The sequence below is a fragment of the Microcaecilia unicolor genome, chromosome 2, assembly GCF_901765095.1.
Source record: "Microcaecilia unicolor chromosome 2, aMicUni1.1, whole genome shotgun sequence".
Classification (NCBI taxonomy): Eukaryota; Metazoa; Chordata; class Amphibia; order Gymnophiona; family Siphonopidae; genus Microcaecilia; species Microcaecilia unicolor.
In genome coordinates, this window is record NC_044032.1 from 599,863,445 (window position 1) to 599,915,545 (window position 52,101).

Below are 52,101 nucleotides of genomic sequence, written 5' to 3' on the forward strand. Positions count from 1 at the left end.
ATTCGTTTTTGTGAGATAAACGCCCATCTCCCGATTTAGGTCGGAACTTGGGCGTTTTTCTCGTTCGATTATAAGCTGGATAGGAAATCAAATACGTTAGCGTTTAACTTTAAAAAAGGAGACTATGATAAAATGAGAAGAACGGTGAAAAAAAAATTTAGAGGAGCAACTGTGAGGGTCAAAAATTTACATCAGGCGTGGATGCTGTTCAAAAACACCATCCTGGAAGCCCAGGCCAAATATATTCCACGTATTAAAAAAGGAGGACGGAAGACCAAATGACAGCCGGTGTGGTTAAAAAGTGAGGTGAGGAAGCTATTAGAGCTAAAAGAAAATCCTTCAGAAAATGGAAGAAGGAACCAACTGAAAATAATAAGAAACTGCATAAGGAATGTCAAGTCAAATGCAAAGCGCTGATAAGGAAGGCTAAGAGGGACTTCGAAAAAAAGATTGCGTTGGAGGCAAAAACATATACTACAATTTCTTTTAGGTATATTAAAAGCAGGAAGCCGGCAAAAGAATCGGTTGAATCGCTAGATGACCGAGGAGTAAAAGGGGCGATCAGGGAAGACAAAGCCGTAGCAGAGAGATTAAATGAATTCTTTGCTTTGGTCTTCACCGAGGAAAATTTGGGTGGGATACTGATGCCAGAAATGGTATTCGAAGCTGACGAGTCAGAGAAACTTAATGAATTCTCTGTAAACCTGGAGGATGTAATGGGGCAGTTCTACAAACTGAAGAGTAGCAAATCTCCTGGACCAGATGGCATTCATCCCAGAGTACTGATAGAACTGAAAAATGAGCTTGCGGAGCTATTGTTAGTAATATGTAATTTATCCTTAAAATCGAGCGTGGTACCAGAAGATTGGAGAGTGGCCAATGTAACGCCGATTTTTTAAAAAAGGTTCCAGAGAAGATCCAGGAAATTATAGACCGGTGAGTCTGGCATCGGTGCCGGGCAAAATGTTAGAGACTTTTATTAAGAACAAAATTACAGAGCATATTCAAAAGCATGGATTAATAAAACAAAGTCAACATGGATTTAGTGAAGGGAAATCTTGCCTCACCAATCTACTACATTTCTTTGAAGGGGTGAACAAACATGTAGATAAAAGTGAGCCAGTTGATATTGTGTATCTGGATTTTCAGAAGTCGTTTGACAAAGTACCTCATGAAAGACTCCAGAGGAAATTGGAGAGTCATGGGATAGGAGGTAGTGTTCTATTGCTAAATAGATACTTTTGTTCTGTTTTTACTGAAGAAAATCCTGGGGAAGGACCGAGAGGGACTGGCAAAAGTACACCTGAAAACGAAGTGGATAGAGCACCGTTCACGGAAGAGAGTGTATATGAACAACTTGGAAAGCTAAAGGTGGACAAAGCCATGGGGCCGGACGGGATCCACCCCAGAATACTGAGGGAGCTCAGAGAGGTTCTGGCGGGTCCTCTTAAAGATTTGTTTAATAAATCCTTGGAGACAGGAGAGGTTCCGAGGGATTGGAGAATGGCGGAGGTGGTCCCTCTTCACAAAAGTGGGGATAGGGAAGAAGCTGGAAACTACAGGCCGGTAAGCCTCACTTCGGTTATTGGAAAAGTAATGGAAGCCATGCTGAAGGAAAGGATAGTGAATTTCCTGGAAGCCAATAAGTTGCAAGATCCGAGACAACATGGTTTCACCAAAGGGAAGTCGTGCCAAACGAATCTCATTGAATTCTTTGACTGGGTGACGGGAGAATTAAATCAAGGACGTGCTATGGACGTCATCTACTTAGATTTCAGCAAGGCTTTTGACACGGTTCCCCACAGGAGGCTCTTGAATAAACTAGAAGGGCTGAAGATAGGACCCGAAGTGGTGAACTGGATTAGGAACTGGTTGACGGGCAGACGCCAGAGGGTGGTAGTGAATGGAGTTCACTCGGAGGAGGGAAAGGTGAGTAGTGGAGTGCCTCAGGGATCGGTGCTGGGGCCCATTCTGTTCAATATATTTGTGAGTGACATTGCCGAAGGGTTACAAGGTAAAGTTTGCCTTTTTGCGGATGACACCAAGATTTGCAACAGAGTGGACACCCCGGAGGGAGTGGAAAACATGAAAAAAGATCTGAAGAAGCTGGAAAAATGATCTAACGTTTGGCAATTAAAATTCAATGCGAAGAAATGCAAAGTGATGCACTTAGGGAGTAGAAATCCAAGGGAGGCGTATGTGTTAGGTGGGGAGAGCCTGATAGTCACGGACGGGGAGAGGGATCTTGGGGTGATAGTATCTGAGGACCTAAAGGCTATGAAACAGTGCGACAAGGCGGTGGCCGTAGCGAGAAGGTTGCTAGGCTGTATAGAGAGAGGTGTGACCAGCAGAAAAAAGGAGGTTTTAATGCCCCTGTATAAGACGTTGGTGAGGCCCCACCTGGAGTATTGTGTTCAGTTTTGGAGGCCATACCTTGCGAAGGATGTTAAAAAAATGGAAGCGGTACAAAGAAAAGCTACGAGGATGGTATGGGAGTTGCGTTCCAAGACGTATGAAGAGAGACTTGCTGACCTGAACATGTATACTCTGGAGGAAAGGAGGAACAGGGGTGATATGATACAGACGTTCAAATATTTGAAAGGTATTAATCCGCAAACAAATCTTTTCCGGAGAGGGGAAGGCGGTAGAACGAGAGGACATGAAATGAGATTGAAGGGGGGCAGACTCAGGAAAGATGTCAGGAAGTATTTCTTCACGGAGAGGGTGGTGAACGCTTGGAATGCCCTCCCGCGGGAGGTGGTGGAGATGAAAACGGTAACGGAATTCAAGCATGCGTGGGATAGGCATAAAGGAATCCTGTGCAGAAGGAATGGATCCACAGAAGCTTAGCTGAAATTGGGTGGCGGGGGGAAGAGGGGTTGGTGGTTGAGAGGCTAGGATGGGGGAGGGCAGACTTATACGGGGTCTGTGCCGGAGCCGGTGATGGGAGGCGGGACTGGTGGTTGGGAGGCGGGAAATACTGCTGCACAGACTTATATGGTCTGTGCCCTGAAAAAGACAGGTACAAATCAAGGTAAGGTATACACATGAGTTTATCGTGGGCAGACTAGATGGACCGTGCAGGTCTTTTTCTGCCGTCATCTACTATGTTACTATGTTACTATGTATTGTGGATTAAATACTGGTTAAAAGATAGAAAACAGAGAGTAGGGTTAAATGGACATTATTTGCAATGGAGAAGGGAAGTTATTGGGGTTCCCCAGGGGTCTGTGCTCGGACTGCTGCTTTTTAACATATTTATAAATGACCTAGAGATGGGAGTAACTAGTGAGCTAATTAAATTTGCTGATGACACAAAGTTATTCAAAGTCATTAAATCGCGGGAGGATTGTGAAAAATTACAAGAGGACCTTACGTTACTGGGAGACTGGGCGTCTAAATGTCAGATGGCATTTAATGTGAGCAAGTTCAAAGTGATGCATGTGGGAAAGAGGAACCTGAATTATAACTACGTCATGCAAGGTTCCACGTTAGGAGTCGCAGACCAAGAAAGGGATCTAGGTGTCGTCGTTGATGATACGTTGAAACCTTCTGCTCAGTGTGCAGCTGCGGCTAAGAAAGCAAATAGAATGTTAGATATTGTTAGGTATTATTAGGAAAGGAATGGAAAACAAAAATTAGGATGTTATAATGCCTTTGTATCGCTCGATGGTGCGACCGCACCTTGAATATTGTGTTCAATTCTGGTAGCCGCATCTTAAAAAAGATATAGTGGAATTAGAAAAGGTGCAGAGAAGGGCGACACAAATGATAAAGGGGATGGAATGACTTCCCTAAGAGGAAAGGCTAAAGTGGCTAGGGCTCTTCAGCTTGGAGAAAAGGCAGCTGAAGGGAGATATGATAGAGGTCTATAAAATAATGAGTGGAGTTGAACGGGTAGATGTGAAGCGTCTGTTTATGCTTTCCTAAAATACTAGGACTAGGGGGCATGTGATGAAGCTACAATGTAGTAAATTTAAATCGAATCAGAAAAATTTTTTCTTCACTCAACGTGTAATTGGGCTCTGGAATTAATTGCCAGAGAATGTGGTAGGGGCAGTTAGCTTAGCGGAGTTTTAAAAAGGTTTGGACGGCTTCCTAAAGGAAAAGTCCATAGATCATTATTAAATGGACTTGGGAAAATCCACTATTTCTGGGATAAGCAGTATAAGATGTTTTGTACTTTTTGGGGATCTTGCTAGGTATTTGTGACCTGGATTGGCCACTGTTGTAAACAGGATGCTGCTGGGCTTGATGGACCTTTGGTCTTTCCCAGTATGGCAATACTTATGTACTGATTTATGCTTGATCTGGAGCAGTGGATCTGCCTTTGAAAATATGGAGCAGCACTTACAGAAATTTGGGCTTCTTTTACAAAGCTGCACTAGTGATTTCCATGTGGCAAATGAGAGGAAATGTATAGGACTTCAATGGGCGTCCTCTCATTTACTGCACAGGAATCCCTAGCACAGCTTTGTAAAAGAAGCCCTTTATAAACAAAGTAGATACCAATTTATTACTTTCATAAGAATTTGTACACAAGATTGTTATCCATGCAGTGCTATAGACTAAAAATAAAAGGAGCAAAAAATCACATCTAAAAATCAAGCACATAAAGCAACATTCTCTACATACTGTACAAAAGAAAAATATGATTCTTTTTCTATCACAAATTAGATCATTTAAAAACTGAAGACATGGAATAGTGAAATACTGATCAAGATGATAAAGCAAAGCCAAAGTACTTAATCTAACATAGGAAGCAAGAAAAAGACACTAACTGATTATTAATTCTTGTGTTGGAATGGAATAAGAAAAGGAAGATAAGATTTTATTTCTAAGATATGAAAACAGTAAAGCATTGATCAAATATGTTTGTTAATGTAAGAAATCTCCAAGGAGACCACAGAAATCAAATTCCTTATCAGTTTATTCCATAAAGTCATTTTCCAAGTTCAAAGATATGATGCTACAAAAACAATAAAAATATGTATAGATGTAAAAGAGAAATATATTTTGAGGGTTATTTTTGAAACCGTATTCATGATTTCCACGTGAAAGTACCTGCAGACCGACATATATATCAGATACACATATAACACTGATTTTAGAAAGCCATTATTAACATGAGAGCCACACTACATATTTCAAGTGGGGGGTATAGTTTGAGTGAGGCTTGGGCAGTACTCAAATCTACATGTGTATTCCCCATTTCAGAAAGGGAATACACATGTATGGGGAAAAACATCCATGGTGGCTTTTACACTTGCCCAATAGCACATATAGGTTTAAATACAGATCTCTTACCCGTCCTCGTCGGGATTGTGTTGGAGGGGATGTGGGCATCGTGGAACAATGGGCCACGTGTGGTGGAATTGCCTTAAAGCCAGAGCCTACTGGAAAGCGATACATAGTAGAATGCAAACCTGGCTGGGTTGCCGACTCCAGTGGGCCCCCGAGATTTTTCTCTTCTCTGTAAGGGCGGTGGGCCTAAATTCCTATCAGCAGGAATTGGTGCGTCATGCTGTTGGGGCAGTGAGAGTGGTACTTGCATCTCAATGGAAACAGAGGGGAGTCCCTTCTGTAACAAGGTGGTGCAATAAACTATGGCATGTGTGCCAGATGGAGCGACTCCGAGCGGAGCGAACACATCAGACAAGTAAATGGCACCTGACTTGGAACTCTTTTCTTGCCGCTACCAAAAGTGGTTTGGAGTAGCAGCAGTGCTTGTATAGATGTGGGAGTTGAGAGCTTCTTTGGGGATTGGTTTGATGGGGGAACTGATAAGGGGTGGGGATGGGGAGGGGGGTAATTCAATAATTACATACTCTTTAAAGGGGAAAAAAAAAAAGTTCATGAAGTTTAATGCGAAGCAAATTTGGATGACTTCAGAAAAGCAATGTGCGAGACTCCGGTGCTTTGTTTGACTTTAAAGTTTTGTATATGTACACTGTTGACCTGGTTTCAGAGTTCATTGTATTTTCTTATTGTTTAATAAAGACTTCATTAAAAAAAAAAAATACAGATCTCATTTCGGCTAGGGCTTAAAATAGAAGATTAAGGGAGTCATTCTTCTTTAACCCATGTAGTTCATGTCCACCTCCAAAATGAAATCACATTAAGTATTAAGATTTCAGCCTTACTACTTATTGGCAGGACTCATACATTTAGGACTAGATTATATATATGGCACCTGAAAAATCAGCCCTGAAAATATTTCTGCCTAGGTGTATTCTGCAAACTATGTAGATTTAGGCATGGTTTATAGAATATGCCTAGTGGCCATGCCTGCACCACATTCTAGGCACATCCATTCAGTGACGATCCTAGGTCGGCTGCCACCCGGGGCGGATCACTGCTGTGCACCCCCCCCCCCCCCCCCCCGGGTGCAGCGGCGTCCGTCCCCTCAGGGTGCAGCACGACACCCCCACCCCGGCGCATCGCATCAAGCCCCCCCCCCTGGGTGCATTCTTGGCTGCTGGAGGGTGCAGAGAGCAGCCGCGTGCCTGTCGGCTCCACTGGCTCCCTACTCTTTCTGCCCCGGAACAGGAAGTAACCTGTGGTGCAGGCATGGCCACTAGGCATATTCTATAAACCATGCCTAAATCTACATAGTTTGCAGAATACACCTAGGCAGAAATATTTTCAGGGCTGATTTTTCAGGTGCCATATATATAATCTAGTCCTAAATGTATGAGTCCTGCCAATAAGTAGTAAGGCTGAAATCTTGCAATTTGATAGATTTTAGGTTATTTATGTCCTGCAGATGTTGTTTTCTTAATAGTTATATGATCTGTTTTGATTGCATGTTTATTTCAATTATGTTTGTATTTTTGTAACCCGCTTTGGGTAAAGTTGGATATACATTTTTAAATAAATAAATGATTAAGAACGTAAGAATAGCCATTCTGGGTCAGATCAATGCTCCATCTTGTCCAGTATCCTGCTTCCAATAGTGGCCAGTCCAGGTCACATGTACCTGGCAGAAACTCAATTAGTAGCAACATACCATGCTGCCAATCCCAGGCCAAGCAGTGGCTTCCTCCATGTCCATCTCAATAACAGACCTTGGACTTTTCCTCCAGGAACTTGTCCAAACCTTTTTTAAACCCAGATGTACTAACCGCTGTTACCACACCCTCCAGGAGTGAGTTCCAGAGCTTAACTATTCATTGAGTGAAAAATATTTCCGTCTATTTGTTTTAAAAGTATTTGCAAGTAATTTCATAGTGTCCCCTGGTCTTTGTACTTTTTGAAGGAGTGAAAAATTGATTCACTTTTACCCATTCTACACCACTAAAGATTTTATAGACCTCAATGATATCCCTCCCTCTGCTGTCTCTTTTCCAAGCTGAAGAGCCCTAACCTCTTACATTTTGGTCGTTCTTTGAAACTTTTCTAATTCTGCTATATCTTTTTTGAGATCCGATGACCAGAATTGAATGCAATACTCAAGGTGAGGTTGCATAATGGAGCGATGCAAAGGCATTATAATATTCTTGTTCTTATTTTGCATCCCTTTCCTAATAATTCCTAGCATCCTGTTTGCTTTTTTTGGACACTGCCGCAAACTGGGCAGAAGACTTCAGCATATTGTCTACAACAACACCTAGATCTTTTTCTTGAGTGCTGACTCCTAAGGAGGAGCCCAGCATCAGGTAAGTACGATTGGGATTATTCTTCTCAATGTACACCACTGTGCATTTGTCCACTTTAAATTTCATCTGCCATTTGGATGCGCCGTCTTCCAGTTTCCACTCCAGTTAACTCATTAATTTATTTCTGCGTGGATGTTGGGATATTGTGCAATTTTGGGCACCCAAATTTGGGCAATAGGGGACAATTCTATACCATGGCAACCACAATGTAGGCACCTCAATGCCACACACTGAGTGCTAATTCCATTATAGAATTTGGGCACCAAGATGCCATTATAGAATACTATCAAATGCTGGCATTGGCATGCCTACATTTTGGCATGCCCACCTATGCCATGTCAATGGCAGGCGTAAATGGGTATGTCTAAAGGCAACAAAACATTGTGTACATTATTCTATAAGTTATACACTTAAGTTGGAGACATGATTGTGCTCCTCCCATTCTCCACCCATGTGCACCCTGTGCTTGCATTTATGTGCTCCATTAAAAGATCCAAAGCACAAAACAGGAAAAAATGCCTCTACAACAGGGAAACACAGTAGGCGAAAGTAGAGGCTGACAAAGAACAAATCACCACCGGAGATGTAAATCCAACAGTTTTTATTATAATGTTAAAAAAGGAGGACCTGACACGGGCCGTGTTTCGACGCACGCAAGTGTCTACATCAGGGGTTAAACAGTAAACTCTAGACCGGAGCACAGGACCGCAGTCCTGCTAAGGTAAAAAACTGTAGACCGTATACAAATACTGTTGCAATCAATCAAATACTGTACACAAATACTGATTGTCAGCCTTCATTAAATGATAGCACAAAGCGCACTTATGCACAAAGTTTCTTAGCACTTAGATGCACTATGCACACATAATTGCATGTGACCTGTTATAGAATTGCCCCGATAGTTTGTAAAATGGAACAGCTGCAGATGGAAGTACCAACACCTTTAATTCTCCTGGATCCGTGCCGTTCATTTTTCCTATTTATATATTTGTAAAATGGGCTGTTTCCATTGCACATGCCTGCAAATTCATATGCACATTAGAAAAGGATATGGCAGATTCTTTTCTTAAAATATTCTTTATTCACATTTGCTGTACTGCTTTGACTATAACATAGAATCAAGTGGTTTACAAAAATAGTTAAAAACTGAGAAAACAAAAGCAAAAAGGAACTACAATATTGACAGGAAAGTGGGGAAGCAGATAAAACAAGCAAAACACAGATGTGGGGAGGTGAAGAACACAAGGGTCACAAGAAAAAGGGGACGGGAGATGGGGAAAGGAGCAATACCACTGAAATTGAGTACATTCTGATCTGGACGTCTTAATTCCATTTTCTATGTTCTACGTAAAATGGGGCTTTTCTCTCCCCAACTATCCTTGTATAATAAGGATGTTTTTGATTCACTCATGACCAATTTTTTTAATGTCCAAATTTAAAGGTTAATAGCATTATTAAGATTGTATACATTATGTTGATTTATATTAAATTTGCATTGTAAACCACTTTGACCTTCTTTTAACTAAGTGGTATATTTATTTATTTGTTACTTATATCCCACATTTTCCCACACATGCAGGCGCAATGTGGCTTACAGAGAATTAAATAAGAGTACAATCTTAACAGCTTAGGCAAGCATAAAGAAATACACAGGAGGGAAGAAACTAACAAAGTGAACTAAGTAGGGAAGGGACAAGGGATGCTTTAATCAACATGGTAAATTGAGGGGTAAGTCTTAGCAAAGAGGAATGTCTTTAATAACTTCTTAAAAAGGGCATGGTCCACTTGGGTTTTAAGGTGACGAGGTAACGTGTTCCAGTATTTGGGACTCCAATAACGGAAAGACGAGGCGAAGATTTTCTTATACTTGACTCCCTTACAATTCGGAAAATGGAGATGGAGATATGACCGAGCAGCAGGGTTGGCATTTCTAGGCGGAAGGTCGATCAAGGGGAGCATATATATATCAAGCCTTAAAATAAATATGAGCATAAAAATATAGTCCAAATATTGTGAGGTGTTGGGCAGCTTGTCACTGATTATGCAGCAGTTCGCAGCCAGAGTGAACTCACAAAAATGCATGAAAACTCTGAAAGAAGTGAGCTCAATATAATTCTGACAGATATAGCCCTTGAGAGACATGGATAGGCAGTGCTCATATTGGAGAAAGGTAGTCAGGAAGATATAGTGAGAAAAAGCACCAGGGGGTTCAGTACACAGGAGAACTAATTAAGCGCCTGTAACTAATTGGCAGAATGAGACAAAAGACCAGACTCTCTGTAGAAAAGGAAATCAGGTAGCAAAATGGACAAGAGGAACACACAAAAGAGGATGTTTGGGAATTAGTCACTGAACTCTGATGTGAGGTATGATCATGATGGAATGAATGCTGCAATATTTTATCTATCACTAGTAAAAAAAGGCCCGTTTCCGAAACCAATGAAACGGACGCTAGCATGTGATTTTTTGTGTGTGTGTATGTGTCACAGAGTTAATTTGTGTGTGTGTATGAGTGTGTGAGGGTGGGGTGTGTGTGCAGGTTGTTGATGTGTGTCTTTTTTTTTTGTTTTGTTTTTTTGCTTGGGGGGTTGGGGGATGTGCTGTGCTATGCTGGCAAAGTGGGATGGATTGGTGTGTGGCTTTGAGGGTGTGTGTCTGTTGTATTGTGTGTGTGTGGTTTTGTCTGTCAAGGAGGTTTGTGGAGGGGGGTCTTTCTGTTGGTGAAATGTAAATGTGGTTGTAGGGGGTCAGCCTTTGCTGAGTGGTGGATTGTTTTTTCCGTTTTTTTTTTTTGTGTTGTGCTGAGGCAGCAGTGTTGTTTTAGATGGGTGGAAGGTAGAGGAGCACGTTCTTGGTCTGTTGGTATTTTTTGGCCATTTCAGGGCTGCTGTAGGGGAACACTGGAAGAGAAATGTGCTATGGGAAGCAGCACCATCTTTTTCCGTTGGGCTGGGGTTCTGGGCATCCTGGAGGTGGGAGATGGCTTGCCTGAGGACGGGGATGGTTGTTTTAAGTTGGCAGAAGGGAGAGGAGCACGGTCTCGGGCCATCGAGTGGTGATCCGGTATGTTCGGTCCATTTCAGGCCGGCTGCAGGGGAATGCTGGAACATGCGCTGCGGGAAGCTGCGCCGTCTTTTTCCAGGTGCTCGGGAATCCCCGAGGTGGGAGACGGCTTGCCTGAGGCTGGGGATGGTTGGGCACGGCCGCTTTGGCAAAAGGGGAAGAGGAAGGGGGTGGGGAGTTACCTGTAGTTGCGTGAGAAAACGGGTATTCTTTGTTTTGTATTATTAGTTTGCATTTCTGTTGAAGAAAGAGTGGATGCCTTTTGAATGATGGAGGTGGTGCGTCGGTGTGCGGTTGTTTCGTTAGTTTGGCAGCCAGTCTCCAGCGATTCCTAGGCAGGGAAAGAGTATACTCCTCCCCCTTCCTTGGTCGCTGTTTGCTGCTGGCTGGGTCGCGGGTAATCCTTCCAGCTGGGCCGCAGCTTGTCCTGTTCACCCACGTTCCAGATGGTGACGGGCATGTTGTTTTCCGGCTCCTCTGACTCCATGTCAAGCGATCCCAAACATAGTCTGTGCTATAGGCCCTCTGGCACTCTTCAGTACTGGCATTAGGCATTTAAAAATCCCCCCCCCCCGGTCTATTTTTGCACATACCCACAGCAGGAATATTCTTCTCTCGTTCCAGCGGTGGTTCTGTGCTCTCCGTGCTGCACAATGAGCCATTCTGCTGGGGAATGCTCTTCCCTTATTGTCATGTAGTTTCCTCTGATTGGTCCGTCTTACATTGCCTAGTGTTGCCTGGGAACGGTGTTATGATGGTCCTTTGTGTTTCAGAATGTTGAGGGTGTTTTTTCTGATTGGTCCGTCATGCGAGGGCGGGGCAGAGAGACATGGTCAGTGTTCTGGCTTCACCACCATGAATCCATGAACCCTTCAGGGAGTGACTGAGTGACTTCAGAACGTTGTCTTCAGAACGTTGAGAGTGAGTTTTATTATAGTAGATTGTTTTTAGAAGCTGACTTTAGAACACTGTACTTTGAAAGGTCTTAATTAGAAACTACAGTGGCAAATGTACTGTACATACCATATGTTTCTATCAATATGTATACTTTGGAAAAAAGGTGGGAGAGGGGAGATATGATAGAGACATTTAAATATCTGCATGGCATACAGGAGGCGAGTCTCTCAATTGACAGGAAGCTCTGGAATGAGGGGGCATAAGATGAAGGTGAAAGGGGATAGCCTGAGGAAATACTTCTTCCTGGATAGGGTAGTGAATGTGTGGAATGGCCTCCCGGTGGAAGTGGTGATGAAAACATGATCTGAATTCAAGAGAGCTTGGGGCATGTATATAGGATCTCTAAGGGAGTGGTAGGGAGAGTAGATGGCATGGATGGGCAGACTGGATAGGTCATTTGGTCTTTTTTCTGCCTACAAATTTCTGTGTTTCTAAAATATTTGGATGGGAAGTCTGTGTTGGGGGAAAGATGGACAAACTGGAAGAGGTAACCTCATTGCCTTTAGAAATACCCCCTGAATTAAAGTTGTGGAGAAGGGCTCTGTGTTGGCTAGGACTGCTATAAACAGGGGTCCCAGTTAATAGTTCACCTTTATTTGATATATCACTCATCAGTATATATCGTCTAAGTGGTTTACATATTAGATAAATATTAGAAGGGAGGGGGAGAAATACAGGAGAACACTACAGGAGCCCTAGGCTACAATATCATCAGTAAAATCTAAGAGATGACATTGTTTACACATTTAATAATGGAGTTAAGACACAAAAGGAGGGATGGGTGTTATAAGGCCAAGTTTCAGATCAGTGCTAAGGAAAATGAAGAGAAGAGTATATGAAGTCAAAAGATAGACTAATCTGGGGAAAATGCTTTGTAGAAATAAAATGTCTTCAGGATCTGCTTGAAAATTTTAAAGAAAATATATCTAATTGGGATGGGGGTGGGGGCAGATTCCACAAGGTAGAGGCTCAGGCTACAACTCTAAAACAAGAGGAATGGATACATTCATGATGAAGTGCAAATAGGAAGACATAGATGTGTCATAATGAACATAATGAATGAGAGGAATGGTAAGAAATAAGAGAATTACCAAGAAGAGAGGGTACACATGCATGGAAAACTTGATGTGCAATTGTTAGGATCTTAAAAAGCATGTGGTACAAGACGGGAAGCTAATGCTCTTCCCGAAGTAAGAGACTCATCCAGTCACACTTCTTCTTACTGTAAAGCAATTTTACAGTAGTATTCCGAATCTGGTGTTTTTGAAAAATTTAAGCTGGAAAACAAAGTATTACAAGTACTAAATAGTATACTAGGAACTGAAGGGCCTTCATTTTGAGTAAGGGGCAAAGGGATGGATGTTGTGGGAGAGTATAGAATGATTTTTTTTTAATTAGGGTGGAAGCGTTCATATCAAAGATAAGAGATTGATCAATTATGACACCTAGGATTTTCACAAAATCACTCAGTGAATTTGGGGTACTCTGGTGGGTAAGTAAGGTTTAGAAAGGGAATTGCAACCAGAGAATAGCATAGAGGCAGACTTAGTGGGGTTAAGTTTAAGACCATTAGTAAGTAACCAATCAGTAATGCTATCAAATTTAGAGGAAAGACTGGGAATTTCCTCCTGATAGGTTAACATTAGTAGGCTAAGTGGTATACAGAGACAGAGAAGCCAAGAGCTGCAGTCAGCAATTAAGAGGCTGACAGGGAAAGTTAGATGGCATATTAAAGAAGGGGCATAATAGTTGAGATTCGGGAGAGATTAGGGAATGGAAGGCACTAAACATATTTGGGAGGGGGAGAGATGAGGCATGAACTAGAGATGCTGAACACCTCAGGGGTGGGGGAAGGGAAGGGAACGGGAGATGCTGAATACCTTGAGGGAGGGAAACAGAGGTGCTGGATAGGAGTGTTTTCGTATTAATTATTTGCATTTGCTGCACACTAATGACATTAACACATACTCTGCAAATAAAAAAAATAATAAAAATGCCCTATTTTATGGATGAACTAAAAGTGGGCTTAGCATGTGGCTTTTCTCATAGTACATCTCAGTAAAAGGCAGTGGCGTAGCTACATGGGGCCATGGGGGCCTGGGTCCTTGGTTTGGCTGGCGGGGGTCCCCAACCCGTGCCAGCCGAAGCCTTCGTCCAGTGCTGGTCTCCGGCACCACCGCATTGCTGCCCTGCTCTCTCTTCCCCTCATGTCCGACACGCTCCTTTTAGTGAAATTGAGCAGTTTCACTAAAAGGAGCGTGTTCGACGTGAGGGGAAGGAAGAGCAGGGAAGGCAATGCGGTGGCGGCACGGTGCCACAGACCAGCACGGGATGAAGGCTTCAGCTGGTGGGGGCTGGGAACCCCATCTGCCAAGGTATTTGCGGCAGTGGTGCTTCAGCTGGTGGGGTTTGGGAACCCCCACCAGCCAAAATGTACAGCGGCGGCAGTGGGTGTGGAGTGGCAGGGTGGGGAAGCAGCGGGGGGGGGGGGGGGGGGGGGGGGGCGGCGAGGCAGCAGTGGACCAAAATGTGCCCCTCCACCTTGGTCTCTGCCTCCCTCCCACCTCGAGGTCTAGCTATGCCCCTGGTAAAAGGGCCCCGTGGTGTCTAAAATAAGACTTTTTTTTTTTAGCACACTTCTATGTCGCGAAAGTAAAAAATGTCATTTAACTTGTGCAACTGTAACTCACTCTGAACTTGGATTTGGAAAGGCCAAGTAGTTAAATCTAAAATCCAAATCCAATGGTCTATTTTGCTGGAACAAAAAGAATTCTGGTAGGGACAATGGATTAAGCTGCAACGATGTCAAAAACCAATGTAGTTCTGTTGCTTGATTTTCTAAATGTAGTCACCACTGAAAGACTTTTGCACTTTATCTTTGAGTGGAAAATGATAAGCACTTAACAGTGTACTAACAAGGTCTGTGTCCATATAAAACTGATCAGAAAACAGAACATTGTACTGCGGGTTAGCATTCAAGGGAAGGAAGTATTTTTCAATCCATTATTCTGACACTACTTATTAACAAAAGATTTTGGTAATCTGTATAATTCTTCCTTAGGGATGCCATGGAGGCTCATTTTTGAAACAGAAAAATGTCCCCAAAAAATGGCACAAAGCAGCAAATGGACATTTTTTTAGACATTTTTCAATGCTGTTCATCTGTAGTGCATCCAAATCAGAAGAAGGCAAGTTGGGGGCGTCTTGGAGGTGAGATTTGGGTGTTCCTAACACTTGGACATTTTCTGCCATAATGGAACAAAGTAAAAAACATCCAAAGCTAAAACCTAGATGTTTTGGGCTAGCCTTGTTTTCATAACGACTAAGTCACAAAAAAGTGCCCCAAATGACCACTGGAGAGATTAAGGCATGATCCCACCTTACTCCCCCAGTGGTCACTGAATCTCTCCCACCCCCCCAAAGATGTAAAAGAAACAGTACATACCAACCTCTATGATAGTGTCAGATATTATGGCCAGTCCTATTAGAGCGGCAAGCAGGCCCCTGGAGTAGTCTAGTGGTCAATGCAGTGCATTGTACAGAAGGGGACGCAGGGTTCAGCTTGTCCAGAATACTGCAGCATGCATGGTGGTAAATGGAAGTAGCACAGATCACATAACGCCTGGATTTACTCTGGCTGCCTATCTCTGCCAGAATTAATTTTAAAATATTATGTTTGGTCTTTTAAAGCTTTTTTTTCTGAATTTACCTGAATATCTTTCTGATGTGCTAGTTAAGCAAGATAATCTACATTTGTTTCTTACGTTCTTCTCAGCGTCATCTGTTACAACTTCTTTCACCTCACATTGTAAAGCTGTCTACTGCAAGGAAAAGAGATTTTAGCCATACAGGACCTTTACTAAGGAATATATTACCACCTAATGTTAGTGGCATGACTAACTACTTTGACTTTCGCAAGGTGTTGAAAACTTGGATTTTTGAAATTTGCTTTTGTTACATGGTAACATAGTAGATGACGGCAGAAAAAGACCTGCGTGGTCCATCCAGTCTGCCCAACAAGATAAACTCACATGTGCTACTTTTTGTGTATACCTTACCTTGATTTGTACCTGTCCTTTTCTGGGCACAGACCGTATAAGTCTGCCCAGCACTATCCCCGCCTCCCAACCACCAGCCCCGCCTCCCACCACCGGTTCTGGCACAGACCGTATAAGTCTGCCCAGCACCATCTCCATCTCCCGCCACCGGCTTTGCCACCCAATCTCGTCTAAGCTCCTTAGGATCCATTCCTTCTGAGCAGAATTCCTTTATGTTTATCCCACACATGTTTGAATTCCGTTACCGTTTTCGTTTCCACCACCTCCCGCGGGAGGGCATTCCAAGCATCCACTACTCTCTCCGTGAAAAAATACTTCCTGACATTTTTCTTGAGTCTGCCCCCCTTCAATCTCATTTCATGTCCTCTCGTTCTACTGCCTTCGCATCTCCGGAAAAGGTTCGTTTGCAGATGAATACCTTTCAAATATTTGAACGTCTGTATCATATCACCCCTATTTCTCCTTTCCTCCAGAGTGTACATGTTCAGGTCCACAAGTCTCTCTTCATACGTCTTGTAACGCAAATCCCATACCATTCTCATAGCTTTTCTTTGCACCGCTTCAATTCTTTTTACATCCTTAACAAGATACAGCCTCCAGAACTGAACACAATACTCCAGGTGGGGCCTCACCGACGACTTATACAGGGGCATCAACACCCCCTTTCTTCTGCTGGTCACACCTCTCTCTATACAGCCTAACAACCTTCTAGCTAGGGCCACTACCTTGTCACACTGTTTCGTCGCCTTCAAATCCTCAGATACTATCACCCCAAGATCCCTCTCCCCATCCGTACCTATCAGACTCTCCCCGCCTAACATATACATCTCCCGTGAATTTCTACTCTCTAAGTGCATCACTTTGCATTTCTTCGCATTGAATTTTAATTGCCAAACCTTAGACCATTCGTCTAGCTTCCGTAGGTCCTTTTTTCATGTTTTCCACTCCCTCCGGGGTGTCCACTCTGTTACAGATCTTAGTATCATCCGCAAATAGGCAAACTTTACCTTCTAACTCTTCGGCAATGTCACTCACAAATATATTGAACAGAATCGGCCCCAGCACCGATCATTAAGGCACTACACTACTTACCTTTCTCTCCTCCGAGCGAATTCCATTCACCACCACCCCCTGGCGTCTGTCCGTCAACCAGTTCCTAATCCAGTTCACCACTTCGGGTCCTATCTTCAGCCCATCCAGTTTATTTAAGAGCCTCCTGTGGGGAACCGTGTCAAAAGCTTTGCTGAAATCTAAGTAGATGACGTCCATAGCTCGTCCCTGATTCAATTCTCCTGTCACCCAATCAAAGAATTCAATGAGGTTCGTTTGGCACGATTTCCCTTTGGTAAATCCATGTTGTCTCGGATCTTGCAACTTATTGGCTTCCAGGAAATTCACTATCCTTTCCTTCAGCATCGCTTCCATTACTTTTCCAATACCCGAAGTGAGGCTTACCGGCCTGTAGTTTCCAGCTTCTTCCCTATCCCCACTTTTGTGAAGAGGGACCACATCCGCTGATCTCCAATCCCTCGGAACCTCTCCCATCTCCAAGGATTTATTAAACAAATCTTTAAGAGGACTCGCCAGAATCTCTCTGAGCTCCCTCAATATCCTAGGGTGGATCCCATCTGGTCCCATGGCTTTGTCCACCTTTAGCTTTTCAAGTTGTTCATAAACACTCTCTTCCGTGAATGGTGCTCTATCCACTTCAATCTCATTTGTACTTTTTGCAGTCCATCGCGGTCCTTCTCCAGGATTTTCTTCTGTGAAAACAGAACAGAAGTATCTATTTAGCAAATTTGCTTTTTCTTCATCATTATCCACATAGCGGTTCGCAGTATCTTTTAGTCTCACAATTCCATTTTTAGTCATTCACCTTTCACTAATATACCTGAAGAAAATTTTGCCACCCCTCCTTACATTTCTAGCCATTTGTTCTTCCGTTTGCGCTTTCGCCAGACGTATCTTTCTCTTGGCTTCTTTCAGTTTCATCCGGTATTCCTCCTCGTGTCCCTTTTCTTGAGTTTTTTTGTATTTCTGGAACGCCAACTCTTTAGCCTTTATTTTCTCGGCCACTTGCTTGGAGAACCATATCGGTTTCCTTTTTCTCTTGCTTTTATTTACTTTCCTTACATAAAGGTTTGTGGCCCTATTTATAGCTTCTTTCAGCCTGGACCACTGTCCTTCCACTTCTTGTGTTTCCTCCCATCCCATCAGCTCCTTCCTCAGGTATTCCCCCATTTTACTAAAGTCAGCATGTTTGAAATCCAGGACTTTGAGTTTTGAGTGGCCACCCTCCTCTTCAGCCGTCATATCAAACCAAACCGTTTGATGGTCACTGCTGCCCAGGTGGGCACCCACTCGGACATTTGACACATTATCCCCATTTGTAAGTACCAGATCTAGCGTTGCTCCCTCCCTCGTGGGTTCTGACACCATTTGTCTGAGCAAAGCACTTGGAAAAGCATCCACGATCTCTCTACTTCTGTCCGATTCCGCAGACGGAACCTTCCAATCTACATCCGGCAGATGGAAATCTCCCAACAACAGCACCTCTCTTTTCTTCCCCAACTTTTGAATATCAGCGATCAGATCTTTATCTAGGTCCTCCAATTGTGCTGGGGGTCTGTAGACAACACCCACATGGACAGAGGTTCTATCCTCTCTTTTTAAGGTGATCCATATCGCTTCTTCCTTTCCCCAGTTCCCTGTCATTTCAGTCGCTGTGATATCATTTCTCACATACAGAGCTACTCCTCCACCTTTACGCCCCTCTCTATCCTTCCTAAAAAGATTATAGCCTGGTATGTTTGCATCCCATTTATGGGAACCATTGAAGCATGTCTCTGTGATTGCAACTATGTCCAAGTCTGCCTCCAAGATTAGGGCATGAAGGTCATGAACTTTATTGCTTAGACTGCGAGCATTTGTGGTCATCACTTTCCATCTACATTTCCAAGTATGTGTTTCGGTTTTAGTGATTTGGGGGTGTCTTTTCTCTTTGGGTATCTTCATATCTTTTTGTTCCACCTTCTTTGCTTTTTCTTTTTCTTCCGCCTCAGTTTTATTTTCAGGAGCATCACAGTGCTGTAGTGGAGCAAAAGAATTCTGTAGGGGCAAAACTTGTGAGGGCGGATGGTTCTGTGTCACATAATGAAGCCTGCCCGAGCCTACTGTGAACCATCTATTCTTAGGTGGTATTATCCTTTGAGGCAGTGGTGAGAATTTGGTATGATTCTGTGCAGTATGATTTTGTGCAGTCCTAGAAGTTGCTTTAAGTGCATTTAATTCCTGCTTTACTTTGCTGAGCTCCTGTTTTAAACTAGCAAGCTGAAGACAGATAGGACAAGCTTTAAGTCTCCAGAAGCTTGGTCTTGAAAGTAAAGCACCACAATTTAGGTGTTAGGTGTTAGCATCTGTTGTTAAATTTATTGTTATTGCATTATGTTATTACTTTTTGTATTTTGAAATATTTTATTGTACACTGCTTTAAAACAATTGTATTAAGTGGGATATCAAATTAATTAATCTAATCCACTCTGTTACACTTGTGATGGAAAGTGTGAGCCCTCCAAAACCCTTCTGTACCTATGTGGTGACACTTGCAGACATAAGGTCTATTGTAGTGGTGCATGGTTGGGTACAGTAGGTTTTTGGTGGTTTTGGAGGTTCACTATACAATATAAGGGGGTAATGGTGAGATGTATATCTGAGACCTTTTATGTGATGTCCACTGCAGTGGATCCTAGGTGCCACATTGCTTTGCTGGGATGTCTGTGTGGTCAGTCTGCTAAGAATGTTGGCTCCTCCTACATCCCAATGGCATGTTTTTCACTTGGACGTGTTTTTTTTTTCAAAATGGTCCAAAAAGATAGATGCACTGAGCACAACAACATCTAGCAAATGGCCATTAAAAAAAAAAAAAGACTTTTTCAGGTTCAAAAATGTCCATGTTTGCCACTGGAGTTTTGGACGTTTTCTGCAAAATGTCTAAAGTTGGATTTGGACGTCAAAAATGCCCCTCTATATCTTCTTTACTAGGTCACAAATTACTATGAATTCACATTTCTGACAAAGGTCATTTACTATTCAATGGCTTGGGTTAACAATGTTTTAATCTTGTATACTCTTAAAGGGCTTAGACATCCTAATGAAATGGAAAATATAATCTTTTCCAGAAATAAAATATACTGCGGACAGGTTTTAATAAAATGACTATAATTTCTCTTTTATTATTTTCACCAGTTATTGGAACCTCAGAGTAATTCTCATTAAGAAGGCTTTTTCCTTAATGAGGAAATTGCGATGTATCTGTTAATTTTTTGATGACGCTCATTTCAGTTACTGGTACAAACATTACTGCTTTTGCAATTAGATTACTGCAGTATTATTTTCTTAAATTATTATAAGAAACTTCAAACAATTCAGAATACAGCAGTGGTGTTCCTTGGTCGGCTGCCATCTGGGGCGGATCGACGCTGCACACCCTCCCCGAGTGCAGCGTCGTCGCCCCCACGGCACATCACCTCCAAGCTTCCCCCCCCCCCGGGTGCATTCTTCTTACCTGCTGGGGGGCTGGGAGCAGCCGCATGGCTGTCAGCTCTGTCAGTTCCCTGCTCCCCTCCTGCAGCGTGCACATGGGGCAGACTGCCCCAACCTCCCCACCCTCGGTACGCTGCTGGAATATGGCTATCAATCTGATTTATTCCTTATCTAAAACAGATCACATCTCTCCTTTTTTTGTGCATCTTCCCTGGCTTCCAGTGGAGGTGAGGGCACTATTCAAGTTCTATTGTTTTCTTTTTACGATTTTACAGGGTGAGGCACCTATTTCCATGTATGACCTCTTCAGTTTTACTTCCAGTACAAAGATACAGTTGCTAAGACATGAGTCCTTTTCAGTTTCCTAATCCTAGAGACTAGTTCTGTTTTGTAAAAAAAGCCCTCAATTCTTTTTTTCACCTTTCAGGCTGCACAATTGTGAATAATTCTTCCAATACACCTTAGGAATATTTTTGATCACAGAAAATTTAGAAGGGGACTAAATACTTTTTCATTTCAAAAATCTGTTATACATTAATAGATTTAGTTGGAGAAATTATTTCTAGGTATACTATGCTGTAATTTCTAGGTATCTATTCTCAGTTCTTTTCTTATTGTAATCCACATTGAACCTGAATTTTTTTTTAGGCGTATGCAGAATAGAAGAATAAATGCTATGCTATGCTATAAACCAGGCTTGTACAACCTATGGCCTGTGGGCCAAAACCCGGCCCGCCAACCTCACTGTCTTGCTCTGCAGAAGCTCCAGGTGAGGTCGTCTCACAGGATTAGTTTCTCTGTCGCAACTGGTCAAACAGGAAGCTTAAGCCGCGTGGCACCAGACGTTGAGGCTGTTCCAGAGGTATCAAGTGTTTTGAGACTTAATACCACAAGGTCAACCTTAACCTCCGGTGCCACGTGGCTCAAACTCGTGGTGAAAGCAGTCATGGCAGAGAAGCAGGGATCCCATTGAAATACTTCACCCGGAGCTCCTGCAGGCTACTCACGGCAGGGAAGCAAGTCTCCGTCGAAGGTGGTGGGGTGCAGTTCAGTGCAGTGGGAGGGTACATATAAGTGAGTATTGCAGCTTCTGCAGAGCAAGCTTTATTTTAAAATGTCCAGGTCACAGATGTTGGCATAAGTTCTGTATTTTATAAAAAATTGCATGTAATCTGCATGTTTGGCTGTTGTACAAATACTTGGAGGAAATAATAATGTTTTAAAAAAGAAAACATATTTGGTTTCATTTATTTCCAAATGTACAGTGTAACCCTGAATAAGGATGTCAAATGTGCATCAGGCTGGCTTGCACATTTCAATGCTGTAAATCAGAGAGAGAATGGCTGACAGGAAGGGGGTACATATGAGAGAGACAGACAGAGAGAGAGTGGGTGATAGCAAGGGGGTACGTATGAGAGAGAGAGAGAAAGAATGGGTGAAGGTGGGGGGCAAAGAAGCGAAAGAGAGAGCGTGAGTGTGCTCAAGTACACACACACGTGTCTTGGCCCTCCGAATGTTACAAAATATTAAATGCGGCCCCCATAAAAAAAGGTTGGACAAGCCTGCTATAAACATACTTGCTTAGTGGTACTAAGAGTTGTTTGTTCTTATACAGAATGGAGATAATTCTATAATGGTGCCTATACGTATGTAGGTGTGACAAAGACGTACACTTAGAATAGTAGCGCAAAGCCACATTGGAACACCGAAACTGAAGTGTGACAGCTTACGCCAGGTCATTGGCAGGTATAAGCTGGTGTGGCTAAGTGTGCCTTGCAATGTGTATCTGATACTATTCTGTAAGTGTGTGTATTGTTAAGTGGAACACCCATGACATGCCTATGCTCTGCCCACCGGTACAGCCCATTTTCTGTTACACGCCATGTAAGTAGCACGCCAATTTTATAGAAGAGTGCTTAGTACAAACGTGTATAAATGGCAGTTTGTGATGTCATTCATGCAAGACACAAATCACCAACGAAATCAAGATCAGCTTGAACATCATGGACTCTTGGGCTAATGCATTTCAACTAAAACTAAACAAAGACAAAACACACTGTCTCATCCTCTCATCCCAACACAGCGCGGACAACCTCACAATCATCAACACCCCAGATTACACCCTCCCTATCTCAGACAGCCTGAAAATCCTCGGCGTTACAATGGATCGCAACTTAACACTAGAGAGCCAAGTGACATCCACGACAAAGAAAATGTTCCACTCAATGTGGAAGCTCAAACGCGTGAAGCAATTCTTCCCGAGGGAAACATTTCGCAACCTGGTACAATCAATGGTACTAAGCCATGTAGACTACTGCAATGGAATTTATGCGGAATGTAAAGAACAAACCTTAAAGAAACTTCAGACCACTGAAAACATGGCAGCTAGGCTTATCTTCGGAAAACGCGATTTGAAAGCGCAAAATCCCTCCGCAAAAAACTACACTGGCTCCCAATCAAAGAATGCATTGCTTTCAAAATCTGCACTCTGGTTCACAAAATTATCTGCGGTGAAGCCCCGGGATACATGACAGACTTGATCGACCTACCAACTAGAAACACATCCGAATCAACACGAACGTACCTAAATCTGCACTACCCAAACTGCAAAGGACTAAAATACAAATCAACCCATGCATCCAGTTTTTCCTACATAAGCACACAACTGTGGAACGCATTACCAAAAGCCTTGAAAACTACGTACAATCACCTAAACTTCCGGAAAACACTAAAAACAAACCTGTTTTAAAAGGCATACCCTGCCGATCCAACATAAATGCCTGATCTCTGCAACACAACAAAACTAAAGTACGTAATGGACATAACACAACTCTTCCATTGTACGATTCCCTAATGTGGCTGTGCCACATGAACTTTATCTTACCACAACATCACTTTGTATTTGTTCACACTGGAGTCTGCAAACACCTCTCCGGTACTATGTAAGCCACATTGAGCCTACAAATAGGAGGGAAAATGTGGGTACAAATGTAACAAATAAATAAATAAAATAAATAAGTGCATCTATTCTATGAAATACCCCCGAATTCTACATATGGTGCTCAGAATTGCGCACACTAATTGGGTATGTGCCCAAATTTGCATGTGTAATTTAATTGAATAAGCCAATTAGAATTGCTAATTGGGTCTAATAATCAATTATCATCACTAAGTGCATTAATTAAAATTTATGCATGCATTTTTAGGTCCCGGAATCCACATCTAAATTTTATACGTGGCTCCAAAAAGGGGGTGTGGCCCTGGGAAAGCCATGGGTAGATTAGGGCGTTCCTTGAATTTATGCATGCTGTTATTGTATAAGGGGGATCATCATCTAATTTGGGTGTGAGGATTTACACCATGGATTTTTTTAGTGTAAATCCTCACATTTAAAGTTAGGTGCAGATACTGGCCCTAAGCGCTAATCTATAAATGGCAGCTAACTTTGAGCTCACAGAATGAGTAGTGTGGCCAGCGGGGCTCTTCCAAAAACAACAAGAGAACGAAAAGGATGATGAAAAAAGCTTTATTCCTTAAAGTACCCGACACGGCACCATGTTTCGGCTAAGTGCTTGCCTCAGGGGTCTTGGTGCAGGATATCAATATCATATGTTTGCAGCGTTCATATTTTTTCTGTATAGACATACCTGACCTTTCACTCTGTATCTTTTTCAGGCTAGTGTGTGGTTCAATTACATAAGTTTTATGATACTGACATCCTATACCAAGACCCCTGAGGCAGGCACTTAGCCAAAACACAGTGCTGTGTCGGTTACTTTAAGGAACAAAGCTTTTATCATCATCCTTTTAATCCTCCTGTTGTTTTTGGAAGAGCCTTGCTGGCCACACTACTCATTCTGTGAGCACATTTATACGTGGAGGGGCATAATCGAACGGAAACGCCTATCTCCATGGGCGTCTATCTCCGAGAATGGGTCCGTGAAGGGGCGGGCCAAACTGTATTTTTGAAAAAATGGACGTTTTTGAGCTGGGTATTTGTTTTTTTTAGCGATAATGGAAACTAAAAACGCCCAGCTCAAAAACGTCCTAATCCGAGCCATTTGGTCATGGGAGGGGCCAGGATTCGTAGTACACTGGCCCCCCTGATATGCCAGGACACCAACTGGGCACTCTAGGTCAGTGCGGTGGACTTCAGAAAAAGCTCCCACATGCATAGCTCCCTTACCAAGGGTGCTGAACACCCAACCCCCCTCCCCCAAAACCCACTACCCACAAATGTACAACACTACCATAGCTCTTGGGGTGAAGGGGGCACCAACATGTGGGTACAGTGGGTTTTGGAGGCCTCCCATTTACCAGCACAACTGTTACAGGTGGGGGGGGGGATGGGCCTGGGGCCACCTGCCTAAAGTGCACTGCGGTACCCACTAAAAGTGCTCCAGGGACCTGCATACACGCAGGCCTCTAGGACTGGTTACTGCTATATAACATTGGCACACCAGTTGACACCTGAAGACTAATCTCTCCGAAAACGTCCTTTATGGGAATAACCGCCTTTACTCACAGTTAACTATAGATCAGAGGTTGTGCCCCACTGGCAACGAGTCTCCCTGGTACTGAGATGAGAAGTAGGTCAGAGCTGGCAGAATGCTGTACAATGCCCTCTTTCAGCCACATTCAAGGTAAGAACTAAGTTGTCTAACGTGGCTAACACAGGAAAGGGAACTAAAACTGGCTTACAAAAATGGCCACTACCGCATGGACTACAACAGGAAACACAACAGGGCACACTCTGACCCAGTAGGCAGGGGGAAAAGCACCATGGAAGAAGAGCCTACCAACTACCAACATCGTGAGACTGTAACAGAAGGTAATGAAATCATGGAGCCCAGTACCCTACACCCACCACAGTGCAATGCTGATGTGACCCTGTACTGCACCCAAGAGCCACATCTGACCCAGGGAAAGGCTTTGACAGGATCGAACACATTCTGTTGTCATGGAGGTGGGTACGGCATTTGAGGCTGGCATACAGGCTGGAAAAAAAGTTTTTAAACTGGGGGTTTTTTGGTGGGAGGGGGTTAGTGACCACTGGGGGAGTCCGGGGAGGTCAACCCCGATTCCCTCCAGTGGTCATCTGGGCAGTGAAGCACTTTTTTGGGACTTGTTCGTGAAAAAACAGGGTCTAAAAAAAGTGACCCAAAATCGCGGTAAAAACGCCTTTTTTTTTTCGATTATCAGCTAAAGACGTCCATCCCTCCTCGGCTGATAACCACGCCCCAGTTTCGCCTCCACCACGCCTCCGACATGCCCCGTCAACTTTATTCGTTTCCGCGACAGAGTGCAGTTGGAAACACCCAAAATCGACTTTTGATTATACTGATTTGGGCGCCTTTGCGAGACAAACGTCTATCTCTCGATTTAGGTCGCACTATAGGCGTTTTTCTCTTTCGAAAATAAGCTGGATAGTGAGCTACAGTCTTCCGCTTCTGCGACTTCTCCTTAGCTAACTTTGAGAACCATTTATGGAATTTTTCAGCACCATTTAGAGAATTTGGTCCTTAGTGTGCATAGTTGGCACCTATATTTAGGAACTCTTTCTTGAATTAGCCTCTTGCTGTTTCACATGCAACAAACCTCTTACCGTGTTAACTCTGAATATGCTTACCTTCATAACAGAGTAGATATACTGCAACTTGTTTATAGATGCCTGCTGTATATCAGAAACAACAAACCACAGGAGTGCATTTTTAAAATTTCCACAGAACATATTTTAATACATTAAAAGCTTCCACTTAATTGTTTCCTGTACAAATATTAGAATGTTTACAATATTGTTTCTCTCCTTCTCTAGGATTACGATATCTGAAAACACTGAATAAGTGACATCAAATCATCCTTGATTCCATTGTTTAAGAAACCATATAATATGGGATTCAGACAGCAGGATATCATGCCCAGCAAGTGACAAATACAGAATACCAATTTAAAATGTCGATTGGAAATGAGGTTAGCATTAAAATCTGTCACAAGGTGAAAAAGGTGCAGTGGCATCCAACTGACGGCAAAGACTAAGATCAATAGTGTCAGCCTACAGAAAACCCGACGAGATCTTTTCTTTATTCTAGTGATGGATTTGGATGTACACATCATGTTCTGTAGTTCTGAACTTTCTTCTGTTTTCATCTCAAAGCATATAGGTACCCCTGGTAAAAACACACTGGAAGGCAACGTCTGACTCCTGTCAGTAGTGGAGGTTTCTGGAACCTCTTCTCCCAAGGAAGCATCCTGGTGACACCTTAGGATGGCTGGGACCACGCTGGCTGACTTTTTACTATATCTTCTCCTGTGTTTCCTTACGAATGAATAACTCCATATGTGAGTGCTGGAGCTTTCCGTCTGAGACTGGCTGATCTTAGGCTGCTGAAGTGTCAAGTTTATCATTTCATTTTCTTCAAACCTACTCTCTCTGTTTGGAAGCCTAGAACTTATACTTCTGCAGATACTTGTGTGGCTGATGATTAAGCAAGTCATAGGCAAAATATACTGGACAAGTAATAGGGAAATAGTGAATGCAATTCTGTATGAATCAGAAGGCCATGATTCAATGCACAAATACCTACTGTTCAATGACTCTAGGTGGAAGCTTCCAGAAGTTTCACTGAGATCAATAATCTTGTGAAAAACTGGCAACGGAGAACAAATGGTGAATCCAAGAGTCCAGACAGTTGCTATTAAAAAGTAGCCATGGTTTGCTGTTAAATTGGTAGAAAGAGGATTTTTTATCATGTGGTACCTGACCATAGCAATGGAGATTAACATTAATGTTGAGATCAGGACAGATACACACTGAAAGAAAGGTACCACATGGCACAAGATTTCTCCAAAAATCCACTGATCCAGTAAGACACATGTCAGAGTGAAAGGTGAGCAAAAAAGCACAACCAAAATGTCAGAAAAAGCCAAGTTTCCAATGAGAAAAGTTATTATAGTCTTTTGCTTGTGCTTTCTGAAGACAGCAAAAAGGATAAGTAGGTTTCCCACAAAACCAAGAAGGCTTACAAATGTGTACAACCCAATGAGAAAATATCGGATGTCATCAACACTGCTATTATAGTCTTCCCAAGTAGGGAAATTAGAATTTGTTGAGGTAGAAGTGCTGTTTTCATCCTTGATAAGAGTCTTGTTATTATAGTCCTTGATGTCTAAATCCATATTAGAACTAAAATTAGAAAAATAATAGTTAGCAACTACAGAATAAAAATGCATCATTTGCTATCAAATTCTGCAGGAAATGAGATTCTAATTTTTTTTTCTTCATACTAATCTTAGAAGACGTGTTTGTCACAAAAGTAAATTAATTTTCATCTCACTTTAAAATAACTAAGGGCCTCTTTTATCAAGCTATGTTTTTTTTTTAATTATTATTTCTTTATTCATATATTTCAATATATCATCACAATACGTGAATATGCAATCGGCATTTATACAAGAGGCAAAAATAAAAAATAAAAGGAAATATCATTAACAGCCTTTCTGTCCACAAGTTTAGGAAATCTGGAATCCAAGAATTTAGAATTTAAAGTAAAACATATAGCAATAATTACGGACTAGTGGTTGCAACCTCTGGTTCAGACCCCAGCCTGCATTTAGGGAGGGCACACAACATTCAATTCCACTCTAGCATCTAGAAATTGTTTTAACTGTTTTGGGTCTACAAATTGAAACTGTTTACCCTCAAGCATTACATTACAATAACAAGGAAAAGGTAATATAAAAGTTGCTCCCAGTGCCACCACCCTAGGGCGGAGTTCCAAAAAGGCCCTCCATCTCATCTGTGTAGGTCTTGAGAGATCAGGAAAAATACGAATTTTTGAGCCCAAAAACAGATTTTCTAAGTGTCTCAAGGAAAGCCTTAATACGGCATTCCTATCAGGCTCCAGCACAAAAGTAACAAGCAGAGTCAACCTCTGAGTAATTATCTCATATGAACTTTCAAGGAAAGAAGTAAGATCCATTCCTTCCCCTGCTATCGGGGGATTTTCTTCCACCACTCCTGATGTAATAAGCCCGAGTAAGGGGAGGCAGTGAGTCCTTATCCATTCCAAGAATATCAATCATATATTTTTTAACCATGTCCAAAGGGGAAATTAAAGGCGATTTGGGAAAATTAAGAAACCTGAGGTTAAGTCTTCTAGCCTGGTTTTCCAGGTACTACAATCTTTTATGTAGGCAATTATTATCAAGCTATGTTAATGGTTCCCGCCCGGCAATGCCAAAGGGATTGGGTTCTGTCAGCATTACCACACTGGGGATTGCTAGCGCGGTTTGATAAAAGAGGCAGTAAAAGATTTTGGGTCCAATATCAAAGGATTTATGCTAACTTTCTGAGATTTATGCTTGTATATTGGCCTCTTTGAAAATTTGCTAGGGCTGAGTGCATACATTTTTACTAAAAACTTCAAAAGGAGCATAAAAAGTGGGTGGCAACAGGGGTGGATTTTCAGTACTAGGTTCATAAATTAGGCTCATAAACCTAGATGAACAAATGGAAGGTTTAAATTTATGAGCATAATGTTTAAGCTCCTAAATTAAGTTGAATTTTCAGCAGAAAAGTTATGTTTCTTAATTTGGCTGAAAATAGGACACAAATTAAGGAGGCTAAGGGGCGTCTTACTAAGCAGCAGTAGGGCCAAATCAGCACTACCGCAGGAGTAGCGCGGATGCCCCGCTGTAGTTTCGAAGTTGACGTGCGCTGTTTCCCGTGGTAGAAAAATGTTTTCTATTTTATACCGGGGATGGGGGGGGGGGGGGGGGTCCCAGTGGTAATCAGCAGTGTGGCCACATTGGCGTGCACTGCCTGGTTACTGCACAAGTAGCATGTCAGCTGTTCCTGTTAGGTCAATGGGTAGCGGTAAGGGCTCAAGTAGTTAAAAGCCGCACGCTACTTTTAATTTTAGCACGTGGCCATTTACCGCCTCATTAAAAAATGCCTTTTTTCCCAGCCGCAGTAAAAAAAATAGCCCAGTGCGTGCCAAACACATCACCCACACTACCACAGGCCACATTTTACCACAGTTTAGTAAAAGGACTCCTAGGTTAGGAACTTAAATTCAGGAGCTCAGTATTTCTGAATATTGAAAATATTGGGTCCTTTATCTTTTAATTTGAAAACTGTTATAGATACACATAGGTGTCATTTTACTAAAGGTCTTTAAAGCCCTTAACATGCAGTTAGCATATCTAACCGCAACTATAAAACACATTCAAGTTTTTTTTTTAATGGTATTTTGTGTTTTGGACCAGCCTAACCTACACATTACTAATTATTTTGAAATATTTATGGAGGGTGTGTGTCATGGGTGGAAAGGTGGGCATTATGGGGGTCTTTTACGAAACATTAGTTTGAGTTATCTGTAGCAAGGCCCACAGGAATAAAATGGGGCCATTTTACTAAGGCACATTAGGCCTAATTCAGGCCTACCATGAGGCAAGAGGGCACTACCATGGGATGAGCTGAGGCATCCCAAGGTACTTTGGGCAACAGCACACACTACATCCATGGTTAAAATATTTTTTATTTTTTGCCATGGGAGGTGCATTGGGAGGTGCATTTTGGGGTGACAGTACTAATCAGGTAGTGCGGCAAATTACAGCATGCTACCCAATTAGCGCAGGCATAATATGGCAGCCCTTACCACCTCCTAAATAGGTGGAGGTAAGGGCTCCTGGTAGTAATGGCCATGTGCTAATGGGGAAATTAGTGTGTGTGGCCATTTAAAAAAAACCTGACCATGGTGAAGAGTCCAGTATAAATGCTTAATCAGATAATCAACACAATGTATTTAAAATTCCAATCTTCCTTTATTTTCAAACATGCTCTTCTTTTGATATAACAAACAATGGTTGAGCACTTAGCTATGGCTCTGCTCCCCCCTGCCATGTCCATCTGGCCCTATGTAAACAGGAAGTGCATCAGAGAGGGCCAGATGGACGCAGCAAAGGGGAGCGGAGCTGCCTGTGTGAATCGCGGAGCTGCCAGCGACGACTCAAAAAATGAAAGCTGCAGGGACCAAGGCAGCAGCGGGGAGGAGCAGAATTTGAGGCAGGCAACGCTCCCGGACAGCTGGATGCGGAGCTGCGGGAGAAAAGACAGCGAGGGTGTTGGATTGGGGCAGGATGGATTGGAGGAAGGCAGAAGTTCTGGACTTGTGGGGGGGGGGGGGGGAGAACTGGGGCTGGAGGGAAGGGATAGTGCTGCCAGACTTGTGGGAGGAAGGGGATTGGAGGGAAGGGAGAGAGCTACTGGATGTGGGAGGAAGAGGAGGAGGTGATCTGAATGGAAGGGAGAGAGTTTCTGGAGGTGGGAGGAAAAGGAGGAGGGGATCTGGATGGGAGAGAGCTACTGGACATGGGAGGAAGAGGAGGAAGGAACAGAAGGGAAGGGAGAGAGCTGCTGGACATGAGATGAAGAGGAGGAGGGGACTGAATGGAAAAAAAACTGCTGGATATGGGAGAAAGAGGAAGCAGGGACTGGAAGAAAGGGAGAGAACTGCTGGACATGGGAAGAAGAGGAAGAAGGGACTGGAGGGAAGGGAGAGAACTGCTGGACAAGGGAGGAAGAGGAAGAAGTGACTGGAGGGAAGGGAGAGAGCTGATGGACATGGGAGGAAGAGGAGGAGGGGATCTGGATGGAAGGGAGAGAGCTGCTGGACTTGAGAGGAAGAGGGGGCTGGAGGGAAGGAAGGAGCTGCTGGACTGGGAGAAAGAAGAGGAGGAGACTGTATGGAAGGGAGAGAGCTGCTGGAGGAAGAGGAGGAGGGGATCTGGATGGAAGGGCGAGAGCTGCTGGATGTGGGAGAAGGAGGGGGCTGGAGAGAAGGGAGAGAGCTGCTGCATGTGGGAGGAAGAGGGGCAGGAGAACTGGAGGGAAGACAGAGAACTGCTGGAACAGCACAAGGAGGAAGGAAAGGGAAACAGAGATACCAGACCAAGGAGATGAAGGAAAAGGGGATCAAATTCTAAACCTACAGCGGAGGGAGGAAGGGAGGGCAGGCAGGGAATTAAGCAATCAAACCAGATGCTAGAAAGGGGAGGGAGTGATGGGGTAGGGTCAGAGAGGGTAGAGATATAGTGGCACTGGGGACAAAGAGGGGAGAAACTGGACAGAGAAATATAGGGACACAGAGAAAGGAAGATACTAAACATGGAGGAAGATAGAGGTACAGAGATGAAAGAAGATGGATAGTGGACATGGAGAGAGAGTAGAAATATCAAATGGACATGAGACCTTGATGAATGAGTTAAGAGAAGACAGAAGGATGTAGAAACCAGAGCCTGGGACCAACATGACTTGAAAAATAAAATGAGCAGACAATAAAAGGTAGAAAACATAATTTTATTTTTCAATTTTGTGACTAGAACATGTCAGATTTGAAATGTACATCCTGCTAGATATGGCTGGGGCCCAAGGCACAAATTTGGGAGGGGACACAAAAGCTTACTAACAGGCTGCACCTTTTTCAGCTTCCAGCTGGCCTGGGGTTCTCGCTGGCTAGGGGGCCAAACACAGTTGCCCTAGTTGTACCCTCCCCCCCCCCCCCCCCAACACTGTCTCTTGCATGTGCTATCATATTTTGCACAGTATAGGAGAAAAAGCATCTCTTTGTATTTCTCTGTCCCGTGCTACATGCAAGATCTGGCCTCTTGGGATTTTGATTTAATTTGTTTATGGTTTGTGGTCACTTATTCTGTATTTGGCATTTGTGTTCTGTGTGTGTGACCAAAGTATTCTGTTAGCATCAATTTTCTATGTAGTGTTCTATAGTACTTTGGCTTGTTCAGTTTGATATTTTAGGGCCCCCACTGTAATATTTAGGGCATATTTGGGAAAGCATGTGTGTATTGGAGGACCGTGGCTCAGTGGAGGATGAAGAGTGCACCCTCTTGTATTTCCCCTAGCTCTCAATGTGGTCTGCAGCCACTGAGGCCAGCACTGCTACTCCCATTGAAGTTATTAGGAGTGGGGTAGGTGTGCGGTAGGAGTAGAGGCGTGGGCAGGGCATATCAGGTGGCAGGTGTTTCTCTAGTGCCCACCCATCCAACCTGTTGGCCCACCCAAAAATTGCCTTCTGGCTACGCCACTGTGATGGACCATTGGTCTGTTCCAGTACGGTAATACCATGAGGCAGCAGCAAGGGGCAGGAGCGCGGAGCTTCTTTCTTTCCCCTAACAGGACCAGCAGTGATAAAGGCTGAATGACGGAACTTGATGTACTGGCTTCTACTGCAGAGGTGGGGGTGGGGAGTAGAGATGAAATATGTAGCTCCCCAGTCCACTCCTGGGCCACCCTCTCCACCTCACACCAAAAAAAAAAAATAGACTACTGGCAGAGCACCTGGCACACACACATGGGTTGAAAATAATTCAATGGCCTACCCATTGTACGCTTTCCCTGGTTGATAACTTGTTTTATTATGCTGTACAAAGTTAAGTGTTCATGAATCTGCTATTTAGGGAAGTCACTCATGGATCATGAAGTAAAAACAAAATATAGCAGAGTAAAAATTGATTTTTAATACAAAACTATGCCTTGTGTTGATTTGTAAAAATGCCTTTATATATAAAAGCTGCAGAGCTTAATTAGGTGGAGTGGAGGAGTGGCCTAGTGGTTAGGGTGGTGGACTTTGGTCCTGAGGAACTGAGTTCGATTCCCACTTCAGGCACAGGCAGCTCCTTGTGACTCTGGGCAAGTCACTTAACCCTCCATTGCCCCATGTAAGCTGCATTGAGCCTGCCATGAGTGGGGAAAGTGCGGGGTACAAATATAACATAAATAGATAGTTCAGTCATAATGTTCTATAACATGTCAATGGCATACTAAAAAAACCTGCATTTCATCTATAATACATTAACTCCCAACACACACTAATATCAAGGCCACAGGCCCAAGCTTCCAAGTCAATAATAAAGGGTTAAAGCAAAGTGCAGCACATAAAGTAATGGTGTTTCCCAATACCCATTAATCTTTTCTCCCCTTCTTTGACTGGGTCATCCTCAAATTCATTAACCACCCCAGCCCTCACTCAGGACATGCACAAACCTTTGATATAACAGTTGTCTTGCGGCATCTTCCCATTACATTGCTGTTCTCTGGATTAAATACCAGCAAGGTTAATTGAACCTTCCATCACTGTGAGGCAGATAAAAGAATTAGTAACTGTAACTAAATAATAAATGCATGTTGGTTATAGAATGCTTTTTCATAAAAGAACAATAAAACACCACATTAAACAATGTAATGGCTCAGGAAATTGTACATACTGTAAGGAAACAGTGAAAGAGAAGCTGTAATCCCTGCCATAACAATGTTAACAAGGGTATAATTGGTTACTGGTATTACAGGGAAAAATAGTTCTCCTTTCTATAACCTACATATTATTCAGAGCTGAGTCATAAGAAGCAAATACTGTGTACCTGCAGGACTGTATACTAATCTTACTGGCCCTTTTACTAAGCCGTGTAAGGCTCTACGTTCGCCCAATGCGTGCAAAAATGGAGTTACCGCCCGGCTACCAAGTGGCTCTTGCGATAATTTCATTTTTGGCGCGTGTCCGATACACACGGCCGAAAAATAATATTTTCGGACATGCATATCAGACGTTCCCCAAGTGGCATTTGGCGTGAGTAGGTCATTACCGCCCGGTTACCATGTGAGACTTTACCGCTAGGTCACTGGTCGGTGGTAAGGTCACAGGCCCAAAATGGACGTGCGTCATATTTGATTTTGCCGCACGTCCATTTTCGGCAAAAATTTTTAAAAGGCATTTTTCACAGGTGCGCTGAAGAATGATTCTGTGCATGCCAAAAACCCGCGCCTACACTACCACAAGCCATTTTTCAGCGCACCTTAGTAAAAGGACCCTACACAAATGTACAACAGAGTTTGCATTTTATTATGTATGTATGTATTTTTTACATTTTACACCTATAACTTAAGTAGATTTATTATTAACTAGTATAAAAGGCCCGTTTTGGTAGGCAATGAAACAGGCACTAGCAAGGTAATCCCCCCCCTGCAGCGTCCTTCCTGTCTCCCCTGCCCCCCCTGCAGCCACCCATCTGGTCTCAGGACCCTCTCCCCATCAACCCTCCTCTGCCCCTGCAGCCACGCATGTGCAGCGACTCTCCTCTCCCCCTGCCCCCCCTGCAGCCACCCATGTCCAGCAACCCTCCTCTCCCCCTGCAGTTACCCATGTCCAGCGACCCTCCTCTCCCCTGACCCCCTGCAGCCACCCATGTCCAATGACCCTCCTTTCCTTTCCCCTTGCCCCCCTGTAGCCACCCATGTCCAGCGACCCACCTCTCCCCCTGCCCCCCCTGCAGTGTCCCTTCTGTCTCCCCTGCCCTCCCCTGCAGCCACCCATCTGGTCTCAGGACCCCCTCCCCACCTCCCTCTTCCCTGCCCCCCCTGCAGCCATCCATGTCCAGCGACCCTCCTCTCCCCCTGCAGCCACCCATGTCCAGCGACCCTCCCCTCCCCCTCAGTGCATCACCCAAACCCCTACCCCCCCCAGCGCATCACCCAAGCCCCTACCCCCCCTCAGGCACATCAACCCCCTCGCCACCCGCAGCCGCCAATACTAACGCTGTCTGGCCGCTGCTGCGTCTCCTGTTGAGCAGCAGCGGCCGATACAAAAAGAAAAAAGCCAAAAAAAAAGATTTTAAACCTGAAACACGGCTCCGTAGACAGCCATCTGGCATTGGCTGCCATCTCTGCAGCCGCTCCTCCTCTCCCCTCTGATGTCGCTGCGCTCCTCCGGGGTCTTCCTGCAGGGGCAGTGACATGGAGGGGAGAGGAGGAGCGGCTGCAGTGATGACAGCCAATGCCAGATGGCTGTCTATGGAGCCGCATTTCAGGTTAAAAATCTTTTTTTTGGCTTTTTTCTTTTTGTACCGGCCGCTGCTGCTCCACAGGAAAAGCAGCAGCAGCCAGACAGCGTTAGTATTGGCGGCTGCGGGTGGCGAGGAAGTTGATGTGCCCGAGAGGGGGGGGGGGGGGGGGGTAGGTGCTTGGGTGATGCGCTGGGGGGAGGGGCTTGGGTGATGTGTCAAGGGGGGTGTAGGGGCTTGGGTGCTGCGCCGGGGCGAAGGTTCTTGGGTGTTACACCGAGGGGGGGCACTGAGAGCTGATGGGTAGGCAGGGGGAGAAGTACTCCTCCCCCTGCCTGGCTCGCAGTTTTGCAGGGTAGGGGCTTGGGTCTTGCACCGAGGGGGGGGCACTGACAGCTGTTTCCCAGACAGGGGGAGGAGTAGGGCAACACGCTCCACGTGTTTCCCTACTCCTCCCCTTGCCTTGGAATTAGCTGTCAGTAACATCACTGATGTCAGTGCATTCTAAACTGCCTAGCAGACCACCTCCAATGGAGCCACGGTACCAGGCACATTAGAACGTTGGAGGTGAGAATTATTATATAGGATATATTAAGTAGATTTATTATGTATTATGTATGTATTTTTTTTATATTTATAGTCCACCTATAACTTAAGTAGATTACAATAAAATACACATGCAGAATTATTAGTAACTAAAGTCTTGTTGCTTAAAATGGGACATGTGCTATAATAGAACGAGTTAGTGGTAAAATAACACATCTTAATGAGATCCCACATTGGAATCCACACCCCTAAGATGGGTTGTCTCTCAGACACAAACAATGTAGTATGCCAGAGCCTTCACTAAGAAGAGCCATTTTTGGTCAGTTAGAGATGAAGTAATCAGGCTTGTGCCAATGCTTGAAACAAAAAAACCCAGGCACAAGTAAGGCTCCCCGAAGTAAATATTATTTCACACAGTAAGCAAATAATAAATCAGCTAAAATATTCCTTGTGATGCAAGAATGACTGATAGCTAAAAGAGGTCTGAACTGGAATTAGATTACAACCCTCACTGAGCTGTCAGTGTTATAATATACAATACCAAGTGTTCTGAGGTTATAGAAAAACAAACGTAGTTTGAAGGTACTTTCAATTTACTTTGTGTTTAATTAAATATAATTTAATATTCTGATAATCACTAATGAACTAATTTGAATCATAGTTACCTGATGTTGGGGTCCACATTGGGGAGTTAGCCTCAAGGAAAAGATCTAGGTGTCATTGCAGACAATAAATTGAAATCTTCTGCACAGTGTGTGATGGCAGCCAAAAAAGCAAACAGGATGCTAGGAATTATTAGGAAAGGGATGGTGAATAAGACCAAAAATACTATAAGGCCTCTGTATCGCTCCATGGTGTGACTGCATCTTGAGTACTGCATTCAGTTCTGGTCGCTGTACCTCAAGAAAGATATAGTGGAATTAAAAAAGGTTAAAAGAAGAGTGACCAAAATGATAAAGGGGATAGAACTCCTCTTGTATGGAAAAGAGACGGATGAGGGGAGATATAATTGAGGACTACAAAATCCTGAGTGGTGTAGAATGAGTAGAAGTAAATCAATTTTTTCACTCATTCCAAAAGTACAAAGACTAGGGGATGCTCAAGAAAATTACATGGAGATACTTTTATAACAAATAGGAGGAAATATTTTTTCACTCAACACTTAAGCTCTTGAACTCTTTGCAGGGGGATGTGGTAAGAGCGGTTAGTGTATCTGGGTTCAAAAAAGGTTTGGACAGGTTCTTAGAGGAAAAGTCCATAGTCTGCTATTGACATGGACATGGGGAAGCAACTGCTTGCCCTGGGATTTGTAGCATGGAATGTTGCCATGATTTGGGATTCTGCCAGATACTTGTGACTTGGCTTGGCCACTGCTGGAAACAGGATACTGGGCTAGATGGACCGCTGGTCTGACCAGTGGCGTTCCTAGGGGGGGCGGACACCCGGGGCGGCGCAGAGCCCCCCCCCCCCCCGATGCAGCGCGGACCCCCCCCCCCCCGCGAAAGAGCCCCCCCGGGTGCATGCCGCTGGGAGAGGGGGGTGCAGCAGCGCGCGCCTGCTGCGAGTTTACTAACTTTGCTCGTTTGCTGCAGCTCCCTCTGCCCCGGAACAGGAAGTAACCTGTTCCGGGGCAGAGGGAGCTGCAGCGAACGAGAGAAGTTAGCGAACTCTCGCAGCAGGCGCGCGCCGCAGCACCCCCCAGTGGCATGCACCCGGGGCGGACCGCCCGCACCGCCCCCCCCCCCTTGGTACGCCACTGGGTCTGACCCAGTATAGCTACTTGTATGTTCTTATGTTAACATGCTATATGCTAACTTTGTTCCTTTCTGCAAGATTTCAGAAAACTGCATGAAATTGCTCAGAAGAACCTCCAAATTAATGTCAGTGAAACATTCCCCAGAGTACTGTGACAATCTTTCAGTGCACTTCATTTCCCAGAAATGTAGTGTAAACAGACAAACATACCTAACGTTTGGGATAAGAGGAAGCATGAGGGAAGCAGAAAGAGCATTTTGCTATAGATCCCCCATTCATATAATTTGCCACAGAAACCAGGAAGGGACTGTAGCTGTTGGAGAACCATTGCAAAAATGTTACAGCTGGAAGAACAGACATCACAGTGGCTGTAGGGGAGGCAGAGGCAGGGCCAGGGAGCGTCAAAACAAGCTAGATGGCAGACTATAAAATGTAAGGCAAGAATGGAGGCAGGCTGGCATCACATTTGTGAGTCCTGGTTGGAATCAGTGAGGCTGCCATTTGGGTTCAACAAAAAAAGATACAGACAAGGGACATTCCCTACTTTGGCATGGATTAAGGACTCCTTATGGTGTTGCTGCTAGGCAATGGAATATGGTGGGAGGGGAAGCTGGTCTGTTTTCTAGCAAACTGCCTGTTTTTAGTCAGTTGGAGAGTGAGTGGTAAAGGAGACGAGGCGGGGGAGCGTGACTGCTCTGTGGGTGTGTGAGGATCACTTTTAAACATGAACATTTTTTTTAGCAGCGGGGGAGGGGGTGGATTTGAAAATAGTGTGCATGTGTTCTAAAGGAAAAGCTGTGCTATTCCAGGTTTTCAAACTTTTAACTTTGCGAAGTTTAAAGTTTCTGAAAACCAAACTCCAGTAAAATATGAATATGAGTTCCTTTACTTTCTTCACTAAGTCAGGGCTTTTCTCAGAGATAGTGTTTTTAATCATAGAAAGGGGAACAACATTTTCTTGATGAGGTCACACTTTGGCTATTAATTCTGACAGATCCTCGCTGAAGTTCTTGTGTAATATTATTTCCTTAACTCTTCCAGATGTTCAGGAAAACTGTAAGTAATAGATATACCTTGTGTCTGTCCAATTTTAAATAAAAGGGTTAAATAATTCATTTTTCACACTCAGGTTGATATTCAAAATGTTAGGCAAGGATTATGCAGCTGAAAATGGCATTTAAGCAGCTATATCAGCCATAACCACTTAAAACACATACACAGAATTATTAGTAACTAAAGTCTCGTGGTATTCAGCCATCGCCAGATAACCAGTTATTTGTGATAACTGCAAAAATATGGCTGCCAAACCGTGGGGGCATTTTGGGGGTGTGGCCAAAAATTTAGTGGATATCATCGATATTCAATGTCAGAGGTCCGGCTACATGATGATGCATAACCGGTTAACTTTAGGCCAGTGTTTTTCACAGTTATTATATTAGCCTTTAAATATTGGTGGCATTATAGCACTCAGCTGCCGCTATTGCAGGTGTTCTGAAAAGGATGATGTTGCTGACATATCTCAGTCTGCTGGTGAGGAGGAGGCTGCCGAGGAGAAGGCAGCAGAGACAGCAGCAAGCCCAGCCACAACCTCTGGCCCAGCACAGGAGACAAAGGTATAGGGCCCACAAGGTCTACCAGACACGGATGAATTCTCTGGAACTCACAGAGGAAGAGGTGTTCCAGAGAACTCGCTTTAATAAGGCCACCATTGTCAACCAGTGTGAGCTGCTGAAAGATGATCACCAGGGCACAACCCTGAGGATCCATGCCTTGCCTGTGCCTAGTCATCACTGTTCTGGCCTTTCTTACCGCAGGCAGTTTCAAACATATTGTTGGGGTAACCACAGGCATCACACAATCTGCCAACAACCAGAAGTCTGCCAGATTATATCACTTTTCCATGTAGCCAAGAGCAGAGAGAGCAAACCATGAGGGACGTCTATGGCATTATAGAGTTTCCCTCAGTGTTGGGGGCCATAGACTGCACACATGTCACCCTAAGACCACTTTGGCAGGGTGGGAGAGCTTATAGGAACTGCAAACTCTACCACTCAATGAACATGCAGGTAGCGTGCAGTGCAAAGCTCCTCATCATTGATGTGTGTGTCAGATTCCCTGGGTCCTGTCATGATGCCTATCTGTGGTTACCATCAAGACTGTAAGGCTGGACTACTAGGGGATGCTTAGCTGCTTAGTAAGGGCTACAACTTCATACTTAGGGGCTCCTATACTATCTAGCAAACATTACCAGCCTCTCACCAAATGCATCTTGCAGATTCACATGGCAGCATTCTCACTATGTACCATACTGCCCTGTTTTGTATATGCACATACCATTGTGAACTCTGCTTGCATTAGGGCAACATAACCATCTGCACCACTGCTCACACATTGCCTGCACAACATGCTCCATCTTTTCCATACTTTCCAGGCCTCAACAGTGCAAACTGCACACGTGTGTTACCATGCAAATTGCCCTGTACAATTGTGAATGTGCAAAATCAAGATTTTCCTTTCTTTTCATACTTTAGGTGACAGGGGTTATCCCCGTAAGACCTGGCTCATGACACCCATCAGGCAACCAAGCATGTCTCAGGAACAGCAATACAACAGGGCCCATATGAGTACTAGGTCTGTCATAGAGTGCACCTTTGGACTCCTGAAGAGCCACTTCAGGTACCTTGACAGGACTGGAGGTGTGCTCCTATACAGCCCTCAGAAGTAGTGGTGTAGCTAGGACTCAATGGGTCCTGAGCAGAAAAATTAAGACAGGCCCCCTATAACACCATTGTTCTCAAGGTAGAGTGGACCAGGGGAGAGGGAGGGAGGATGCACATTTCCCAAAGCTGACATATTACAATCAATAAATTTAGAAAAATTTCTTCTTCCTTTGTTGTCTGAGCATTGCTTTGGTCCCGGTGTCTCTCTTCTGCTTTTATTCAGGGTCTCCTTTCCTTTGGACATTTCTTCTCTTTACATCCACATTTATCTTTTCTGTGGTCCCTATTTATCCTGTCCAGCACCTCACTTCTGGGTCCCTGTCCTCTCATGTTGTTTCTCTTCTGTGTCCCTATCCCTCCCCTTGTGTCCAGTATTGCCCCTCTGTGTCCTTGTTCCCTCTAGGGTCAGCACCTCTTCTGTGTCGTTGTCCCTCCCCAAGTTCAGCTTCTCTTCATCTTGCACCCCCATCCTATGTGGTCTGACATCTCTCTTCCCTCCCTTTGTTGGTCTAGCATCTGTCCCCCTCTCTCCCCTGGACCAGTCTCTCTCTAAGCTCTCTCCTCTCCCATTTTCCCATCTTTGTCTAGAATCAACCCCTTCTCTTCCCCTTTCCTTGTGCCTATGCTGTCTCTGGGGCCAGCACCTCTTCTGTGTCCCCATGTCCAGTTTCCCTTCATCCTGCACCCCCCCAATCATTTGTGGTCTGCCATCTCCCTCCCTCTTCCTTTGTTGGTCCAGCTTCTGTCCCCCTCTGTCCCCTGTTCCAGTCTCTATGTATGCTCTCCCCCCCATCCACACAGTCCAGCATATTCCCACGCCCCTTTGCTCCAGATCTCTCATTCTCTCTCCCCTCCATTCTCCCAGCCCTGGTCCATCATCTATCCCATCTCTTCCCATTCCTCTTTGCTCCAGATCTCTCATTGCCCATTGGACAGTTCTGCATCTTTCTATCCCCGTCCCCTCCACTCTGATGCAACTTCCTGTAGATGGGACATACACAAAAAAGGCCCTGCCAGCAAGAGAGGCAGGTTTCAGTGCTCTCTCTCTGCCATGTGTGGAGGGCCAGCAGTAGTGGTGGTGGGAGCTGGAGCAATGCCAGACCCGGGACAGAGGGGGAGAGCTGGTGCAATGTTGGACCCAGGCATGGGGGGAGGGGCAAGGAGGTGCAACCTCAGGTGGCCCCTATCACTGGGTGGCCCTGGGCACTTTGCTGAGCTCCCTCAGTGGTAGCTATGACCCTGCAGTGGCGTACCAAGGGGGGGGGGCGGTCCGCCCTGGGTGCACGCCGCTGGGGGGGGGGTGTCGCGCGCCTGTCCGCTACGTTCGTTCTGTGCTCCCTCTGCCCCAGAACAGGCTACTTCCGGGGTAGAGGGAGCATGGAAAAGAACGAAGCGGACAGGTGCGCGGCACCCCCCCCCCCCCAGCGGCGTGCACCTGGGGAGCGTTCTTTCGCCGGGGGGGGTCACGCTGCACTCGGGGGGCGGGGCGCATCGGTGATCCACCCTGGGTGTCAGCCCCCCCCCCCCCTAGGAACGCCACTGCGACCATGCTAAGAAGATGTGCAATATTTTCACAGCATGCTGTATGTTTCACAATATCATCAAACAAAGAGGGCTTGCTCTTTCTGAGGAGGAAATCATTGATCACTAACAGGGGGTTAGGATCCACAAATGATGCTCCTCCCTACCCCAGGCAAGTAGTTAGAGCTGCTGCCAATGCTACAAGGAACCTACTTATTTGACAGGCTTTCTAAGTGCAAAAAGTGAAATATAATAATAAATGTGAAATTCAGATACAAACCAGTGCAAACCTAAACTAGTGAATTAGCGAGAATGCTTTGAACCCTTACCCTCCCCCCCCTCACTCCATGTGCCCACTTCTCTACCCGTGCACGTCTTCATAATTGTCCTAGCTCAGAAGGAGTGCTGCACTCTCCCCCTCCCCTTGTGCATCCTCCCCCTCCCTGATGAATGTCCAGACAGGGACACAATACCCTAAAAGACCGTCAGCAGGGAGGCAACAATGCAGCCCAGGTATTGGGCCTCCTTTCACTGCAGCACCAGGTGTTCATACTGGAGGTGATATTGTCCTCGTAGCTGTTCGCACTGCAGCTCTACAAGTTCACACTGCAGGGTGACACTTTTGCCTCTGCACCTCCAGCTGTGTGTGCTGCAGCTGCAGGTCCATGTGCTCTCAGATGACATCCAAATGGCAGATGAAATGTAATGTGGACAAATGTAAAATGATGCACATTGGGAAGAATAATCAAAATCATAGTTACCTGATGCTAGGGTCCACCTTGGGAGTCAGTACCCAAGGAAAAGATCTAGGTGTCATTGTAGCCAATACGCTGAAATCTTGTGTTCAGTGAGCAGCGGCAGCCAAAAAAGCAAACAGGATGCTAGGAAGTTTTAGGAAAGGGATGGTAAATAAAACCAAGAATATTATAATGCCTCTGTATCGCTCAGTGGTGCGATCTGACCTTGTGTATTATGATCAATTCTGGTTGCCATATCTCAAAAAAGATATATTGGAATTAGAAAAGGTTCAAAGAAGAGCGACCAAAATAATAAAAGGGATGGAACTCCTCTCATATAAGGAAAAGATAAAGAGGTTAGCACTCTTCAGTTTGGGAAAGAGACAGCTGAGGGGAAATAAGATTGAGGTTTACAAAATCCTCAGTGGTGTAGAACAGATAAAAGCGAATCGATTTTTTACTCTTTCAAAAAGTACAAAGACTAAGGGAAACTCAATGAAGTTTCATGGAAATACTTTAAAAACAAATAGGAGGAAATATTTTTTCACTCAAAGAGTAGTTAAGCTCTGGAGCTCATTTCCAGAGGATGTGGTAACAGCGGTTAGCATATCAGGGTTTTAAAAAGTGTGGACAAGTTCCAGGAGGAAAAGTCCATAGTCTGCTATTGAGATAGACATGGGAAAGTCATTGCTTGCCCTGGGATTGGTAGCATGAAATATTGCTACTATTTGGGTTTCTGCCAGGTACTTATGACCTGGCTTGACCACTGATGGAAGCAGGATATTGGGCTAGATGGATCATTGGTCTGACCCAGTATGGCTAGTCATATATTCTTATTTGCATTTGTGAGGTTTGGGGGGGGGGGCACCTCTTTCTGCACTAGCCATAGAAGGTGCTCCTCATCTGCATGCTGCCCTTCCACAGAATCCTTACCTGGATGCTATGGTGAGGAAGGGTGCAGGGATGCTGGACTATCCGGCTGACCCGCAGCTGGCAATGTCTTCCGCTACTGCCCGGGAAATGATGTCTCCTTTTGCTGGTCTTCAAGGGATGGAGGTTCCTCCGTCTCCTCTTCCAGCAACGGACGTTCCTCAGCCTTACCATTCACTGATGGTGCTTTCACTGCCCCTCCTGTGTCTTGTTGCCTGGAAGTGCCTGCTCCTGCAGATAAAGGGTAATAAATATACTCATGAGTTATACTGTGCCCTCAGTAATCATGCATTCCACCTCATCTCTCTTACAGATATGCTTCCTGGACTATCTGATGTATCACACCTGGCTATGGATAAGCAGCAAGTCATTACACTGCCTCCTAATATCACCTTTCCTGGTAGGAGATATATATGCCAATGATGATAAGGGTACATATGCCAATAATAATAGGGATCTATGTGCACCAGTGTTGTTCAAAATACTAGGTCAAAGTACTTAAATAAAAGGTACAGTGAAAAACACATTAAAAAAATATAATTAAGTAAAAGTAAAAAAGTAATTGCCTATAATACTTTTTGAGTAAAAAGTAAAAGTACTGCAACTAAATCTATTGTTAATGTTTTTATCTCTACAACTTTATTGTTCTACATTTCAATCCACTTTTCTTTTAAGAAAACTAAATTGTTGAAAATGGCTGTCACTTGTGTGAATGTGAGTCATTAATCCAGCACAGTTAAAAAGGTTCAACTGCACTAGCAGAAAGTGGACTGTTCAGTCTAATAAAATGTTCCTTCAAATGAGGTTAGGTTACAATATTACTGATGTCTTCTGACTGGCTCTGCAATCAAGGGAATATCTGAAACACTTGACCTCTATATAGCAAAGAGTATTTTATCACCATTATTGTCATTATCATCAACATTAGAAGTGGTGCTGTCTAATTCATCACTTGCATCTTCATCTTTATCTTTGTTATCATGTCTAGTTACAGAGAAGGCTTTCACAAAGTTGGAATCATTGTGTTGTTCTATCAAATATTTATCCGAAGGCAAACTCTGAATATCTTCAAAAACTGATGCAAGAACGTCATATGTGTGGGAACCTTTCGGTCTTAAGGCCAGACAAGCAAACTTCCTCTCTAAAGACTCTTATCAATCCAGTGGACAGTGACCCCAATGTAAAATTTCCCATGGGATGACGAGCAGTCTGTTGTGGTAGAGACATATATCTGTTCATCAAGAGTTGCTACTAGTTTAAGCTTCATCTCTGGTTTAAAAGGACACAACTCATCACTCTTCTGTTTGCCTGGAGACCAGTAACCAGTTCAAGAAACACAGGGAACTCCACTGTTCTTATATGATTTATATACCTTGACTCCCTTCCTACTTGGCGTCTTTAACCATTCCTTATACTCTGGCATGTACTCTCCGATCACTCACTGACAATAGACTGGTTTTGTCATCCTCTGCCATTGCCAGATGGGAATCTATGCGCACTTCAGCCTTTTACTTTCTCTCTCCGGCTACATGGAATTCATTCCCACAATCTATATGATTGATTTTATACACTATTCTGTACTATGCTGAAAATACACTTCTTTCAATTAGTATTTGGCTCCCTATGATGCAACTTTCAGCAAAATGTGGACATCCTGGTTGTTGATCTATGTAGGAATGATGACTATGTTTTGTAGACATTCTATTGTAATTTTTATTTTTATTGTGGCAGTGGTGGGATCTTCAAGACCACATGAAACTTGGACAGCCCAGAAACCTATGCAGGGCTCAGACTCACCTGTACCATTGGTAAGCGTACCTTGGGGATACAGGTTGAGGATAGGAAGCAGGGGTTCTCAGAAGGGCTGGCTAAGATCTAGACCAAAAAAGGTGGGGGGGGGGGGGCACACCCGAGGCTTAAGGCGTGGCACTTGGCTTTTCTCTGTCACTTTACAGGAAAATGGCATTGGAGGCCTTTATGAACTGGGTCATGGAGCAGATGTAGGCCCAACAGAAAGCAATGGACCTACAGTTTCAAGAACTTTGGAGCAGCAGGCACAGCAATAGCAGCCGTTTATAAAGTTGTTGTAGACGCAAACCCGAGAACTTCAAAACCTTGTAGCTAGACTGCACCAAAGGGAGGTACAATGATGCTCTGAGATGGGACATTTTGTTGCTGGGACTGGGAAACTTAGAGCAGAGAGGTAGAAGGGGTTGACCTTCACTAATTTGGGGGCCTGAGGATAATCCAGATGTTTGTTTTAACTACTTTTGAGCAGGTAGCTATTGTAGCAGGCTGGCCTCTCGAACAATGGGCTAGCTCCTTACTTATCTGGGGAGGCTCAGGCAGCTTATAGGGCTATGGAAAGTAACAATGCCCTGAACTATGCTTCTATAAAGTCAGCTGTCCCAGAAAGGTTAGGTCTCACTAGGAAAAACTACCAGAGGAAATTTTGAGGACAGAATTTTTTGAAAGGATTAGAACAAAGACAGTGGCCCATGGACTTGGCCTCCAGGAGATTGCAACCAGAGAAATGGTCTGGACAGGAGGTGGTTCAGCTAATGGTTCTGGAACAGTTTTTAAACATTCTCCACCACCTGTAAAGATCGGGTGATGAGGCAGGGTCCAAGATCTATTGAGGCTACATTACTGGACGAGCGATACATGAAAGCAAAATAGGGTTGTTGCCCCAACAAATATAGAAGCCCTTGGGAAAGATATGATAGGTTCCAGCATTTCTCAAGAGAACAGTCAGAGGGACCAACTCTTAAACATACTGGGAGTCGGACCGGGAGGTGGAGGAGAAGGATGAAGGGGAAAAGTCTACTGCTCACTTTACTAAAATTAATGATTTGTTGTACTGAGTAGAGAGGAAAGGTAAGCAAGGAGATCACAAAAAGCTGATGATTCCTAAGGTGTTTAGGACAGTGGCATAGCCAAGGGGGCCTGCCACCCCCCAATTTGGGTTTGGGCCCCCAAAATGCACTGTTTTGGCTGGAGGGGGTTGCCAATCCCTGCCAGCAGATGCTTTTCTGTGGCAATATTTGCCACTGTGCTACCTGTTCTGCTTTCCTCACCCCCACGCGCATCCTCAGTTTTAATGAAATTGAGCTTTGCATATGATCAATTTTACTAAAACTGAGCATGTGCTCCACAGTGGGAAAGCACGGCAGGCAGCGTGGCACCAAGGATCACTACAGGAAGGCTTCTGCAGGTGGAGCTGGGAGACCCTTGCCAGCCCAGGTATTTGGGGTTGAAGTGGGGGGGTGGAGAGTAGTGGGGAGGTGGGGTAAAATGGTCCCCCACACTTTAGACTCAGGCTTCACCAAAATCAAGGTCTGGCTACGCCTCTGGTTTAGGAGGACCACAACAATGCTGGCCTATGACCATCCTTTGGCAGAACATCTAGGAGAAAATAGTACCACCAGTTGCACTACTCAGCAATTCCTTTGGCCCCAAAATTTACTAGAAAGTGAGGGAGTACTATAGGTCATGTCCAGAATGCCAGACGAAAAGTCCTTTAATTCCCCTGCATGTGGTGGAAAGCACCAGGATCCGGTAGGGGTGGATAACATTGAACCCTTGGATCGTAGTACTGGGGGCCACCAGTATATACTGGTTATAGTGGATTATGCCACCAGGTATCCCTGTGCCATTCCCCTTAAGAAGACAACAGGAAAGGTAATAGCCTGAGAGTTACTAGGAATCTTCTGCCAGGTAGGATTCCGAGGGAGCTATTAGCCAACTGGAGAACTAATTTTACTTCCAACCTGCTACAAGAAGTATGGCGAATATTTGGGGTTAGACATATAAAAAACACAGCTCATCATCCCCAAACAGATGGATTAGTTGAGCAGTTTAACCAGAGTCTAATACATATGAAATGCTTAGGGAAAAATATTAAGGACTGGGACTATAATGTTTGCCAAGGGAGTAACAAGAGTCAAGTGTTACAGGTCAATTTATTAAAACCATGAGTAGATCAGGAAGCCCTAGGGGGCAGATCGCATGGAGGAGGAAGAGGAAGATTTGGGGCCTGAACTAAGGTATCTGAGGGATGAATCCCAAGTAAAGATAACCTCTCCCAGGTCATAAGAACATAAGAACAGCCATACTGGGTCAGACTAATGTTCCATCTAGCCCAGTATCCTGCTTCCAGCAGTGGTCAATCCAGGTCAGAAGTATCTGGAAGAAACCCAATTAGTAGCACCATTCCATACTACCAATCCCAGGACAAGCAGTGATTTCTCCCATGTCCATCTCAATAACACCCACCTAGGGGTGCATAAAATTGTAACCTAACCTGGGAAGTTAGTAAGAGAAAAAACTGTACTGTCTTCCAGAGGCAAAACATCAGGAGGTAGTGAAGGAGGTGATGGAGATAATACGCTTAGGGGTCATTGAGGAATCTATAAGTGAATGGTCTAACTTGATAGTGCTAGTATCGGGCTTTATGTGATTTTGTATTGCCTTTAGACAAGTCAATGTTGTTTCCAGCTTTGACACCTATCCAATGCCTAGAGCAGAAGAACTTGTAGAGCAATTGGGAGGGGGAGCGCGATATATTTCTATTTTAGATTTGACAAAAGGATATTGGCAAATATCGTTAAGACCCAGCATCCAGAGAGAAAATGGCTTTTGGCACCCCAGGGGGTCTGTATCAGTTTACAAACCTTCCGTTTAGACTATATGGGGATCCAGCAACTTTTGAAAGGGTCATGAACGAGTATTGAAGCCACACCAGGGGTACACCAATGCGTATTTGGACAATGTGGTGATATTTTCACACTCACTGGAGAGCCACCTTAGATATTTAATTGCTGTATGTGAGTCCCTGAAGCAGGCCAGATTAATGGCCAACCCAAAGAACTACTTACTACTACTACTTATTTCTATAACGCTACTAGAGAAGTGCTCTCATGGCCAACGGGAGATCCAGTACTTGGGGAACTAGGTGGGAAATGGTTGGGTGAGACCCCTCCAATTCCACAGACCAAGAAACAGTTAAAGAGAATTTCTAGGGTTGGTGGGTCATCATCATAAATTTGTTCCACGGTTTTCAGGGATAGCTGCTAATCTTGCGGATTTATTGAAAGATTCCCACCCCAATAGGATAGTCTGGGATAGACGGGCAAATGCAGCTTTCCAGAATCTTAAAGAGGACTTATGTAAAGAACCTGTGCTTAAAAACTTTGATTTCAGGTGAGAGTTCACCTTGCAAACAGAGCTTCAGGGCTAGGACTGGGAGCAGTTCTTAGTCAGGGGACTGGGGGAGATGAACACCCAGTTATGTATTTAAGTTGAAAGCTAACAGAAGCTGAGCAGAAATATTCCACCACAGAGAAGGAATGTCTGGCTGTCAAGTGGGAAGTTGAATCCTTACATTTTTACTTGTTAGGCAGACATTTCACTTTAGTAGCTGATCATAACCAGTTGAAGTGGTTAGGCCTGATGAAAAATAGTAATGCCATGTTGATGCAGTACCATCTAGCCCTTCAAGCCTATAACTTTACTGCAGAACATATAGCAGGAAAGAACCATTCAAATGCAGATTATCTGTCTCAAAAAGGTGAAGGGCTAAAAAACCCCACGTGAGCGGTATTCTATAAGGCATGTCTAAAATTTGGCATGGTTTATAGAATTAACACTTAAGCAGAGGGGTTGTGCGTAAATTTAAGTAACGCTATTTGTGCCAATAAAAATGTGGTGCAAATGCCCACACCTAAATTTACGCATGGAGCACAGTTATTCTACAATTACATGCATAACGCAAAACCACAGCCCTGATCTACCCCAAAACATCTATGACCCTCCCGTTTCCATGCCCCCTTTTTCGGGCTGCACATAAAATTTAGGCAAGGTTAACTAATTGGAGAAAAATTGAACCTTAGAAGAAAAGCAGACACTGCATAAACAGAAGGAAAGAAAGATTGGTTAAATAACCATTGATATGCTAGGTCGAGCCTCTGGACTGATCTGGTACAACTAAAGGAAAGAAAATTAGCAGGTAAGAACTAATTATGTATGATGGTTTAAGCCGGAGAGATTAAGGACAAAAGACTGAAATGAGTAAATTAAGTATGATGATTCAAACAGAAGAGAACCTATACCTATTGCTCTGTCAGTAGAAATACTGACAGGGTCTTTTACAAAGCGTCAGTAAGCCCAATGCGGGCTTACCAAATACTAAATTGGTACTACCACTGGTCTAACGTGGCCACCGGCGGTAGTTCTGCCCCGAGCTCACGCCATTTACAGGGGGAAAAGAAAACTCCTGGAAATGGCTTGCGCGGTGGTAATTGAGCATCGCCACATGCTACCCAGTTACCGCGGGATCCCTTATTGCCACCTCAATGGGTTGCGGTAAGAGCTCCCTGCCACATGGCCACATGGTAAGATTTCTCTTACCGCATGGTCATGTTTGTCTGGGTGCTTTTTACCTGCTGGGGTAAAAATGGCCCTGGAATGCGGGAAAAATAGCCCCCGCCGCTAGCATAGGGCCCTTTTTCCTGCAGCTTGATAAAAGCACTCCTGAGTAACTAAGGCTACACAGTGCCCGTAAGGGTGAATCATGCAGTATTTTGAATCTCTATCTCTGTCTGCTGGTTAACAGGTTCACTGTGGCCATTTTTCTGGACATCATATCCCAGAAAAATACCCCAGGGGTATTAAAAAGTGTACTGGACACTCAAATAGTGTCCAGGACCTGACCTTGGTCCCTCTTAATTGTGTTCACAGATGTCCAAGAGAGGCCTTTGTGATCTTGAAAAGGAGCACAAATGAACATTTGACAGTAGGAAATCTGGTCCATTAACACTGCCATCAAAAGCATCATTCTCTGGATCCCAGAGTTGCACTGGACACTGGGGATGCACTGATATCAAGCAATCGATAGTGGCCATTAGGACTGGTCACCCTCTGAGTCCTGGTCAAAGAAGAGGAAGAGTTTGATCTTGACTTTTTCTAAGCCAAGGGATTGTGATGTCAAGTGTCAGGTAGAGGCCAGATTACATCAACATCACACCTCATCGGAGCATGGCACCAAGAGCACCAAGGTCACTAATGTCCTCTAAGTGCTTCCAATTTGAGGGCCAATCATTCTCCCTAGTATTTAGGTGCAACAATCTCCAAGGATCCAGGACCTATCATACAAAATTCCTCAAGTGACTCAGAAGAATGTGGCTGCCCCTACTGTACTCCTCATGCCTTGCTCAATGGCAGCCTTTGAAGAGCAACTCATAAGGAAATTCAATGAGAAGATGGAATGCTTCTTCATTTGATGCAATGCTGTAGCTTTGGCATCAACAATGTTGATGCAGAGAGACTTCCAGCAGGTTCTCAAAACTCATGCACTGCCTTCAGAGAGGCATCAGCACCGATACTTCAAAGAGCCTTGGGGAGAGGGAGGGGGTCAATGTCAGTTGCGCCACTGTTGCTCTCCAGTGGCTCAGGAGAAGCTTCACTACGGCATTGGAGACCCTCTGTGTCTTGATGCTCTTGACCAAGGTCTAACACCAATGTCAGTAGGCCGAGTCTAAAGGTATGCATGAAAATATAATTCTAGACCCCATCTCCATCCCAACCCCATCATATTCCTACTGTCCCTCATCATCTCCACATTATTTCCCATCCCCATACCCAACCCTCATTTAAAAGATCTTATTAATTCAAATATAAAATGCATCCAATAACTTATTAAAATGTAACACAAACCAATAGGTTTTATTTTGTTAAATATTCAAGAAAACAATGTTAATAAGAATATAATAATCCATATGTTCTCACAGGCCATCATTCTGATGATATGTTGGTGGCAGGAGTTCGAAGTAGAGGTATGTACAGGGATACAATCTGGTCCCCATCCCTAGTCAATTCTTTTTCATCCCAACTCCATCCCATCATATTGCTACCATTTCCTCACCATCCCTGTGGATATCCCATTGTCCCTGTTCCCATACACACTTCTACTTGAGACAGGTGGAGACCCAGATTTCTCCATTTTAGTACTTTTGTGGGACGTATTCTGACTTCTCCTGGGATTCTAATTGTGAGCCAGAGGTATTCTTGGAAGATGAGGGTTCAACTGGCTTACCCTCTGATCCATTTCCACTATATAACAAGAAAAGGTTCCCACCTGAGGACCTCTCCTTCATTGATTTTACAAGGGAACTAGCTGAAGCTATTTCATATGGTTAGAAACAAAGGAGGAAGCCAAAGAAGAAACACTGGACATCCTCCAATTCATCTCTGTCCCCCCCCCCCCCCCAAACCAAGGGAGTTGCAACAGTACCTATTCACAAAATCCTCACGGATGCACAGATGAGAATATGGGGGACCTCCCTCTCTACATCTCTTTTCAACAAGAAGTTTGACTCTATGTACAAAGTACAGAAGGCTCCTGAAGCATGCGACAGCTTCTTCACTATTTCATAGTGTACAAATCTACTCTCTAAGGAACCAAAAATAACGTTCTGAGGGTAGAATCACAGAAGGCAAACAATACATACTTACAAAGCTCTAAGACTGTCAAAAATGATACCTTCCCTTTGAAAACTGTGCATTTATCTGGAAGGTGAAAGAAGGTACCAGGCAGTAAATGAGCACCCAGGCTTGAAATCATACACATTCTGGTGTAGCTTTCTGTTCCCCAAACCTTATAAAGGAGCAGTTTTGCTCTACCTGTATATCTAACAGTTGTAATTTGTATGCAAATTGATCTCCCACATATCCTGAAAACCTGACTGGTTGGAGTTCCCCCAGA

General features: G+C 44.1%; 1 protein-coding gene across 1 annotated transcript; it reads right to left on the reverse strand.

Moving 5' to 3' along the window:
- Positions 1 to 26,095: 26,095 nt before the first annotated feature.
- On the reverse strand, positions 26,096 to 43,405 carry NPY5R (neuropeptide Y receptor Y5). Its single transcript, XM_030192679.1, has 3 exons — positions 43,344 to 43,405; positions 33,342 to 33,431; positions 26,096 to 27,461 (listed from the first exon to the last, which is right to left on the reverse strand). Exon 3 carries the CDS (start codon positions 27,452 to 27,454, stop codon positions 26,096 to 26,098), a length of 1,359 nt encoding a protein of 452 aa, XP_030048539.1. The 5' UTR covers positions 27,455 to 27,461; positions 33,342 to 33,431; positions 43,344 to 43,405.
- Positions 43,406 to 52,101: the final 8,696 nt, after the last annotated feature.

Coding starts and splice junctions, on each gene's coding strand:
- NPY5R (XM_030192679.1), bottom strand. CDS start 27,454: ATGGATTTAGACATCAAGGACTATAATAACAAGACTCTTATCAAGGAT.